This window comes from Primulina eburnea, chromosome 8 (assembly GCF_022965805.1).
Source record: "Primulina eburnea isolate SZY01 chromosome 8, ASM2296580v1, whole genome shotgun sequence".
NCBI classification, from domain to species: Eukaryota; Viridiplantae; Streptophyta; class Magnoliopsida; order Lamiales; family Gesneriaceae; genus Primulina; species Primulina eburnea.
The window spans coordinates 37,806,292-37,878,380 of NC_133108.1; the positions used below are offsets into that span (position 1 = coordinate 37,806,292).

At 36.5% G+C, this 72,089-nt stretch overlaps 4 protein-coding genes, 1 long non-coding RNA gene and 1 pseudogene across 11 annotated transcripts in view; 1 reads left to right on the plus strand and 5 right to left on the minus strand.

Moving 5' to 3' along the window:
• Window positions 1-12,504: 12,504 nt before the first annotated feature.
• On the plus strand, window positions 12,505-15,153 carry LOC140839555 (zinc finger A20 and AN1 domain-containing stress-associated protein 8-like). 4 transcript variants are annotated; one of them, XM_073206353.1, is made up of 2 exons: window positions 12,505-12,624; window positions 14,319-15,153. In XM_073206353.1, exon 2 carries the CDS (start codon window positions 14,330-14,332, stop codon window positions 14,837-14,839), a length of 510 nt encoding a protein of 169 aa, XP_073062454.1. In that variant the 5' UTR covers window positions 12,505-12,624; window positions 14,319-14,329; the 3' UTR covers window positions 14,840-15,153. The 4 variants fall into 4 exon arrangements, with proteins under 4 accessions (XP_073062454.1, XP_073062455.1, XP_073062457.1 ...); XM_073206354.1 differs by having other exon boundaries at window positions 12,585-12,706; XM_073206356.1 differs by lacking the exon at window positions 12,505-12,624 and adding an exon at window positions 12,740-12,756.
• A 21,265-nt stretch (window positions 15,154-36,418) lies between these two features.
• Window positions 36,419-36,898, minus strand: LOC140839248 (uncharacterized mitochondrial protein AtMg00240-like). The gene has a single exon (XM_073205886.1). It carries the CDS (start codon window positions 36,896-36,898, stop codon window positions 36,419-36,421), a length of 480 nt encoding a protein of 159 aa, XP_073061987.1.
• A 4,116-nt stretch (window positions 36,899-41,014) lies between these two features.
• On the minus strand, window positions 41,015-46,881 carry LOC140839557 (uncharacterized). Of its 4 annotated transcripts, XM_073206359.1 has the most exons (9): window positions 45,574-46,632; window positions 44,115-44,824; window positions 43,747-44,027; window positions 43,376-43,670; window positions 43,068-43,277; window positions 42,688-42,861; window positions 42,212-42,409; window positions 42,017-42,130; window positions 41,015-41,562 (listed from the first exon to the last, which is right to left on the minus strand). In XM_073206359.1, the coding sequence occupies exons 1-9, from the start codon at window positions 45,581-45,583 to the stop codon at window positions 41,233-41,235; spliced, it is 2,322 nt and encodes a 773-aa protein (XP_073062460.1). In that variant the 5' UTR covers window positions 45,584-46,632; the 3' UTR covers window positions 41,015-41,232. The 4 variants fall into 4 exon arrangements, with proteins under 4 accessions (XP_073062460.1, XP_073062459.1, XP_073062458.1 ...); XM_073206358.1 differs by lacking the exon at window positions 45,574-46,632 and adding an exon at window positions 46,695-46,881 and having other exon boundaries at window positions 43,747-44,824; XM_073206357.1 differs by having other exon boundaries at window positions 43,747-44,824; window positions 45,574-46,633.
• Window positions 46,882-48,514: 1,633 nt separating this feature from the next.
• LOC140839559 (putative pentatricopeptide repeat-containing protein At3g13770, mitochondrial) lies at window positions 48,515-53,279 on the minus strand (annotated as a pseudogene).
• Window positions 53,280-66,048: 12,769 nt separating this feature from the next.
• LOC140839560 (protein cornichon homolog 1) overlaps window positions 66,049-72,089 on the minus strand; it is an 8,131-nt gene continuing 2,090 nt past the window's right edge. The window contains exons 2-4 of the mRNA XM_073206361.1: window positions 70,476-70,657; window positions 70,144-70,266; window positions 66,049-66,404 (exon numbers count right to left, since the gene is read on the minus strand). Of these exons, the coding sequence (XP_073062462.1) occupies window positions 66,335-66,404; window positions 70,144-70,266; window positions 70,476-70,657 (375 nt within the window). The 3' untranslated portion in view covers window positions 66,049-66,334. The remainder of the gene's footprint in view (window positions 66,405-70,143; window positions 70,267-70,475; window positions 70,658-72,089) is intronic.
• On the minus strand, window positions 66,975-70,134 carry LOC140839561 (uncharacterized). Its single transcript, XR_012119757.1, has 2 exons — window positions 68,951-70,134; window positions 66,975-68,909 (listed from the first exon to the last, which is right to left on the minus strand). It is a non-coding gene; the product is annotated as an uncharacterized lncRNA (long non-coding RNA).

Consider the following 72,089-nt stretch of genomic DNA (forward strand, 5'->3'; position numbering starts at 1 on the left):
GGCGTTCGGATCCTCTGATTTATTTGCTCATTCACTCCTTCTTTCTTTCCCCACACAAAACACTCACTACTCACTATGCCTCCGCGCCGTAACGTAGCTGGCCGAAATGTTCGCCCTCGTCACGGTGCCTTTCACCATGATCTTACCCAACCACCCAACCCTCGTCCTACCCCACCTGAATTCGAAACCCGTAACATTCTGCCTGGTCGTACCCTTCACACCGATTATCTTCGTGCAAATTTCTTTACGTTGATTACTCTTATTGAGTCTCAACGTTGGGGAAACTTCTTTCTACCTTCCGTACCCGATCTCATCTACCCCTCTCTCATACATCAGTTCTATGCGAACTTTTCCTTAGTTCTTGGTGGTGATGACACTCGTGTTGTTACCATTGTTCAGGGTCGGTTCATTTCTTTTTCTACCGCCGACCTCTCCACTTGGTTCGATCTTCCTCGAGACGGACCGAGTGAGTTCTTTTCTCAGTCTTGGACTGAGAATGACCCCACTTTTGATCGAGTCACTGCCTTGACCACCATCTTCGGTCGTCCGCCTACTCCTGCCGATGACCGTCCTCATGCGAAGGACCTTTCTCCTCAGCTTCAGCTTGTTCTGAAGCTCATCACTTCTTCTATTGTTCCTCGCAGTGGAGACCTCTCCACTTGCAAATATCTCGATCTGTACATTCTCTATTATTTAGTCTCCCAGCGTCCTTTTAACCTTCCCCGTTTTCTTATGTACGCCATGGAGTACGCGGCTTCTTCTACTCGCGTCTCTTTTCCATTTGGCCGGTTCATTAACCGGATTCTAGCCCATCTGGGCATTGACTTTACAGATGAAGAATCCTTATCTATTTCTCCTCGCGAGACTATCGACCATGATACTGTTGTTAAGATGGGACTCTCTTGGAATCCCGTCTTATCCTCTTGGGTCATCGACAAGGATCGCATCTTTGCGTCCTATCGTCCGACCGAACACTTTCATGTTCCCTTCGGTCTCCTTCCTCCTCACGTTCAGACGAGAGGATTTCCCGCTGGTCCCCCTACTACGGGTACCACTCCTACCCCTTCGGTTGATATTCCCTCTTCATCCCATCAGCGTGTTCCCGACCCTATTAGCACTCCTTTGATGACCATGGATGACCTTCCTCATGGCTTCACTCCGCCTGCTCCCTCTGGACCCTACGATCGGATTTTCGAGTATCTCGAGCGATTGGAGACTCGTTTCGACACTCGTTTTTCTCTTTTAGAGTCCACCTTAGAGCGCCATCATACCGAGACTTCTTCGCGTCTGGATTCCATCGAGGCTGAGATGAGGAGACATAGAGAGTCGCGGGATGCGGATTCTTAGATTATGTTTTTGTTATTTTTGTTTATTTTATCTTTATGCATCATTGTATAAAAGACTTGCATTTATTAGTGGATATTTTACCTGTTTATTTGTCTCTCTTTATGTTTATGTCTTTTTGCTTATCACAAAAAGGGGGAGAATTTATTTGGTTAAAATTGCTGTTAATTGGTTATTAAATAAATTCGCCTTAATTCAACCTCTTAGACTTGTTATTTGATTAAGGGGGAGTTATTTAATAACATTTCGATTATGTTGATTATTGTTATCTCAATTTTTAACCAAGTTTTGTGATCATCAAAAAGGGGGAGATTGTTACGCCTTAAACGCATACAAATCTCGAGGATGAGATTAATGTTTTTAATGTTGTAACATATCCCAAAGTTTTTGTTTTGATGATACCAAAACTTGGATTAAAAATGTACTAATGTTTTATATTGAGGCATGCAGGAAATTAAGAACAGGTTACGTTCGGAAGATCCGACATTCGGTTCGGACGGTCCGAAATTGTGCAATTCAGAAGCAAAATAGAAGCTGTTCGGAAGCTGCGAAGAGAGCGTTCGGACGTTCCGAAGACGTGATCGGACGTTCCGAACACAAGCAATCAAATCACTTCAATGCGGAGACAAATTGATATGACTGATTGATCGAGTAAGATTTCGGACGCTACGAAGGACATTTCGGACGCTACGAAGTGTTGAAGATTTCAAATCTCTGGAAACGCGGGAATGTTCGGACGGTACGAACTGGAGTTCGGACCTTCCGAAGCTGTGCATAGACTGTCTGAAAGAACTGTTCGGAAGCAACGAAGTATGATCGGTCCCTCCGAAGCATATGTTCGGACCCTACGAAGTCATGAACGGACGATCCGAAGTCATCCCAGATTTACGCAAATTGATTTCAATCAGATCGGACGTTCCGAAGCATAAACAGAAGATCCGAACCTTGGCGTCCAAGTCTAGTATAAATAGGCCTTTGAGGATGCATTTTCAATCATTCGATCCCACTCCACTCTCTTGTCTCTTACAAAGCTTTCTACTATCTCTTGTGTGCGTTGATTAAAAGAGTTGTAATATCAAAAGAGTTGTAGAAAAAGAGTGAAAGTAATACTCTCGAGTGGGTTGTAAAGTTCGTGGCTATCCTTGGAGCCCTCAAGGCCAAGTAGACGCATCGAGGCGTGGTTGTAAAAGCTAGCTTGGAGCTCCTAAAGCCAAGTCGATATAGTGATACCTCGATCCTCATCGAGAAGGGGAGACGTAGACGATTCTTCGTCGAACTTCCATAAACATCTCTATCCCTCTTTACTTTACGCATTTACTTTACTACGCATTTATTTTACGCACTTACTTTATGCATTCATTTTATTTGTGATTGTCCCTCAAGTCTTCCGCTTGCAATTTTTGCAAACTCGTTTTAAAAACGCTAAAGGGCCTAAAAGAACCTATTCACCCCCCCTTTAGGTTCTTCACAGTCGGATAACTCCGGTGAGATATAAATATCCCAGTATAAACAATGTATTAAATGCCATCATATAAAACATATATAGAAGCATAACAAACATCAAAACATGTATCTAATCTGACTACATGAATCAATGACTCGTGGTCTAATCTTATCTTATCTCAAATCTAGGGATCCCATTCTAATTTAGACTTTGGTATGCTGTATCGAGTGTCTGAGATAGACGTCGATCTACATCTAAGGCTCTTCGATACACCGTAAGTCCAGAGTCTTATCGGTTCTGAGAAAGACTCGGCGATTCTGCCCTAGCTAGGCTGATCTGCCCTAGACTCGGACTCCGACTCTGTTCTAAGTCAATACATGCACATATCAATCTGATAATCTGCAAATATTAATGCAATAAAGTAAAGTATGTGATTTAGGGAAACTCAAGTCAAACCTAACTCGAGTTGTGCAATCCCGAATCAACATTTATTTATACCTTTCTTGCTGTCGATCTGATACAATCAAAGTCTTGATTCAAAGTCTGTCACTGTTCAATCTGGCAATGACAATATCAATATTCTGTATCAATATTCTAATCAAATCACAATGTCTCTGTTTTATCAAATTCTAACAGTATAACAGTACAATCTTGCGATACTGATAATACTATATCAGTCTATATCAATTCCAACCATTTACAATCAACCACCGTACAAATCTGATATCACTTCTCAGTCAATTCAACTCTGAAATTTACAACAATTCCATATTCAGTCCGTTTCTTAATCTGACTTCGATTCTACGCTGTCTAACATGTCAAGAACAACATATATGGCGTGTATTCCATTCTAACAACATCATAATTTCAAAACATGTCAAAACGTAATAAAACTTACGTCCCGTAGTAGTCTGTGCTTCTGGACATCATTTGCATAGGCTCGCGCATATGCGCGACATCTTCCGCGCATATGCGAGAGGTCTTCTGCCTGTTTGGCGCATGTGCGCGCATTCAGTCGCGCATGTGCGCCAATCCCTCGGGACCTCTCGCGCATGTGCGCGCGTATACTCGCGCATGTGCGCCGATGCTACTGTCCTCGCACTTCAATTTTCACACGTGATCTCCTTTCGTGTCTCGGTTAGCCCTTTCATAATCACATTAAATTAGTACTGCATAATTGTTAATTAACCGTGATTAATTCTCGGGCATTACATTTCTCCCCCCCTAAGATACGATTTCGTCCTCGAAATCATAGGCATTTCATTCGTATCAACAATGAGTATATATACAAAACTGTATAAGAAATTTACATCATCGAAATAACTCTGGGAACTCTTGTCTCATATCTGATTCTGTTTCCCAAGTTGCTTCTTCTACACCATGACGAGTCCATTGCACTTTCACAAGTGGAATCCTTTTCGTTCTGAGTTGTTTTTCTTTACGATCAATAATCTGAATCGGTTTTTCAACATAGCTCAGAGATTCATCAAGCTCGGCCTCGTCTGGTTGTATAGCTTGTGAAGCATCAGGAAGGTACTTCCTTAATAACGATACATGAAAAACATCATGTATCCCAGCTAATGAAGGCGGTAAAGCGAGTCGATAGGCACGATCTCCTATCTTCTCGAAGATCTCATAAGGCCCAATATATCGTGGAGACAGTTTCCCTTTCTTGCCAAATCTGACAACTCCTCTGAAATGTGAAATCTTTAAAAATACTCGGTCTCCTACCTCAAATACCAACGGTCTACGTCGAACATTGGCATATTTGGCCTGTCTGTCTTGTGCTGCCTTCATTTTCTTTCGAATTAGCTTTACTTTTTCTGTCATATCTCTGATCATATCTGGTCTAATCTCAGGTACTTCAGAGATATCATCCCAATAGAGAGGGGATCTGCACTTCTTTCCGTACAACGCTTCGAATGGTGCCATCTCAATACTCGTCTGATAGCTGTTGTTGTACGAAAACTCACAAAACGGCAATGCCTCTTGCCAGTTAGTGCCAAAATCTAGGACTACTGCTCTCAACATATCTTCCAGTGTCTGGATAGTCCGCTCTGACTGCCCGTCGGTCTGTGGATGATATGCGGTACTCAGGTGTAACTTCGTACCGAGAGCCTGCTGCAAACTATGCCAGAAGTGCGAAGTAAATCGAGGATCACGATCTGATACAATCGACTTCGGCACTCCATGCAATCTGACCACTTCTCTGACATAGATCTCTGCCATCTGGTCAAATCTGTACGTCATCTTATACGGAATAAAGCATGCGGATTTGGTTAATTTGTCAATCACGACCCAAATCGCATCACAATCTTTGGAGGAACGCGGTAATTGCGTCACAAAATCCATGGAAATGTGATCTCATTTCCATTCAGGAATGGACAAACTTTGTAATAAACCTCCTGGTTTCTTTCTTTCTGCCTTCACCTGCTGGCAATTCAGACATTTGGAAACAAATTCTGCAATATCAGTCTTCATTTGTTTCCACCAAAACTGTCTTTTCAAATCGTTATACATCTTTCTGCCACCAGGATGAATACTGAATCGACTGTTGTGCGCTTCTGACAATATCTGTCGTCTCAACTCTGAAATATTCGGCACAACTAGACGATTATTCACATACAAGACGTTGTCACGTACCTGATATTCTGATCGATGTCCTGTTCTAACCATCGATACTGATTTCTGTACATTCTGATCACTTCGCTGAGCTGCCTTAATTTTCATAATTAGCTCTGGTTCTACTTGCACCGTATAAAGTCTCAACGGTCTATAATTTGTTTCAAATTCTAATCTAGACAAACAGCAGTCTTCTATCAAATTTGAAACACCAATCGTCGATAAGGATAAAGAACATACCTTTCGACTCAGTGCATCAGCTGCTGCATTAGACTTTCCTGGATAGTATTTGATTTCACAATCAAAATCTTTAAGCAAATCAAGCCATCTTCGTTGCCTCATATTCAACTCAGATTGTGAAAACAGATATTTCAAACTCTTATGATCAGAATATATCTCAAACTTTTCACCATAAAGATAGTGTCGCCATATCTTTAATGCAAAGACAATGGTTGCCAATTCTAGATCATGAATTGGATAACGAGTCTCATGTGGTTTAAGCTGTCTTGAGGCATAAGCGATAACATGCCCTCGTTGCATCAGCACACATCCCAACCCTCTGTGAGAAGTGTCGCAATAAACCAAAAAATCACCAGTACCGGATGGAATAGTCAACACCGGTGCACTGGTCAACCTCTTCTTCAACTCCAGAAAACTGGTCTCACACTCTTCAGACCAAAAAAATGGAGCATTCTTCTGAGTCAGCTGAGTAATTGGTTTAGCTATACTCGAGAAATCTTTAATGAAACGACGGTAGTATCCTGCTAAACCCATGAAACTGCGAATTTCAGGTACTGATGTCGGTTTTGGCCAGGAAATCACGGCTTCCACTTTACTGGGATCAACTGATATACCATCTCCAGATATAATATGACCCAGAAATACTACCTGTCTTAGCCAAAACTCACATTTTGACAATTTAGCATATAATTTCTCAGTCCTTAGAATTCGCAACACAGTTATTAGATTCTCAGCATGTAGGGGTGAGCAAAAATTCGGTTAACCCGATTTAACCGACCGAACCGAATTAAGTCGGAAATTCGGTTCGGTTAATTCGGTTTCGAAATTTTCAAAAATCGGTTAATTCGGTTAATTCGGTTCGGTTTCGTTTTTGTAAAAAAATATCGGTTTAACCGAATTAACCGAATTATTAAATAAATAATTTTTATTTTATTTTATTATGTTTTAAATATAATTTATAATATTTTTATATTTAATATTGTATATTATAATTAATTTTTTAAATTTTTTATGAATAATGTGTTTTATTATGATTAAAATAGAATATTAATTATTAATTTTATGTATAATTTTTAAAATTTTAATTTTTTTACAATATTAATTATTAATTATATATATAATTTTTAAAATTTAATTTTTTTTAAAAAAATCGGTTAATTCGGTTACCGACCGAAATAACCGATTTTAATTTGGTTCGGTTAATTCGGTTTTTGTGAAAATTCGGTTCGGTTCGGTTAGTCTAAAAATTTTCGGTTAAATCGATTTTCGGTTAATTCGGTTCGGTTTTTAACCGAATTAACCGAATACTCACCCCTATCAGCATGCTCACTCATATTCTTTGAATAAATCAAAATATCATCGATGAAAATAATCACAAAATCATCGAGATATTTCTGGAAGATACGGTTCATCAATCTCATAAATACAGCTGGAGCATTCGTCAGACCAAACGACATGACAATAAATTCATAGTGTCCATACCTGGTTCTGAATGCCGTCTTTGAGATATCAGAATCTCTGACTCTCAGTTGATGATATCACGATCTCAAATCGATCTTGGAATATACTGAAGAACCCTGCAACTGATCGAATAAATCATCTATACGAGGCAAATGATATTTATTCTTTACCGTTGCCTTGTTCAGTTGCCGATAGTCGATACAGAGTCTCATCGAACCATCTTTCTTTCTTACGAATAATACTGGTGCACCCCAAGGAGACACACTCGGTCTGATGTACCCCTTGGCCAGTAAATCTTCCAACTGATCCTTCAATTCTTTCAATACAACTGGTGCCATTCTGTACGGAGCTCTAGAAATCGGTATTGTACCTGGCATCAGTTCAATGCTGAAGTCTATCTCTCTAACTGGAGGTAATCCCGGGATCTCATCTGGGAAGACGTCAGCAAACTCACGTACCACTGGCAGATCTGCCAATGCTGGACTCGACTTCAGTAAATCTACTGAATATACAAGGAATCCTTCTGCCCCTTTCTGCAACAATCGAGTCATAGATAATACGGATACTAAAGGAATTCTCGATCTAGAACCCTTACCGTAGAATTTCCACTCTTCAGCCATATCTGGTCTGAATCTTACTATCTTGTGGAAACAATCAACTGTCGCTCTGTACTTGGTTAGCATATCAATACCGATAATACAGTCAAAGTCAGATAATCCAAGTACGATGCAATCTAATTCAATCTCATGCCCGTCATACTGTAGCACACAATGCTTAACCGAATTCACGGATATCAAACCCGTCCCCAAAGGCGAAGATACAGACACTACAGTAACTAAAGACTCTACCGGCAATGCATGACTTAATGCAAATCGTTCAGGAATAAATGTATGTGAAGCACCGGTATCAATCAGTACATAAGCAGAGTAACCACATAAAGAACAATTACCTGCCACAACGTCATCTGGTGCTTCCTGGGCCTGCTCTTCTATCAAAGTGAAGACTCTAGCCTGCTGTCTAGGAGGCTGACCAACTGTCTGGCTTCCTCCTGGCCTCTGCTGTGACTGAGCTGGCGCTGGCTGAAAGGTATGAACAGCAGCTGATAGTCTCTCAGTCTGTGCTGCTGATCCCGATGACTCGGGCACTCGGCCCCCTGCGATCTTTGGGAACCTCTCTGGGGACACATTTTAGCAAAGTGTCCCGGCTGTTTACAGAAATTACAACTACCAGTCACTCCCTGGCATTGCTCAGTAGCATGTCTTCCTCCGCAAGTCTTGCAATAAATTCCAGTGTAACTCTGGCTCTGTCTAGTCCCACCGGAGCTGGAAGAACTGCTGCCAGATTTCTTGAATTGCTTTCCCCTGGCTTTCAAAAATTCTTTCTTTCCTCCACTACTGCTGCCACCCTCAAATCGGGAAGGTGGTTGCTGTGGTCTCGGTGCTGGAGGCACAAATGAAGCCCCTTTCTGTCTCATCAGACCGGCTTCTGCTCCCTTGGCTCTGTTCAGGGCATCAGTAAAATTATCCGGTCGCCCTGTGTTCACCAATGTGAAAATGTCGGGGTTCAGGCCATTGATGAACTGGTCAGCAGTAGCTTCTTCACTGTCAGCCACATGTGGAGCAAATTTCAGCAAGGAGGAGAACTTGGACACGTATTCTTCTATGTTCATCTGTCCTTGCTTGAGGTTGGAAAACTCCGCCCCCTTGTCCTTCCGGTACGACACTGGAAAGAATCGTTGATAAAATTCAGTTCTAAATATATTCCAGGTAATATTCGTACCTCTATGCTCCATGGCTCTCTTCCTCGTAATCCACCAGTCCTTGGCAACGTCGTGCAACTGGTGTCCAATTAATTTCACCCTCTTCTCATCTGTATACTCCAAGGATTCGAACAACATCTCTATATCATCAAGCCAACTCTCACACTCCACTGCGTTCTCTGTGCCTTTCAAGGTTGGCGGATGAAATGACTGAAATCGTTTCAGTAACGTTTCCATTGGAGTCGGTGTGACATCCATGGGAGGATTGGATGTACTTCCCTGTTCTGGTACTCGTCTCGGAGGCATATCTAATAATCAAATAGATTAGTAACAAGTACAACAATTCAGTTGCAATCCTCCTCTGATCATCTTACTGCTGATCTAGAATCAGTACTGATCCAATTTCAATAAAACATATCACTATATCAAATCAGATAAACAAGTAACATGTAATAAAGCAGTAAGACATGCTAGCATTCAAAAGCAGGAAAGAAAACCTCAATCTACCCCGCTCACTAGCCTCTTCTATCTCAATCTAAAGGATCTATCGCTCGGATACCACCTGTTGTGGGGACCCAGACGCTAATCATGTTCTTAATCGTTATTGGGACTAAATCAATTATAATAATCAGGGTCTAAATTTTTATTTTTTTATTTTTAAAATGCGGAAGGTAATGGAATCAAACTCCGATACATATCAGTATAAAAGTATAAATCTGATAAAATATACAATCATACATACTCAGGTTCAACAACTACTATCAAGTGTTCAAACCCTAGCTCTAATCCAAGTCCGGTATCACCACTCTTATCTCGATCTGTCTTCACCTCTGTTACCCTGTACCTGTCCCACCTGTTGTCATGCACACATACAAACAAGAAAACAGCCGGATAACTCCGGTGAGATATAAATATCCCAGTATAAACAATGTATTAAATGCCATCATATAAAACATATATAGAAGCATAACAAACATCAAAACATGTATCTAATCTGACTACATGAATCAATGACTCGTGGCCTAATCTTATCTTATCTCAAATCTAGGGATCCCATTCTAATTTAGACTTTGGTATGCTGTATCGAGTGTCTGAGATAGACGTCGATCTACATCTAAGGCTCTTCGATACACCGTAAGTCCAGAGTCTTATCGGTTCTGAGAAAGACTCGGCGGTTCTGCCCCAGCTAGGCTGATCTGCCCTAGACTCGGACTCCGACTCTGTTCTAAGTCAATACATGCACATATCAATCTGATAATCTGCAAATATTAATGCAATAAAGTAAAGTATGTGATTTAGGGAAACTCAAGTCAAACCTAACTCGAGTTGTGCAATCCCGAATCAACATTTATTTATACCTTTCTTGCTGTCGATCTGATACAATCAAAGTCTTGATTCAAAGTCTGTCACTGTTCAATCTGGCAATGACAATATCAATATTCTGTATCAATATTCTAATCAAATCACAATGTCTCTGTTTTATCAAATTCTAACAGTATAACAGTACAATCTTGCGATACTGATAATACTATATCAGTCTATATCAATTCCAACCATTTACAATCAACCACCGTACAAATCTGATATCACTTCTCAGTCAATTCAACTCTGAAATTTACAACAATTCCATATTCAGTCGGTTTCTTAATCTGACTTCGATTCTACGCTGTCTAACATGTCAAGAACAACATATATGACGTGTATTCCATTCTAACAACATCATAATTTCAAAACATGTCAAAACGTAATAAAACTTACGTCCGTAGTAGTCTGCGTTGATAGGAACACAGTGTCGAAGTCGGATTTAAAATCTAACGGACGGATTGATCGTAAAATCGACTTTTGAAATCAAAAGCTATTTTTCCTCAGAAGCTTTCGTTTCTTTCTTCTGATGAAAGTTGCTTTTATATATATATATATATATATATATATATATATATATATATATATACCAACGTACATGCACAAGCCAAATGTCGATTTTTCCTTCTGCATGTCTCGCGCATATGCGCGAGACCTACTGGTCTCGATCTTGGCAACTCGCGCATATGCGCGACTTAGTTCCGCGCATATGCGCTATGTCTTCTGGACATCATTTGCACATGCTCGCGCATATGCGCGACATCTTCCGCGCAAATGCGCGAGGTCTTCTGCCTGTTTGGCGCATGTGCGCGCATTCAGTCGCGCATGTGCGCCAATCCCTCGGGACCTCTCGCGCATGTGCTCCGATGCTACTGTCCTCGCACTTCAATTTTCACACGTGATCTCCTTTCGTGTCTCGGTTAGCCCTTTCATAATCACATTAAATTAGTACTCCATAATTGTTAATTAACCGTGATTAATTCTCGGGCATTACACTTACAAAGCGCAGACGTCCGTCCACGTAAGCAATATATTATTATTATTATTATTATTATTATTATTTTTTATTATAATTTTTAATAATTTAATTCAAATGAAAATTTTAAAATATAAATATTTATAATATATTTTTTTTATTAAATATTTTGTATTATTTGGGTGAGTTATTGAAAAATTAGATATATGAGATTATTGAAAAGAGAAAATTAAAGAGATATGAGAGGATGGAAGAGAGAAAATTAAGGAGAATAAAATTAGTAGTATTTCACCAATACACCGATAAGATGTTTAACTTTATTTTTTATTTAAGCTATTAGTATTAATTGAATTTCAATCACAACATTATAATAAAATATTAATCACAACATAAAAATACAATATTAATATGTTATACAAGTAATTATTAATGCTTGCTTGATTTCTTCACAGTTGGCCTTCTCATTTTTATAGATTGATTTATTTAATAAATCTATTAATAATTATAAACACATTATATATAATTATATGTTTTGCAATTAATTTTTTTTTTATGAAATATGTGTTTATATAATTTCGAGAGAATTTGAAATGATTCTTCCAAAAATATCTTTTTGACCAATTGATTTTATGTACGTTTTCTTTGAACAATAATTTAAAAATAAAAATATTTTTCAATCCTTTCATATCTCTCATATTTTTAATCCTCTCATATTTTTAAAATGGAACAATAAATATTTATTCATTCATCTCATATTTTTAAAATGGAACAATAATTTAAAATGAAACAATAAATATTTTTCAATCATTTCATATTTTTAAAATGTTGATTTTATGTACGTTTTCCTTTCAATCCTCTCATATCTCTAATTTTTCAATCGTTCAACCAAATAATACAAAATATTTAATAATTAACATATATTATAAATTTTTATATTTTATATTTTAATTCAAATTAAATTAATTATTAAAAATTATAATAAATAATAATAATAATATACTTTTTACGTGGATGAGCGTCCGTGATTTCTAAGTACGGATTAAAATAATTTTGCAAAATAATTTTTTTTGAAATATTTTTGAAATATTTTTTTTTATTTTTAAATTAATTATAAAAAAAATCCCGTTACAAGTGCTGCATGTATAGGAGAAATTTATAAAATAATTTTGATCAATTATTTTTGTTAATGATTTTTTTTTAAATATATTTGAATATGTAAATTTCTTTAAAAAAAACAATTCACTAAAATTTAAAAATAAAATATCTCGTGCGGTGCTTCGTATGATTGTCAACTAGTATTATTATTATTATTATCAATTTCTGCAGATATATATTAAATCTGAATTAAGTGAACATACGCCGATACCCTTCTCTGTTTCTCTCCCACCGTCTTTCTCCTTTCTCACACAATTTCAGGTACCATCAACGCTCTTAGGCACCCTAATTCGAAATTTTTTCCAAGGATTTTATGCAGATTCAGTGATCTGATTTAGTTCGTGTGAAATTGAATCCTTGTTTTCATCATTTTCTTGTGGGTCGAGGAGTAGCGTAAGAATTTTGGTTCGATTTAAGTCAGGATCGGGAAACTCTTATTTATTTTCGTTTTAAGTTAGCTGAAGTTTTCCCGTATGTGTTTCTGCTGGGGTCGCAGTTTTTCTTTGTTAATTATCTTCATTTTGCGTTAATTCATCGATTAGTGTAGATATTTGCTAAAGTCTATGATGAGCATGCTTTTTTATTGAGCTGTGAAAACGGTCAATTCTGTTTATTTTCACCTGTGAAAGCTTGTTATTAGGTGTGGACCAAGCTTATTTTGAGAAAAGTGGGAACTTTTGATATTATTTTTGAAGTTTTATGAGATGCCAGATATTTTTTTTTTTGTTTCTTGCTGTGCTTTTTAAAAAACGAAGTTGAGTCAATTTTGATCGTTTTAATGTTGGGATCTGTTATCTGTTATTTGGGCCATAGAGATGCTGAGCAAACTGGAAACTCTGTTTTTTTTTTAAAAAAAAGAAGAAAATTATTGGAGACTTGCATCTGAGGTTTTTCAAGTAAGATTTTTTTCTTTAATTAGTTTTTCAATGGAAAGTAAAAAGCACTATAGGCTTTTAACTCTTGGCTTCTATATGTTGCATCACATGTGGTACAATGCGATGCTTGTTTTCTTCCAAATTCGAGTTATGCGAATTAAGTGGATAAGAAAATCGTTGGTTTATTCCTTCTATCTTTTTAATTTCACTCAGTAGGCGATCTATTAGATAAGAAATGATATTTTTACAATGATTGATCAGTAAACTTTTTTAACCCACAATCAATATCCTGTGGTATTCAGGAGTTCGTGTGTTGTTTTGTGCAGACTCTGGTGTGGCTAAGGTTTGTAACACCTTGATGGGTAGTTCATATGAGGCTTAATCTTTTTAAGTAATGCCATTTGGCACATTGATGAAAGTTTATTAATACTATTTTTCTATTCTGTCATCACAAAATAATTGTATGCTTCGATAGCTGAATGATTGGGTAAATTGATTGTGGTTTGATGAAATAAATATATGCTTTCATAGCTCAATGATTTAGTAATTTGATCATGAATTTTTATCTCAAAGACGGATTTAGTAATTTTGCGCTTGACAAAATTTGGGTTCCTTTGATGGTGGTTAATCGTGACGATAATTAAAATATGCATGATGCTAGATGGCTAAATTGGTGTTGTTTTTAGTTCTGGACAACTATTAACACTTTTCTCTCGGTAACGCTTTAGAAAGCTTGAACTCTGATATGCTTTATACACTTGATTAGTCCTGGTTGATGATTCTATTTTTGGGTTCATGTTTTAGTTTTCGAAGACACATTTGTCTTCCTTCTAGCTACTCAATTGCTAGATTATGCCAGTTATATGATGCAATTCATGTAAAGGGAGTAAGCTTTAAATGTTTTGTGGTTTGAATTTTACCATTTAATATGCTGCACGAGAACAAGTAATTTTTGTTCTCTCAAAGACTGGGTTGGCACGCATGTGAAATCATTTTATGGAGTGCCCACATGTCGTAGCTCAGAAGCCCTTTTTCCTGAGTGAGGATACCTTTTGACAAGCCGTGCATGGTGAATGACAGGACTTGGATTAATGGATTCTTCCAGGGAAACAGGCTGCCAAGTGCCAGAAGGCCCCATTCTTTGCATCAACAACTGTGGTTTCTTTGGAAGCGCAGCAACCATGAATATGTGCTCCAAATGTCACAAGGATACTGTATTGAAACCACAACAGTTGAAGCTGGCTGCCTCATCTATTGAGGACATAGTTAACTCTAGCTCAAGTACTAACAAAAACGAGCCTTTTTTAGCTGAAGCAGCAAATGCTGAATCGGAGTTTAAGGTTCTTTCTCCCCAACCATCTTCTGAACTGGAGACCGGTGATGGCTCAGACACAAAGGCGAAAGAAGGGCCTAACAGGTGCACCAGCTGCTACAAGAGAGTGGGTTTAACGGGATTCAGTTGCAAGTGCGGGCATATGTTTTGTTCAGTTCATCGGTATTCTGACAAACACAACTGCCTATTTGATTACCGGATTGCTGCTCAGGATGCTATAGCAAAGGCAAACCCTGTTGTGAAAGCTGAAAAGCTCGATAAGATTTAAAAGGTTTATGAAACAAAACTTGTTGCTTTCCCGTCATATATCTATGCGTGTTCATTTAAGTTAGTTGATGGTCACAATAGGTCTCTAGTACTCATAAACAGCATGGGTTTATGCAAGAATTTGGGAGGATTTGGTGGAGAGGAGGGTGGGGGTTGGTGCTGCTGCTTCATTGTGATTTATCGCAATATGTAACGCTGGAAATCAGTGTCAACTGGCTACAAGTTTCTTTGATTTGGTCCATTGTGTAAGATGTTATTTGGTGGTTTGAATGACATTGTTGTGGAATTTGTGAAATTGCGTTTCTTGTCATTCTACATTTTCTCCTGATTACTCTCTGCACATTGATGTTGTGTTTTATTCTCTTTCAATGGTAGGATATTTTTGGTGTGCTTTATGCTCTTTATGTATTAAACGATAATACAGAATGAGAAATAGAGAGGTCTTCTGCGTTTCTGTTTGCTCTCTTTACTAGCTAATATATCTTTTAAGCCTTTTTTATTTAACAAATATTCTGGCCTTTGTTTTTGCACTCTCATTTTATTATAATTATTATTTATAAAATAATATTATTTTATTATTAAACTGATATATCGTCAAATTTGTTTTAGTAAAACAATATATAAATTATGATTCTTTTTGAAGAATAAACAATGGTTTCTAGAGGCATTATAATTTATTATTTTGAAACAACAAAATGTTGAGATACAGCTTATTGATATTTATTTCAGTCATGCCAACAATAGAAAAACTGGAGCCATACAAATTATTTCAATATTAACGGTTAATATTTATTAATTTATGGCTTTTATTGGCATAAAAGTTTAGGAGTACATCTCTTGTGACACGGTCTCACGATTCTTTATCTGTGAGATGGATTAATCCTACCGATATTCACAATGAAAAGTAATACTCTTAGCATAAAAAGTAATATTTTTTTATGCATGACCCAAATAAGATATTGTTTCACAAAATACGATCCATCAGACCGTCTCACACAAGTTTTTTCCTTAAATATTTTTTTATTATTATAAGTTTATATAATGTTTTTCCAAAAATTTAAATTTATGTATTTTATTATAGTTTTTAAGCAGGTGTGATATGATCACTACAATTTTTAAGTATATAAATAATAAAAAATATTTTAATTAAAAGTTGTGTGAGGTTTTCTTTTCTGAACAATGTAAGCTTAGACACTTTCCTGGAGATTTGGCCACGTCTCGTGTTTGGTCCGTCCGAGTCTAGGTCAAATTCCGATATTTAACCGGTTCGCTCATGGTCAGTGTGGTCCGGGCCCATGCCCAGTTAACCGACGGGTCCTGGTTCGGGTCTATCCGATTCAGTTAAAATATTTTTTATTTAAAAAAAACAAAATTAATTTTGTTTAAAAAAATGCTTCATGCATGTGTGTGTGTATATATATATATATTGGAACTTGGACCTAACTCAACCCAAAAACTAGCTCAAGGGGAGATGATTGTCCAAGCCAATATATGTCACTCCCAGGTTGAGACAATTAACACACTCCTCTCACGCCCTGGCGTGGAGTTTACAAATAACTCATGAGTTGAACATGTGGAGTTTACAAATAACTCATGAGTTGAACATGTGGTCTAATAATTATAGGCAGTCCAACAACACATAACGGTGGAATCTGGGGTCCAAACTAATATATGCAACTCGCAGGTTATTTATCCTACCAATGTGGGACAATTAAGGGGGGAGAATTGTCCAAACTAATATATGCAATTCGCAGGTTATTTATCTTACCAATGTGGGACAATTAACTATATATATATATATTTGATTGATGATATTGGACTGGTTGGTGTTCATGATAATTTATTGATTAATTAATTAATTTTTAATTATTTGCTTGTGTGAATTGTAAAAAGAACGTGGAATGCTCAAATGTTGACTATTTCTGCCACAATTGATTAAATATTTAATTTTTTCTACCCATTCAATGTGTTTATTTTTGGACTTGTGAGATATTCTTTTATTATTGTTGACTACATATTTAGGCTTGTGATTTCGTGAGATTTTTGTTTCTGCTGTCATTTAACAGTTGAGAAAATAATATGGGGAAAATACAAGACTTTAAGATATAGTGAATATTTTACTAATATTGGCAAAGCATTTAGTCGTGTTTACATACTTGTATTAAACAATTAATAAAAAAATCTAATATGAAATATAAAAAGAATTTGTAATAAAAAATAAAAATAAAATTTTGAAAAATATCAATATGTCAGGTCGACGAGTTTCAGAACCTTAACCTAGGGAAGGCAATTTTTCCCGAGAGTTCGGGTCGGGGAAAACCCGAAATGGAGCGGTTTCGGGGGAGAGCTACCGAGTTCGGTTTCGGTTTCGTGGTTCGGGGGTGAGTATGGGATGATATCCCCATTTTCGAACATGTCTCGATAATAATAATAATTATTTCATATATGAGAACAAAATAACAAAAAAAGTTCTAACCAAAATACCTAACCCCTCAAATCTCATTCCGCATTCATCATTCACGCCTCCACTCCTAGGTCCAACACTCCAATCCTTCACGAGTCACGACATTTCCTTCCGATTTCCAATGTTTTCTCACTTTCAAATAATGTTGGACCTCAACCCAACGTAAACCAGGTTCAATTATTTTCTTTTTTGTATATCGATTTGAGCGATTATTGTTTAAACCACAGATATAAAGCAAAGGCTTGCTGCTGAACCAAACTTAGATTCCGAATTTTCTGAGGTATATTGATAATTGTTTTCATTTTTTAAATATAATTTTGGTTATCAGTCTGGAGACTCTCCAATTTCTTTATTCCAATTATTGCTGCCGAAGAGTTATATGATCACGCGACCGGATCTTGCCAAAGTCAGGGAAAAAATTAGTTTGCAACGTTGCTTGATAAAACGTCATATTTTGGCTGTGATTGTAAACCAATCCATTTGCAATTTCGGGTTGTTCTTCATTTCATGATTCATATGTTAGATATTTTCTCTAAAAATCATGTTTCTGCACGTATATAAACATGATAAACAAAAATGCGGAAGCTAAATCGAGCGTTACCTCCAGCCATTGAATCATCTTCAAGTCTTCTGATTTTCCTCCGATTGAAGCCTTCTAAACACTCCAATCTCTCTATAGATGGTGTATTATTCTGTATGAGATTGTATGCTCAGGGACCTCAATCGCCTCTATTTATAGGCGTTTTTCATACCATCAACGAGAAAAGTCGGGAGCCGAGAGTAAAAAGAATCATGTACGCATCTAAATTTTCTTGGACGTCGCCAATTTCAATTTGTACACGCTACTTCTTTTAATATGTGTCACGTTTTTCTTAAATTCTCCCACTTGACACATATATCTCATTTACCATAGGTATAAACAAAATACATGAATCATGACGATATGTCATCTTAAAACAAATATTATCTTCCATGTATTACAATGCATTATGTCTCTCAAATCTGTATAACTTAATGAATAAACCCAATGTTTATTCGAGGTCCCACTTTATTGATATTTTTCTCAAGATAACTGAATATGTACATAACTGAATATGAGAAATATCATAACTGAATGCGTTTCATTATCAAAACCAAATGTCTATAACATAAATTTATTATGGAATCAAATCCATAAGTAATTACCATATGATCCTTTAACATCTGAAATTTGCATGCCTTTAGGTTACAAGATCATCAATTCAGTGCTAACGTGTTCAATGACCACTTTAATAACACATTCTCCAACTGTTTAAAATATATTATGTCGATATACTTAATTCGACCACCGCTTTAGTCACAAAGACCATAACTGAATTCCAGTAATATAATATTAATGACTTAGACATAGAATCCATAATTCTAAGCTCATAATGAAACTCCTTAAAATACACCACACAATAGTACTTCAATGACGAATTTTGACTCATAGTGGAAGTAGCAAATCACTTTCCAAATTGTCAATACGTCTCACATAAGCATGTAAAACTTTAATACCATAAATGCATCCCAAAACATTTTGCAGCTTTTTTTAGTGGTCAAATATTTATATTATTCTGATAATAATTAAGCTCTCACTAAACTTCTGGTATTCATTATGGCCCACAATATTCTCAACAAAACTTAATGAAGAGATAACATTGTAAAACTTGAAATACCACTAATGTGAGACATGTTTCAATCCATATTGTTTTCTTAATCTTGAAATATTAAATATTCATCATCACTAGATAAGAATTCTTTATGTTGTTCGATATCGCCTAATGAAATTTTATTTGTTTTGAAGACTCATCTAAAAATGAATGGCAATTGAACCAACTTTTTATAGAATTTATATGATTGGTTTCACAATACACTTTTTAAATAGAGGATGTTGTGAATAGCAATCAATACATATAACTTGTGTGGATGAATGATCATCATAATGATCAATATTTTGAATTTGATCGCTCCCACTAATTAAGTCATTTTCAAAAAATTAATATCAGAGTAATAGCAATATGCTGCAAAATTAATGAATACATGCTAATGTTATTAAATGAAGCAATAAACCATATGTCATGTTTTACAAATGTAAATCATGATCAACATATGAATCACTAACATTAAAATTGTTTGTGGACTGAATTTTTAATTCAATTAGATTCATACAACTTAATGATCTAACGATTGAATTATATTCAATTCTTAATCCACGTGGATAAATTAAGAAAGTAATTCAATATTGTATCCTAATTAATTATATTTAACATAACGAAATTTCTTGTGGGATAAATTTCAATGTTCAAATATAATTAATTACAATTTATATCCCTCATAACCAAATGTGATCCTCATAATTTATGTATTAATACAATCAAAGATGATGTGGCTACTCTTCAATTAATTAAAATCATACGAATCACTAAGATATTAAATTATTTATGCATAAAATATTTATTCTTCATAATTATTGTGGGGACCCGGACGCTAATCATTTTCTTAATCATCATTGAGATATAATTATCAGTTCTGATAAACAGGGTCTAAAAATTTTTCTTTTTAAAATGCATATGCGGAAGGTAATGGAATCTAAATAGTATACATCTCTGTATAAAAACTACATTTCAGTATAAAAGTACAATATTGTACAAACTAGATCTAAGGTTCAATTACTAAGTTCAAGTAATAAAACCAAGTCTACAATAAGTCCGGAATCACCATGCTAACTCGTCTTCTCTCATCATCTTCTTGACCCCGATCCAGCCCCACCTGTTGTCATGCACACATACAAAACAAGACAACAGCCGGATAACTCCGGTGAGAATAAATCCTAGTATAAAACATGGTAAGCATGTATGTACACATATAACTTATGAAACATGCTGACATGAACAACATCAAAGGTAATAGATTTCATACTCATGAAATCAAATCAAATAAGCATGCAACTCAAGTCAGATAAACATGCATATAAACAATCTAAATCGTGAGACCTGCTATCATAACTGAAAGCAGTAACAATGGGTTCCATAGTCTATGAATCCCATTCATATACGCATGCAGTTCTAATCAAATCATGTCTAGACTCGACTCGACTATAACTCTAGGGATCCCGGGGTGAATAAGACGTCACTGTCTGTCATCTACCCTCCCAATCTGGGTGACGTACGTCTTATTCCTAGACTTCGGTCATATCTGTATCGAATAATCTACAATAGGAGGGTGTCTGCTCCTATGTAACGATACACCGAACGTCTAGAAGTCTGACTATCTGTCAAACTTTCCTATCTCAAATACAATGAATAAAATCTATAAACAAAGCATGTTCATTTCAAAAGATTTGAATATAAAGTCTATAAACAAATCATAATCATATCAAAAGGTAAACAATAAGTCTAGTATGTGATTTTATTGGGAAACTCAAATGAGATCTGATTTGAGTTATATCTTCCCAAATATCACATGAATTATACCTTTGTCTTCCCTGTCTGACGAAGACGATGACCTGTATTCAAATATGTCCATATCCAATCTGAAAAGACAATATCAAATACATAGTATCAATGAATAACTCAATTCACAATCTGTTCTGATCAATACTCAACTCAGTACATAATCTGATCAATATCTGAACAAAATACAATCTGATTTATATCAACGATAATTGTAATACAATCGAAATCATATCTGAATCTGAACAATCTAATTTAACTGATGTTTCAACGGCATAACGATAATGTCTCGATAACCCCATCAGTCTAAACATCACAGATATAATATCAGACTTCGTAATCAATAACAATACCAGTCATAATCTCAATAACAATACAATTCTGATATGAAATCTTAGTCAAATCGACTCCAAAAATCATAACAAATACATAAACAATCTGTTCTTCAGTCTGACTTCAATTATACGATATCTACGGTAGTAGAAACATCATATCTGATTCATATTCAGTTCTTACAATATCATAAATTCAAAACATGTCTAAACGTAACAAAACTTACGTCCAGTTGTAGCTTGCGTTGATATGAACACAGAACCGAAGTTGGATTTCAATTTGGATAGCCGGTTCGCTCGTAAATCAATTTCTGAATTAGAACTGAAAGCTTCTCCCTCAATTCTCGACTTCTTCTCTGAGTGAATGAAGAATCGTCTCAGTTATACATACATATATAATATATATATATATATATATATATATATATATATATATATATATATATATATATATATATATATATACTCCATGCATGTGAAGCAACGTGGCATACTCCTTTGTGCAGCACGTCTCGCGCATATGCGCGACATTCATCGGCGCATATGCACGAGACACAATTCTTGGCGCGTGTCTCGGCAACACCTCTCGCGCATATGCGCGCCACTCATCCGCGCATATGCGCCAAAGCTTCTGGACTACCCGCGCATATGCGCGCATACAAGTCGCGCATGTGCGCGCATAGTTCTGGACTTAACTTTGGCTACTGGACACCTCGCGCATATGCGCGCCCACACGCCGTGCATATGCGCCAAGTGTTCTGCCTCCTCCGCGCATGTGCGCCTATACATATCGCGCATGTGCGCGAGGACTTGTCTTGGCACATTATGTCAATTCTTTTCTCGACTCTCCCGGTCTAATCTGTTCCGTCTATAAGTATCTCAATTAATCAATAAATCATTTCAGATTAATTTCTGATTACAGTAATAAAATCTCGGGCATTACAATTATTCATCTCAAAGTATTATCAAAATGATGAATAATTTTATGTAATTTATGTATGTTATAACTAAATATGATTAAAAATTAATGTATTATTTTAATTCAATTAAAGATGCTATGGATATTCTTTAATAAATTAAAATTATACGAATCACTAAGACATTAAATCACAAATTTTTAAAATATTTATGCTCTTAATAAATATCTTTCATGTGATCCTCAGCCCTCTTAATGTATAATTTTACATAAATAAGGGTGTTGTGGCCAAATCTTAATTATTTAAAATTAGACGGTTCACTAGACATAAATTTTTATTTTATAAATGTCCTTTATGTGATCTTTAACCGACTTAATGTATAATTTCTCATAATTAAGGGTGTTGTGGCTAAACCTTAATTTTTTTAAAATTATACGGATCACTATATAAATGTCCTTTATGTGATCCTTAACCTGACTTAATGTATAATTTCTCATAATTAAGGGTGATGTGGCCAAACCTTAATTATTTAAAATTATACTGATCACTAGACAAAAATTTTGGCTTTACTAAATCTTTATATAATAATATTTAGTAACACAATAAACACTTTCCAATAGTGCTCCCAGGAAAGATAGGTAGTGCTAAGGCCCTTTAAATACCTAACTCCTAGTCAGAACAACATTCTTCTGGGAGACTAGTGGCTAGTCAAGGCAGTTTAAACCGATGTATGAAGAATTCTTCAGATAATGTTTTCTCACGTCACCTTATAATTATTATTCACTTTAATTATTCACATTTATGTGAATCTTTATAAGCCAAAACTTTTCGATTAATATCTTTATATTCACATTTTACTTAATATGAACAAATACTTCCCCATCAGTTTTTCTCTTCAATCAGAGTAGTGATAAAGTGAGTATCACATTTACGTAAAAATGTGAGCTCCTCATCAGTTTTTCTCTTTTATCAGAGTAATGATAAAGTGAGGATTATTTGTTCATTTGTGAACATCTGAAATATTTTATTTTATTATATTCACATCTTACTTGATATGTTCATTTCAAATTATAAGCAACTTAATATAATTTAATATGAACATAATGTGAATATTGATGTACCAATTATTTTTCAATATTATTTGCATTTTAAATTTCAAGAATAAATGCCAACGTAATATTAAATTTGCATGTACAAATCAAACACGTATCCATAATATTTGATATTTTATCTAACATGCAATCAAAATTTCTAAACATATATTAGAAATTACGTCGAACTTGGAATATTTTTAATGTATACAAATTATTTAACCAAATGCTATATGTATACCGAATTATACATATAACTTAGTAGCATATTAATCAATATTTATTTATTTATTATTATTATTATAAAAATAATAATAATAACAATTTGAATTGATTGTCGATAGTTTATCAATTGTCAAATGTTGTGGGTCTCAGAACATTAATTATGGGACCCGCATTATTTTTTTTAAAAATAATAAAATAAAAACAAAATTAATTGATTGCAGGCTCAATAATTCAATTCATTGAATGCATACACGTAGGGATGTAAATGAACCAAATCATTTGTGATCTATTCGAAGCTCGATTCGATAAAAGCTCGTTTGAGCTTGTTTAATGAAACTCGTTAAGATAAACAAACCAAACTCAAGCTTTACAGTATTAGGCTCGTTAGCTCGTGAACATGTTCGTTGGTAAGTTAATGAGTAATCTTTTAGATGAAAAAATAATAGTTTTGATATTTGATTTATTGATTTTACATATTATTTATGAAATATATAGAAAAATCTATTAAATTTATTTATTATAATAAATTTACAAATTTTAATCAGAATAATATATTTTTCTTTAAATATATAATTTACTTTTTAATTAATTTAATAAAAATTTAAATGTATAATTCATATTTATTAAGGTTGTTTAGGCTCGATAAAGACTTGAATAAGCTCGTGAGCCATGCATATATTCGTTAAATAAAGCTCCAGCTCGGCTCGATTATAAACAAACCAAGCTCAACATTCAATAATTCGGCTCGACTCGACTCGATTACATCCTTACATACACGTTAAGTTATCTGAACGATAATAAATGTCTTCATGCACAATTGTTCTTCTTCAACGTTTCAGAAAGTTTTCTTCCCGAAACAAAATTCTCATTTCAATTTCAAGACTTCAAAGAAGAACTTCAAACTCCGATCGAGAACACAATTATAAGGTAAGTTTTTTAATATTGTTTTATCTGATCTTTCAATTTTACGTAAACTTTCAGAAATTCCAAAATTTCATTTTTTACGTAAACTTTATGATATCCAACTTCAATTTCTTAAAGTTCATGATATCCGATCTTCAGAAAACAAAATATTCAAGGCTGATACAAAATGTTAGATATTTTCTCTAAAAATCATGTTTCTGCACGTATATAAACATGATAAACAAAAATGCGGAAGCTAAATTGAGCGTTACCTACAGCCATTGAATCATCTTTAAGTCTTCTGATTTTCCTCCGATTGAAGCCTTCTAAACACTCCAATCTCTCTATACATGGTGTATTAGAATCGAACCCGTGACCTTGACTCTGATACCAATTATAGGACCGAGCGTTTGCCGCTTTACCAAAAGCTATAGCTAGTGGTAATGGAGCAACTCAAATATTTTAAGCTGCACACCAGCTCAAGCATCACGGTTCGATCGCTCTACCAAACAAGGACAATTATTGCACTCAATAATTAAAATCTTTTTATATTTTATTGAAAAAATTGTTCAAACTTTTCGTCTATATTATTGAAATTATAGTACATATGAAATATGTAAATAAAATACGAGTTTCACATAAACTTTAATATTGACTTAAAAATGATTTTGTTAATTTTTCAAACAGTATTTGGTTAAATCAGAGATTAAAAATTTATAGCAAATAGTTTTTTCATAATTAATATATAATAATTTTCCATATGATACATTCAAAATTCATGGAAAATCAAATGTACAAAGTAGATGAGCTAATAATTATTTGTAACATGGGCAATTTATATCTATTCATGCATAAAATATTTTGTTATCCCGGCGAATGATCAGTATCAAAGCTTCAATGGCGTCAAACTGCAAAATCATCCTATATTTTAAAGTCTGCATTCTCTGAAGCGGAAGTGTTGCTTCAATTATAGAAATAAAAGAAGAACAAAAGAGATACACATCATGTAATTCATTTCTTTTCTGTATAAGCATTTACAATTGAGCTAAGATTTATATACAAAGCCAACATTCAAGATGTCGACAACTGGTATCAATTCTGAAATCAATTCTGATGTAACCGATTAAACAAATTGATTCATCTAGACTATTCGTGAAACCATGGGTTTGTCATTTATCTTATGAGCTTGAGACTATGGGCTTTAACATTTGATTCTTGGACTTTAGGATTTGCTTTAACTTGCCCCCTCATGCTTAGCAGGGGATGATGAACCACACTAACTTTGAACCGAAGTCGATGAAACATCATTGTAGACAATGGTTTAGTAAGTATATCTGCAAGTTGATCAGTCGAAGGAACATCACGTACTGAAAGTTGTTTGGCCAAAACCTTCTCACGAACAAAGTGAAGATCAAGCTGCAGGTGCTTAGTTCTTGCATGTAAAACTGGATTAGTAGTGAATGCAATGGTGCTGAGATTGTCACACCATAGAATAGGTGGACTTGAGACAGCAATGTGCAGCTCAGAGAGAAGGGATTGAATCCACAATAGCTCAGATGTGGCATTTGCAACACTTCTATATTCTGTTTCTGTAGTGACCCGTTCCAGAATCACCTACTAATGAAGAACTAAGCATGCAATTAACTTAATTAATAATAATCAGAGATAACAGCGGAAAACTGACACCAAACGATAGTTATACAACCCAATCGAAAATCCAGAACAACTCAACTTAAACTGAAATATACGGTACAACCATATCGAAACAAAAAGATACCGAAGAACCAACCAGCTACTCAACGTCCTCCTCCTCCTCCTCCTGAGCTGTCCAACCTGAGGCCTGCCCCGTGGGAATGGGGTGTCCAAGATAAACAAAACCGAGGACGTGAGCGATAAGAACGCCCAGTACAAAAGCATGAGTATACAAGCCTATATGAAATGCACATGCTATGATATGATACCAGGGTAGTCAAGAAACAGGAGTAACAAAGGATCTCAAAATGCTCAGTCTAGAGGCGCCAAGTGGATAGTGCCGCGCGGTACTCCTCTGGGTCACTGCATCCACTACAAGAACAGACGTGGACCTAAAATGTCCCGGATCACCGAAGCCCTCCGGACCCGTCGGCCACTGTGTACTCTCGGTGTCCATGCGTCCACAAGACAAGACAGGGCTGAGCGGCCCCACAAGATATAGCTTATCTCGAAAGAGATACAGCTCAACAGTAAAGGCTATCTCGAAGGAGATACGGCTCAACATGAAATGCAACATGCATCATAAAACGTGACATAATAGCATGCATCATATGACATATATCAATGCACCACATAATCATGCAACACATATAAGGATGTATACTCGACCAGGATATCTCGGATAGTACTTTCGTACCTCAAACCAGCAGATCCTAACAATCAGTCCTAGACTCACGCCTGCGTCCGCAGTCAGCCCACTGATGCCGCTAGCTCCAAACTAGAGCACAGCTCCGCTACAACACTAGTAGCTCCCCGCTAGTGCCCGAACCTCGGAAAAAGACTAGAAACCTGTCAGAAACGACTGAAATACTCTGGAACACTCTGAAATGGCGAGTCACAAATGAAGCCTCGCGCCTCTATTTATAGTCAATGTTCGGACGCTCCGATCCACTTCGGAAGCTCCGATCTGGTATACTTCGGACGATCCGAACCCACTTCGGACGATCCGAACCCTGCATGTCTTCCACGAGTACAGCCACCTGTCCCGGACGATCCGAGTCTTGATCGGACGATCCGAACCCTTCCACGTGTCCAGCCACCTGTCTCGGACGGTCCGAACCCACTTCGGATGATCCGAACCCTCTTCGGACGATCCGAACCTGGTTCGGTCTTTCCGATCCCACCGAAATATAATTAATCCAATAATTAACTCAAATTAGGAATCGGGTTACTACATTCTCCCCCCCTTAAAAAGATTTCGTCCTCGAAATCAAGTTTATAGGATGAACAAAAACTGAAATAACAACATTGTTAATATATCTCAATTGTTGTTGAACACAACTGCTAATTGGATTACAACGGAAAACACACGTACATCTGTAGTACATCTATAATACAACTCAAAAGAGCTCTGGATGCTCTAAACGCATACGACTCTCTAACTCCCAAGTGGCTTCTTCAGTGCCTCTGCGCTGCCACTGAACTAAGACAAGAGGAATGATCTTATTCCGCAATACCTTGTCTTTGCGATCGAGAATCCGCACTGGTCGTTCCACGTAAGACAAATCCGAATTTAGTTGAACTTCAGAGGGATGCAAAATGTGAGACTTATCTGCTACGTATCGTCTCAACAAAGATACGTGGAACACATCGTGAATACTTGATAGGTACGGCGGCAATGCCAGTCTGTAAGCCAAATCTCCCACGCTTTCCAATATTTCAAATGGACCAATAAATCTCGGAGACAGCTTACCCTTGAGACCAAATCTCAAAATCCTGCGAAAAGGTGAAACTCGGAGAAACACTTTCTCACCTGGCTGAAAATAAAGAGGTCGCCGCTTGGTGTTCGCATAACTAGCCTGTCGATCCTGAGCGATCTTAATCCGTTTCTTGATTATTGCAACCTTATCAATAGCCTGCTGGACTAACTCCGGTCCCTCAACATGTCGTTCCCCAACTTCATCCCAAAATAATGGAGTACGACAACGTCGCCCATACAACGCCTCAAATGGTGCCATACCAATACTACGATGATAGCTGTTGTTGTATGCGAACTCAATCAAAGGCAAATGATCATGCCAAGCGATTCCGAAATCCATAACACAGGCTCGCAACATATCCTCAAGTGTACGGATAGTCCTCTCTGTCTGACCGTCGGTCTCTGGATGATAAGTTGTACTTAAACTTAATGAAGTGCCCAATGCTGCCTGGAAACTACCCCAAAATCGTGAGGTAAAACGAGGATCTCTGTCACTGACAATACTAACTGGCACCCCATGCAAACGTACAATCTCTTGAATGTACAATCGAGCCATACGATCGAAAGTGAAATCACGGTTATATGGCAGAAAATGAGCAGACTTGGTGAGTCGATCCACCACTACCCAAATAGCATCACTATTCCTCGAAGACAATGGTAAGTGAGTAATGAAGTCCATCGCAATATGCTCCCACTTCCATTCGGGAATAGGTAAGTTCAACAATAATCCTCCCGGTCGACGGTGCTCTGCCTTAACCTGCTGACAAACAAGACACTTGGAAACAAACTGATAAACGCTGCGCTTCATCCCTTTCCACCAAAATCGTGTCCTCAAATCTTTATACATCTTGTTGCTTCCTGGATGGACACTCAACTTGCTTCGATGAGCCTGAGCCAAGATCTCTTCCCTCAAAGTATCATCCTCTGGTACCACCACCCGATTAGACAAACACAGAAGTCCATTAGACTGATAATGGAAATTGCTATCTCCACCAGCCAACCGAGCTAATCTCTGAGTCTTGAGATCAGACATCTGAGCATCTCGAATCCGAGCGAACAAAGCTGGCTCAGATAAAATGGTAGCAACACGAATGCTCTCCATACCTTTCCGATGTTTGAAATTAAATCCCAATGAACAACAATCCTGGATAGTACTAATCATAGCACTGGTCTGAAGTGCAGAGGCTCTCACCTTGCGACTAAGAGCATCGGCTGTGAGATTCGCAGAACCTGGTTGGTATTTGATCTCGCAGTCATAATCTTTAAGTAGATCCATCCAACGACGTTGTCTCATGTTCAACTCAGCCTGAGTGAACAGATACTTCAGACTCTTATGATCAGTGAAAATTTCAAACTTAACCCCGTACAAGTAATGACGCCAGATCTTTAGCGCAAACACAATAGCAGCTAATTCTAGATCATGAACAGGGTACTTCTCCTCGTGAGGTTTTAACTGCCTGGATGCGTAAGCGATCACATGACCATTCTGCGTCAACACACACCCTAAGCCTTGAAAAGAAGCATCGGTGTAAACACTGAAACCATCAGATCCTGACGGTAACGCCAAAACAGGTGCAGAAGTCAGAAGTCGACGAAGCTCTCTGAAACTATCTTCGCACTCAGATGACCACTCAAATGGAACATCCTTCCGAGTAAGCTGCGACAATGGTCTAGCTACCTGAGAGAAATTCACGATGAAGCGACGATAATACCCTGCCAGACCTAGAAAACTACGGATCTCAGCCATCGTCGTAGGACGTGACCAATTCAGCACTGCTTCGATCTTGCTGGGATCCACAGAAATTCCTTCCTTGGAAATCACATGACCAAGGAATACTACACGATCAATCCAGAACTCGCACTTACTCAGCTTAGCATACAATTGCTTCTCACGAAGAATCTGCAACACAATCCTCAAGTGCTGGATATGCTCTTCCACACTGTGAGAATAAATCAAGATATCGTCGATGAAAATCACAACAAACTGATCTAGAAAATCCCGAAAGACTCGATTCATCAAATCCATGAACACTGCTGGCGCATTCGTCAATCCAAATGGCATAACTAGAAACTCGTAATGCCCATATCGAGTACGAAATGCAGTCTTGGAAATATCATCATCTCTAACTCTCATCTGATGATAACCCGATCGCAAGTCAATCTTGGAGTAAACAGAGGTACCCTGAAGCTGATCGAACAAATCATCGATACGAGGTAATGGATACTTGTTTTTGATCGTCACACGATTCAGCTGGCGATAATCAATGCACAATCGCATAGATCCATCTTTCTTCTTGACAAACAAGACTGGAGCTCCCCAAGGTGAAACACTCGGGCGAATATAACCTTTATCAAGAAGATCCTGTAATTGCTGCTTCAATTCTCTCATCTCTGACGGAGCAAGACGATAGGGGGCACGAGAAATCGGTGCAGTCCCTGGCATTAACTCAATGCCAAATTCCACCTCTCTAACCGGAGGAAAACCAGGAATCTCATCTGGAAAAACATCAGGAAATTCACAAACCACTGGAATATCATCTATACCAACACTACCTGTGGAGGAATCAATCGCATAGATGAGGTAGCCTTCCCCGCCCGCCTCTAAAGCACGACAGGCTTTCAGAGCAGATACCACTGGCATCGGAGGTCGCGCTCCCTCACCATAGAAAAACCAACTAGAGCTCTCAGTCGTACGAAACTGAACAAGCTTCTGGTAACAATCCACGGTAGCTCGGTAGGTAGTCAATAGGTCTATACCTAGAATACAATCAAAATCTTCCATCTCCAGGATCATAAGATTCGCAATCAATTCGTTACCCTCAAAATCTAAGGGACAACCCATCACTAGACGCTTTGCTAACACCGAATGACCCATCGGGGTAGAAACGGAAAGAATGACGTCTAGAGAAACATACGGTAACTTATGACGCTTAACAAATCGTGCAGAAATGAATGAATGTGATGCTCCGGTATCAATAAGAACAAAAGCAGGAATACCGCATAAACGAAAAGTACCTGCTATGACTCTCTCCATTTCATCTGCAGCCTGATCCTGGTTCAGCGCAAAAACCTGACCTTGGGCACGAGGTCGAAGATTTGAACTACCCACTGCCTGACCCTGCCTCCTCTGCTGAACAGTCGTCTGAGATCCGGAACCAGATCCTGCTCCACCTCGCAACTGAGGACAATTCTTCTTGAGATGACCCATCTCTCCGCACTGAAAACAAGCTCCCGCGGCTGATCGGCATTGCTCCGATGGATGGTTCTTCCCACAATGTACACAAGAAACCTTCTTCTTACCAAAGCGGAAAACACCGCTAGACCGTGATCCAGATCCAGAAGAAGAAGAACCAGATTTCTTGAAAGACTGAGATCGAGGGCTCAAAGTACTCGGAGGTCTAGAAGAAAGAATAGCCCTACCACGCTGGAGACTGATCTCTGCCTGGCGACACCGGTTCACTAACCCATCATACGAAGTAGGATTATCACAGACAGTGACTCGATCAAAAATCTCCTGGTTAAGACCCTGGAGGAAATGGTCATACTTGGCCTCAGAACTGCCACTGATATGAGGGGCAAAAGGTAACAACTCAAAGAACTTCTGCTGATATTCATCAACAGACATACTCCCCTGCTTAAGATTCAGGAGCTCAATCGTCTTTGCCTGGCGAAGGGCTGGAGGAAAATACAGCTGCATGAAAGCTGCACGGAAATCGGCCCAAGTCACCCTACCCTGAGACTGGACTATCGGTGCAGAAGTCGATCGCCACCACTTGCGCACACGGCCCTCGAGAAGAAAACTAAGGGTCTCCATCTGCTGCTCCTCGGTGCACTGGAATGCACGGAAACAACTCTCCATGCGCTCTAACCAATCCTCAGCATCATCGGGAGTCTCACCGCCGACTAAAGGCTTAGGCCCCATCTGAATGAAACGGTGCAAATCAAAACGCCTAGGACCATCCCGACGATGACGATGTTCACGATGACGCCTACGATCGTCCTGGTCACCCCAACGACCTACACTTCCCTGACTACTCTCATCACCAAAGTGGTCAGCCATCGCTACAAGATAGAATGGGGAAAATGGTAAAATGGTCAACGAAAATCCCAAAACAGAATCTATATCCCAAAATCGTAAGCATGCTCTGATACCATAAATGTAGTGACCCGTTCCAGAATCACCTACTAATGAAGAACTAAGCATGCAATTAACTTAATTAATAATAATCAGAGATAACAGCGGAAAACTGACACCAAACGATAGTTATACAACCCAATCGAAAATCCAGAACAACTCAACTTAAACTGAAATATACGGTACAACCATATCGAAACAAAAAGATACCGAAGAACCAACCAGCTACTCAACGTCCTCCTCCTCCTCCTCCTGAGCTGTCCAACCTGAGGCCTGCCCCGTGGGAATGGGGTGTCCAAGATAAACAAAACCGAGGACGTGAGCGATAAGAACGCCCAGTACAAAAGCATGAGTATACAAGCCTATATGAAATGCACATGCTATGATATGATACCAGGGTAGTCAAGAAACAGGAGTAACAAAGGATCTCAAAATGCTCAGTCTAGAGGCGCCAAGTGGATAGTGCCGCGCGGTACTCCTCTGGGTCACTGCATCCACTACAAGAACAGACGTGGACCTAAAATGTCCCGGATCACCGAAGCCCTCCGGACCCGTCGGCCACTGTGTACTCTCGGTGTCCATGCGTCCACAAGACAAGACAGGGCTGAGCGGCCCCACAAGATATAGCTTATCTCGAAAGAGATACAGCTCAACAGTAAAGGCTATCTCGAAGGAGATACGGCTCAACATGAAATGCAACATGCATCATAAAACGTGACATAATAGCATGCATCATATGACATATATCAATGCACCACATAATCATGCAACACATATAAGGATGTATACTCGACCAGGATATCTCGGATAGTACTTTCGTACCTCAAACCAGCAGATCCTAACAATCAGTCCTAGACTCACGCCTGCGTCCGCAGTCAGCCCACTGATGCCGCTAGCTCCAAACTAGAGCACAGCTCCGCTACAACACTAGTAGCTCCCCGCTAGTGCCCGAACCTCGGAAAAAGACTAGAAACCTGTCAGAAACGACTGAAATACTGTAGTAGCCCGAATTCCAAATTGGGTAATTAACGGAGTAATGGTGATTAAGAAGGTTTAATGTGTAATTTTGACCGAGTCATGACCGGACGGACCGAAGATGGTTCGGAAGCACCGAAGAGTTCGGAAGGTCCGAGGTGGGTTCGGTGGATCCGATCATGAGGTGTCAAGAGCAGCTGGACACGTGCATGTTCGGACGGTCCGAAGTGTATGATCGGAGGATCCGATCATGAGCTGTCAAGAGCCGATGGACACGTAGAGTTCGGACGTTCCGAAGAGGGTTCGGACGATCCGAACATGGCCTATAAATAGTGGTCGGATTTCCTCATTTTGACTCGCCAATTCAGAGAGTTCCGTAGCATTTCAGTCGTTTCTGACAGGTTCTAGTCTTGTTCCGAGATTTGGGCACTAGCGGGGAGCTGCTGGTCTTGTAGCAGAGCTGTGCTCTAGTTGGGAGCTAGCGGCATCAGCGGGCTAGCGACGGACGAAGGTTTGGAATTTTATCAGTATTTATCTCAGGATTATCTAGTTAAGTCTGGTAGATAAGTTTAGTGATGGTTTTCACTTGATGAATAGGCTTGGATTAGACCTGTTGTCTGGTTGTTCCAGTGGATTAGGATTGCTGTGATAGAGGTACGAAAGTACTATCCGAGATATCCTGGTTGAGTATACATTCTTATATGTGTTGCATGATTATGTGGTGCATTGATATATGTCATATGATGCATGCTATTATGTCACGTTTATTACTGCACGTTGCATTTCATGTTGAGCCGTATCTTCTTCGAGATAGCCTTTACTGTTGAGCTGTATCTCTTTCGAGATAAGCTATATCTTGGGGCCGCTCAGCCCTGTCTTGTGGACGCATGGACACCGAGAGTACACAGTGGCCGACGGGTCGGGAGGGCTTCGGTGGTCCGGGACATTTTAGGTCCACGTCTGTCTTGTAGTGGATGCAGTGACCCAGAGGTTGGACCGCGCGGCACTATCCACTTGGCGCCTCTAGACTGAGCATTGTTGAGATCCATTTTGTGACTCCTGTTTCTTGACTACCCCGGTATCATGATCATAGCATGTGCATTTCATATAGGTCTGTATACTCATACTTTTGTACTGGGCGTTCTTATCGCTCACGTCCTCGGTTTTGTTTATTCTTGGACACCCCATTCCCTCGGGGCAGGCCTCAGGTTGGACAGCTCAGGAGGAGCAGGAGGAGGACGTTGAGTAGCTGGTTGGTTTAGTTTATCGGTATTGTTTTGATTCGATATGGTTGTATTGGATATTTTATTTTGAGTTATTCTAGACTTCGATTGGGTTGTATAACCATCATTTTGTTGACTTTTCCGCTGTTATCTCTGATTATTGTTAATTAGGTTAATTGCATGCTTAGTTTTGATTAGTAGGTGATTCTGGAACGGGTCACTACATTTATGGTATCAGAGCATGCATACGATTTTGGGATATAGATTTCTGTTTTGGGATTTCCGTTGACCAATTTACTAGTTTCCCCATTCTATGTTGTAGCAATGGCTGACCACTTTGGTGACGGGAGTAGTCAGGGGAGTGTAGGTCGTTGGGGTGACCAGGACGATCATAGACGTCATCGTGAGCATCGTCATCGTCGGGATGGTCCTAGGCGTTTCGATATGCATCGTTTCATGCAGATGGGGCCTAAGCCTTTAGTTGGCGGTGAGACTCCCGATGATGCGGAGGATTGGTTAGAGCGCATGGAGAGTTGTTTTGTTTTGTTCATCCTCTAAGCTTGATTTCGAGGACGAAATCGTTTTTAAGGGGGGGAGAATGTAGTAGCCCGAATTCCAAATTGGGTAATTAACGGAGTAATGGTGATTAAGAAGGTTTAATGTGTAATTTTGACCGAGTCATGACCGGACGGACCGAAGATGGTTCGGAAGCACCGAAGAGTTCGGAAGGTCCGAGGTGGGTTCGGTGGATCCGATCATGAGGTGTCAAGAGCAGCTGGACACGTGCATGTTCGGACGGTCCGAAGTGTATGATCGGAGGATCCGATCATGAGCTGTCAAGAGCCGATGGACACGTAGAGTTCGGACGTTCCGAAGAGGGTTCGGACGATCCGAACATGGCCTATAAATAGTGGTCGGATTTCCTCATTTTGACTCGCCAATTCAGAGAGTTCCGTAGCATTTCAGTCGTTTCTGACAGGTTCTAGTCTTGTTCCGAGATTTGGGCACTAGCGGGGAGCTGCTGGTCTTGTAGCAGAGCTGTGCTCTAGTTGGGAGCTAGCGGCATCAGCGGGCTAGCGACGGACGAAGGTTTGGAATTTTATCAGTATTTATCTCAGGATTATCTAGTTAAGTCTGGTAGATAAGTTTAGTGATGGTTTTCACTTGATGAATAGGCTTGGATTAGACCTGTTGTCTGGTTGTTCCAGTGGATTAGGATTGCTGTGATAGAGGTACGAAAGTACTATCCGAGATATCCTGGTTGAGTATACATTCTTATATGTGTTGCATGATTATGTGGTGCATTGATATATGTCATATGATGCATGCTATTATGTCACGTTTATTACTGCACGTTGCATTTCATGTTGAGCCGTATCTTCTTCGAGATAGCCTTTACTGTTGAGCTGTATCTCTTTCGAGATAAGCTATATCTTGGGGCCGCTCAGCCCTGTCTTGTGGACGCATGGACACCGAGAGTACACAGTGGCCGACGGGTCGGGAGGGCTTCGGTGGTCCGGGACATTTTAGGTCCACGTCTGTCTTGTAGTGGATGCAGTGACCCAGAGGTTGGACCGCGCGGCACTATCCACTTGGCGCCTCTAGACTGAGCATTGTTGAGATCCATTTTGTGACTCCTGTTTCTTGACTACCCCGGTATCATGATCATAGCATGTGCATTTCATATAGGTCTGTATACTCATACTTTTGTACTGGGCGTTCTTATCGCTCACGTCCTCGGTTTTGTTTATTCTTGGACACCCCATTCCCTCGGGGCAGGCCTCAGGTTGGACAGCTCAGGAGGAGCAGGAGGAGGACGTTGAGTAGCTGGTTGGTTTAGTTTATCGGTATTGTTTTGATTCGATATGGTTGTATTGGATATTTTATTTTGAGTTATTCTAGACTTCGATTGGGTTGTATAACCATCATTTTGTTGACTTTTCCGCTGTTATCTCTGATTATTGTTAATTAGGTTAATTGCATGCTTAGTTTTGATTAGTAGGTGATTCTGGAACGGGTCACTACAAATACTCTGGAACACTCTGAAATGGCGAGTCACAAATGAAGCCTCGCGCCTCTATTTATAGTCAATGTTCGGACGCTCCGATCCACTTCGGAAGCTCCGATCTGGTACACTTCGGACGATCCGAACCCACTTCGGACGATCCGAACCCTGCATGTCTTCCACGAGTACAGCCACCTGTCCCGGACGATCCGAGTCTTGATCGGACGATCCGAACCCTTCCACGTGTCCAGCCACCTGTCTCGGACGGTCCGAACCCACTTCGGATGATCCGAACCCTCTTCGGACGATCCGAACCTGGTTCGGTCTTTCCGATCCCACCGAAATATAATTAATCCAATAATTAACTCAAATTAGGAATCGGGTTACTACAGTTTCAGTACTAGACCTGGAAACGATAGGTTGTTTCTTGGAGCTCCGAGAAATAGGAGAGGACCCAAAGAACCAACAAAAACCAGACATGGAGCGACGATCATCAGGTCACTACCCCAATCATCATCACATAAACCATGAAGAGTAAATGCAGAACAAGGATTTAAACGAATACCAAAACCAAGAGTGCCACTTAAGTAACGTAAAATATGCTTGACCGCCTTCCAATGAGAATATGAGGAAGCTTGCATAAACTGACACACTTTGTTGACACTGAATTCAATGTCAGGTCTGGTGATGGTTAGATATTGAAGAGCTCCTACTGTACTATGATAAAGCATACCATCAGGAAATGGATCCATATCTTTAGAAGATAGTCGAAGACCCGAAGTCATCGAAGCCGGCAAAGCTTTGGTATTGTTCATCTTAGAGCGAAGAAGCAGATCTTGCACATACTTAGTTTGAGTAGGAACCATTGATTAATCCAGTGATCGACAAACCTCAATGCCTAAAAAAATTCCAAATCTTTAAGAGAAAACTGATTGTTTAAGGCTGAATTGATTGATCGAACTCGAGCATTATCACTTCCTGTGATTAAAATGTCGTCATCGTATACTAAAACGTAAATGAAAAAATCAGCATGAGTTTGAACAAATAACGAGGCATCAACTTTGGATTCAACAAAGCCCATAAGCTTGAGAGTATGACAGACCCGTGCAAACCAAGCTCTCGGGGCTTGCTTGAGATCATATATGGCTTTATTGAGTTTGCGCACAAGGGAATTGTTATTGTTTGGAGCTTCAAAACCTGGAGATTGGCGCATATACACAAGCTCAATAAGTCTGCCATTGAGAAAAGCATTATTGACGTCAATTTGTTGAATTTTCCAACCCTTGGCAACATCCACAAAGAGAACAAGTCTAATGGTTGTGGGCTTCACAACTGGGCTGAACATCTCTGTATAGTCAAGCCCTAGGGTATGAGAATAGCCCTTAGCGACAAGACGGGCTTTGTGTCTAGCGACGAAACCATCAGGATTAGTTTTGAGTTTGAATACCTATTCACAACCAATGATGGGCATGCTAGAGGGAGCTTCAACAAGAGTCCAGATATGGTTTTGCATTGAGGCTTGGTATTCAGCTTCCATAGCTTTGCACCATTCAGGATGTGTTCTTGCTTCCTGAAAAGAAGATGGTTCCCAAAATAATAGAATGCAAATTAAATGAACCTTGGGTTTAAAGATCCCGTCCTTTGAGCGAGTAACCATTGGATGAAGATTCAATGTAGGAGGTGCATGGGCTGTGACAATAGGTGAAGATAATGTGGAGAGTGTATCACTGGATGTAGGGACTGATTGTGATTGAGGGGAAGTAGGAGATGATACAATAGATGTATTGTCCGATTGTGAAGGATATGGAATAGATGAGGCGTTGACGGATGGAGTCATGGAATTTGAAGGAACGAAAGGATATCTAGCAAGAACTTTTGGTAAGTAAAGAGAAGATTGATGTGTGACTGTGGAGCTAGACACAACAGAAGACTTGAAGAAAAGAAAACTTTGTTCATGAAGCTTAACATGTCTAGAAATGAACACACGACCAGTAGCACTAATGCATTTATATCCTTTGTTCTCGTCACTGTAACAAGTAAATGTACATGGAGTTGAGCGGAAGTCAAGTTTGTGAGTGTTGTAATCACGGAGACATGGAAAACAAATACATTCAAAAGTTTTAAGATGGGAATGATCTGTGACCTTTTGAACAAATATTGAATGAGAATTTTTCCTTGAAGTGCGACAGTAAGTAATCTATTTATGAGATATATTTTGCTGTAGAGAAAGCATTATCCCAAAAGGATAAGGGCATTGATGCGTGAGCTAAAAGAGAGTCCGATGTCAACAATGTACAGATGTTTTCGTTCAACAACACCATTTTGTTTTGAAGGAAAGAACTCATAGCTTGAAATTCCCCACCCCAATCAGATTGAAGGGTTTTGATTTTTTGTTTAGTTGAAGTTCAATATGAGTTTTGAATATACTTGAACAACTTCCGATATTTTAATTTAAGAAAATAGATCCATGTAAAACGGCTAGAGGAATCCACAAAGCTTACATAAAACTTGAAACCATTTCAAGAAGTGTTGACAGGACCCCAAACATCCACGAAAATGTGTTCAAGTGGTTCTGAAAATTGAGTTTGAGAAGATGGAAACGAGAGTTTATGACTTTTGCCAAGTTCACAAGCTTCACATAAATGCATACGTTCATTTCTTGGAAAAGGAAAATTACAATTGGATAGAATTTGCTTAATAGTAGAAAGAGGAGGATGACCTAATCTATAGTCCCACTGATTTAGAACACTTGGAGAGGCCTTAATTGAATGCTGATGTGAAAAATGAGGAGTAGAACACTGGCCAGAAAGTGTAGAGTGGAGACATATAGGTTGGGATGTAGTAGCAGAATGAGGTGGCCCGAGGTTGATTTCCGGCTTTCCTGCTTCATTCTTGCAAGGAAATCTGGATTATGTGGTCAGCAAAGGATTTGGCCTTACTAAATTGACCGTTGCCATGATTTCTATTGGTCTGGCTTTTGCACTAGTGATCTTTGGTTTGGGATTTTACCTCGTGTACCGCTCTTACGTGCCGAATTTCGAATCGTGCTCTTGGAGATCGGTGTTGTTTTACCCTCTAAGAGTTACTGAGCTCGATTTGATCATGTTGATGGATAAAAAGGCAGCTAGTGGAAAAACTGGCGGGATTTTTGGAAGAGTTTATGCTGTTACTTTACCTAGTGGTGAACTCATTGCTGTTAAAAAAATTCTAAAACTTTCTATTCACTCTTGAAAATCCATAAATCCGAGATGAAGACTTTGGCAAGGATAAGACACAAAAAACATGGTAAAAATCATGGGATTTTACTAGTCGGATTGCTCCATTCTCTTGATATATGAATATCTACCAAAAGGAAGCCTGGAGAGCTCATTGGCAAACCGGACTTCAATATTCCATGGAGCGTTCGATTGAAAAGTGCTATTGGAATTGCACAAGGATTAGCCTACCCTACCCTTCATGAAGATTATGTTCCACATTTACTTCATAGGGACTTGAAGTAAAAAAATATCCTTTTGGACAACAATTTTGAACCTAAACTCACCAACTTTTCTTTAGATCGAATTGTTGGAGAAAATTCATTTCACTAACATTATCATCAGAAAGCCACAGAACAGAGCAACACATGCAGCTTTGGTGTCATTTTATTAGAGCTCTTGACAGGGAGGCAAGCTAAACTAAAAAAATCAATGGAACCTTCTCTTGATGTTGTAAAATGGGTGAGGAGAAAGATTAACAATACGAATGGAGCTTTAAAGGTTCTCGACTCTAAGATAACGAGTACCTCTTCCCAACTACAAATGATGGGAGCTCTAGAAATCGACTTACGTTGCACTTCTGTTGTGCCTGAAAAGAGGCCGTCGATGTGGGAAATTGTTAGAACACTTAAATATCTTGACTCAAGAACGACTTTTATGTATCCAAGATATCGATATTTGTGGCTGTATTGAAACTGTCAGTTCAGTTCCTGTATGAACTTTCAAGTGAAGAACATTGTTTCTGATTGTAACTCTCCTTTGTTTTCGCTTTGGGAATTCATTGTCCAGTTCGTTCTAGTAAAATATCACGCTCACATCATTTTTTGTGTTGCATTGTGCATGAATTGTGATTTTTTTAGTCTTTATCTTGAACTTTGTTCATCGAGAGGGAAATCAGAAGATTCATGAAGAAACATTGGCTTCAGCTATCAGACGTGTTTTGGGAAAAAGTGGAGTTATAACCCAGCCCAGGTTAATTGTGTTAAAAAATTAATTTAAAGCATATATAATTTTCATTTGATCCCCCGCTGCTTCACAAGTAATAAGCGTAATGGAAATAGCTGATTTAGGGATGACAACTTTCCCCACGGGTTTGAGGCCTTGCGGGAAAAACCCAAAACGGGGATGGGGATCCCCGATTTTTTCGGGTTTGGGTTGGGGATGGGAATTTTTTTAAATCCCCGATGTATTTCGGGACGGGTTTGGGATTACTATCCCCATCCCCGAAATCCCCGAACCCGCCCCGAAAATAATATCAATAATAAAATAATAGTATTATTAACATTAATAATATAATAATAATATTATTTTTTAAAATATTAATAATCTTATTATTATTAATATTGATATTGATATTAATATTAATATTAATATTATCTCTAATTATTATTATAGATAATAATAACTTTTGGTTTGAGAAAATCTCCGAATTCGACATCGTCTTGTCATATTAATATTTTTGAAACGGAGATGGGACGGGGATGGGAAGTTGATCCCCGAAGTTTCGGGTTTGGGTATTTCCCGAACCCGAAAAAGCGGGGATCAGGGTGGGGATGGAATTCGGGGATCGGGATGGTAATGGCAAACCCGCCCCCACCCCGGCCCATTGCCATCCCTAAGCTGATTCCATCGGTCTCTGCATACAATGACATCTATGCTCATAAATACGAGAATCATCTCGAGTTCGAGACTTACTAAATTTTTGTTTCTCTTTCCCAAGTTCATAAATCCCAAGTTCATAAAGTAAAAAGTCAAATGTCGAAAAAATTTAATATATATTTTTTAAAATTTGTTTAGCCAACAAATACTGGTTGAAACTAGCAAGCTCAGACAGACGTATATAAGTAGTAATCTATGGGACTGAAATGAATCTCACGCAATATGGATGAATTACATTACTCATCATATATTAACCTTTCATACAAAATGAGGCATAATATAAGCTTTCATGAATCCGTGGATAGCCACACCTCACGGAGGAGATCGTACCTAACACTTGCTCCATCACAGCCCATTTCTTCTCGATTTTCGTTTTCATCACGTGGAGACGATAATAATTTGTCAATCAGGCTAGACTCCAATTCATCCAGCTCTTCATCACTGGTGTACCCCTTTCTCTGCACCGAGGACGAACTTCTTGACAAATGAGAGTTTTTACCCACCTCTGCTACTTTTTCTGCCACATCGAAAGAAGATGGTGGCACATACACAAGCTGAGCAGCAGCATAAGGGAAGCTACTGGAGGAGCCTGCCGATAGTCCATGTTCTGCAATGCACTGTGAATGAAGAAAGATTAGAGAGTGGTCAAGTCATCCCAGATAACAAGGTCAATAAAATAATGACTCAAAACACGGTTCCAGATATCGTGTCATCTCATGTTCCATGCTCTGATGTCAAGGGCACGTCTCATTCATTTAATTGTATTCGATTCAAACTCCATATCCAACAGAATTCTCTGACTACAAAGATACATATAAAATAAATCCATATCATGTAATTTATTACTCGTGATGCAAATCCATGATCAGTTACCTTCATTCTGAGCTGATTAACAAAGTCGCTCTGAGAAATAAATCGAGGCAAATGATGATCAAAAGGGATTCATGGTGGTGAAAAACTATTCAACTAGACTTAATTTTAGAAATAAAACACTAGTAATTTATTCGGATAGAGTTCTGATGGTCGTAAAATTTTAGAGATAAGAACACGGGTGCATATAAAACAACATACCTCGGCGTTTAGTGCCTCTAACACAGCACCTGGGACGGGATCAGGGCAGAACTCATCTGGAGTGAAGTTGCAGAGCACTCGCTTAACCAATGGGAGACTGATTTGTGGACACACCTATACAGAAAGATAAGCATGAAGATTTTGTGGATGCAAGAGGAATTCATATCAGAAGGATAATCTTTAAATATGGCGCACCTCCATTCTCATTGTTGGATCCATGAGCATATCTTTGGGAAGCATGAGAAGATCACTCAGGGCATTAAGAAGAGGGAAGCATTTCGTTTCACCATCATCCATCTTACCATCTGTGCAATAGCTGTTTTTTCCATCTGATGCTGAACTATCAGCATCCTTGCCCAGAAACTCTGTTAGCCATCTTGTCCAATTGCCAACCTAAAAAAGCCCAAGGAAGGATCATTTACCATGTATGTTGTAAGCACACATGGACCTCTAAATAGTCAGGCTTCAGATGGGGCTATACAGAAACGCCACCAAGGTTTGACTAGATCATATCAAATCTAGACAGTTAAAGTAGGACACTCGTGCATTCATCTTCAAAAAACAAGTTTACGGCATAAGAGGATGTAGTAACTTTCTGTTGAACAACAGTGAAGCATCTCTGCTGATTGAACGCTATGCAAGTTTATTTACAACAGGAGTGAAGTGCTTACAGAATTCTTAAGCTGCGCACCAGACCCGAAACTTAAATCTCCAGCAGGGATGGGCAAAACTTTGGAGTCCACTATTGGATCAGAAATGGGATCCGTCGGGATCTCGTGGACTGACTCACGAAGAATGGCATTAAACATTGCCACATCTAGCCTGCCAATACATTGTTCCAGTACCTAATAACAGATATGATTGGACACCATCAATTTAGCATCCAAAAAAACCAACAGAATCAAAACATAAATAAAAGAGTTCCTGATTCAGCTAATTATCATTTATTTATTAATTGTGTTCAAATATCCTTCTATCACCTTTCAAACAACAAACTAAAGTTATGGGCAGAAAGATGGAAAAGGTAAATAATAGCATAGAAACTACACACCTTCCTTGCCAAAACTGGCAAGCAACCACATTCATGTCCTCCTGCTCGGACAGGGCAAAGTCTTTTGAGAGCATCCTGAAAGGCATTTATCCAGAGGTTAACGGAAAAGTTCCCCTGTTGCTGGTCACCCAAGGCTGGACCCAGCAACCTTTCAGAAGTTTTGCTATTTGTGGAATCATCACCAGGAGATTGCATGTTGGGTGTCAAAGTCTGAAGCAGAAAAAAAATAAAAAAATTATTCAGTACTAAAGGCCGTGCACATGTGTGTTGCACCAAGAATTCATCTATGTAGGCCATAAAGTAATCACCTGCCACCATATCGATTCAACTATTCGAGAAAATATCCAGGACTCAACTTTCTCCAAGGCAGCTGTTAAGGTTCTTGATTCTTGCCAATCATCAACAAATAGCAAGAGTCCTTGCTTGTTCCGTGGTCTACTCCCAGTACTACTATTTTTTGAAGATGAAGCCTTCGCTTCATTCTTCTTTTCTCGTCCATTAGACTCAAACATTTTGGCTAGAGCTTTAGAGCGACCGGAATTTCCAAATGCTATGGATATAATCTCTCTCAGAACAACAGTGTTTGACAACCAGAAAGTTAACCTAATAAGAAACAATATGATCAATTCAGGAGCTGTAAATCTAAAGTAAATGAAAATACATGGAAACTAATACACACCTTGAAACATCGTTTCCACAGGACTTTGCAACTAAAACAAGTCCAGATACAATGTTCCTAGCAACAGTAGCTCGCATATCTTGAGACCAGTACTTGCAAGCAAAAATATAGAGTCTCGAGAGGCGCCTTACAGGTGTGTGCACTTTATGTGCAGAGCTACTATGTTCTGGTACAACAGAATAGAGACTGATTTCAAGAGCAGCAACTTCTCTCAGCTCACCTTCAAGTTTCTTTACCCGAGTTTCCATTTCTTCTATCTTTTGGTCTAACGTACCCTTGTCCTGCGCATAATTTTCCACGGTGTTGACTGATTCAACATCATTACAAGAACTATTATCACAATGGGAAGTCTCATCTTGGATATCTACCTTCTTTTCTTGTCCAATAGGTCTGTCATCAGCTCCAACTGAGGCCTCTAACAAAGGCTTCGGATGGACTTTCATATTTTTTGAATTCTCAGGTGTACTCTTGGCAGTTGATATAAAAGGTCCACTATCAGGTTTAACTCCTTTCATTGGAGTGTCACTTGATGCTTTGCTACTTGCAGATCTCGATCTTGGTGCACGAATATTGTAGCCGTCAGAGGAAGCATTTTTTCTAATCTTTTTAGGCACCAAGCCAACTTTTTCTAGTTTCTCCTCGTCAGCTGTTAGGGAATCTCCATGAGAAGAAACTGAATCATTGATTGTCTCAGGGTCAGATTCATATGCAACCCCCTCCCTGGAATCATTCTCCCAATTATTGGAATTATCACTCAGTTTTTCATCACTTTCTTTCTCATCCATTATCATTGTTTCAGTATGATGTATTGCTTCCGCAGATCTGTAGATTTCACCCCTATAAGCCACCACATCATTTTCATAAACTTGTGGGGGCTTGGCAACTATGTTTGCCTCTATATTGATTTCCACAGAATCTGAAAAAGCTTTCATACCAATCTCTTTCGATTTTAGGTTTTTTCCACCATTCTTTTCTTGCGGCTTATTATCTACAGCATCAGATCTGGAAGGATAGTTTCTCTCTTTGTTGTTGGGACCCCTTCGCCTTTGTGTCTCCTTCATGATCAATCCTTTTCCACCTACAACAAAATCAACAAAAGAAAAAATGTGAGTAAAGCATAACTGACGATGACACAAGTAAGAGAAGCCATTTTACAAGAATAACAGAATTCCACAAGAATAAAGAATTCTAGCTAAAAAACATTAAATAAAAAATTGTGTTTAGAAGGGGAAAAAAGAAGCATATAGGCTTTCATCAGAAGTATGAATTTAAATGTACAGAGCACTGCATCGCTATTGGTATCTCGAAGGGTCTAACCTTAATCACATTCTTCTTTTTCGTTTTAGAAACCAAAACCTTGTCTACATTCTGCAACAAATTATATACCGAGTAAAAGTGTAGCATACATAGTAGTATAGGATTCCTTATTCACCACCAAATGAAATGACTCAAAGTCATTCAAATTGGAGACAAGTCTATAGTACAATGCAGAATCACTAGTTGTTTCTGAACAAAAAAATTAGTTAGAGATGGTCAGATTCATGATATCATTCTGCTGTTTATATTGATAATACACATAATGAACCTTTTCCTTCATTTTTATGGGGAGGGTCTGTTAAGCATGGAGAAGAGGACCCTCTCAAGAAGTCCGAAAATATTTTTGCGCACTTTTGGCACCATGTTGCCACTATATATGATCAATCATTATCTATACCTCCTCGATCTCAGAAGATGAGAATTTCATCTCCATCGATATAAAGAAATGTAATGTTTTTATTCAAGCACTTAAATGATAATTATTTGAGATAATTCTACCATAATTATCGCCTTTACTCATTTACCCATCCGAGTCACCCTTTGCCCCTAACCACTCTTTTCGTGGACATAGATTTTGGCATGCATATGTGCTTGATCTGAATAGAGATCAAATGAACAAAATCGATCTGTGTTAGCACCTCCAGACAGATAGACAAAGATGCTAATATTTTATTATATTTAAAGCATACATTGCATTTATGATTTCAGCCGCAATAGCAAGATTTTCATTTCAACCAAAAAATATTATAGAGATATATATAAAATCATTACCTTTCCACGATTGTTTGAAAAATGAATAACTTTAATTTGCATTCTTTCTTTCCAGGTGTTCAACTCATTTTCATCAGAACAATGATAAAGGTAACAACACTCTTGGATTAGCAGCTCAAACTAAATTTATGTTAAAGACCTTTCAAAGCCCAAGCCAAAGTAACACGGGTGTAAAATAAATATTGGCCATATTTAACAAGAATGATGTAAAACAACCACAAGTTATCCTAAAACTTTCCAATCAATAAGCTACGCCGTCATAATCTAAGCAGTAGGCACCAAAATTAAAGAAAGAAAAACAGAAGAGAAGATCTGTTCACCTAATTTAGTTCAAATGTAGCACATCAAACTATTCACATTTCACAGATTCTAATGCACGAAACATACCAACGCAACAACAAACATTAACTTCCAATTTCAAATTCCTTAAACCTTCACTAAAAGGAGTTGGCGGATGCTACATCGGAAGAGCACTCATCATAGACATGTGAGGATCCAACATATATCGTTTAAAGTAATTTCCATATCTACCCCGACAACACCTGTATGTTATTTTCTACTAGTGTAGTATGGACTAATGATCAAGATGAAGAGAAAATAAAAAAAAACAGTCACGCTACAAAAGCACGCACATGATCGACCGACGGTTACAGAGCTAGAAACAGTAACTCTCAAAATATTCATTCAATAATATCAGAATTACGAAAACAGCTATTTAATTCCAGTAGCACCGACTAAGGCAATTAAAACATGAGGATGTAATCCTACACAGAAACAGTGAAAACTGCGAAAATCTCGAAATCGGATTAAACAACACACGACATGGATCATAAAAAATGTGAGCAGTAAAAAAAATTCACCAAAGCTTTCGCCGAGCAGATCGAAGAAGCAGCTGTCTCTCGTAGCGTCATGAACCAGAGAAATCTAAGACGGAGGAGTGAGCGTGTTTTCATCAAGTATAAATGGATAGGTGGAGAGGTTTGTTAGTAACTGCGAGCGGTGATGATGGAATCATGGCAAGTGCTGGTAACTGTATTCTTCTTCTTAAGATCACTCTTTTTTCCAATTACTAAAATGGAGGTGAAACGGTGTCGGTTGGATGCATTATGAGTGTTGTGGTAAAAATTAATTATTACTAGTAAATGTGGCACACAGATTGCGTGTGTCCTGAATACATGTGACTAATATATTAAATATTCATGATATTACAACATAACGACGTCAAAATATAAAGAAGAGAGTTATTTTTCATGGTGGCTAGTTTGGAGAAGAAATAATATTATTTTTTATGTGAGCAGTTTCCTTATGACGGTGAATATAATATTATTTGATAAAAAAAAATATAATATAAAAAATGAGAAAGGGTAAAATAAGAAAAAAAGTTGGTGTCCTCATAGAGGGCTCAACTATAATAAAATAGTAAATATAAAAAATTAAAAAGGATAAAACAGAAAAAAAAGTTGGTGTCCTCATAGAACGGTTGTTATTAGGACCTCGTATTTAATATAATAGTATTGATTATATTAAATTTGATATTTATGATTGCTTGAAGACTTTCTTCAATTCTCCTCCGCCAAGATTTGAAGTTCGTGTGAAAAGGATGGTTTGATGATGACATTACCCTTTCAATTTTATGTATCTTTATGTTGATAGGAAAAAAGAAGAAGAAAAAATAATATTTTTGAAATATTGAAGATATAATTGGACAGTTAAATGATATTTTTGGAATCATATTAAAAAACACTACTTTCCAAAAGTGAGTTATTTTTTGTTTGTTTTTATTTTAGTTTTATTCTTTCCAAAAAACGAAAGATATAAAGTTGACAGTCGTGGAAATTTCAAAAAAGAGCATAGTTTATTGGGTAAAAGAGTACACATTTAGGACATATACATGCCTATCGGTACAGTTGTCTGGAAAAAATAAATAAAGATTTAATCACACATTCAACTTGGTCATACAAGAATAGGTTTATTTATTTAATTTTTTATTTCAAAATAGAAAGATCTGAAATAACTGCGATCCAGGTCATCATTTGATGGATGCTCCATGTTGCCAACTATAGTGGGTTCCATATAAATTATTTTAGTTTTTAGTTTAAAGATAATATCCATTTTATTGTTTTTGGTTTTGTTCCAAATTGAACTGCTTTGGATGTTTGAATAAGAATTTGAAGTCTACAAGCCGGTTGGCTAGTTCCAACCATCCAGTTGTGTGATATTTGCACCCAATTTTTATCGTTTTACCTTCCGAATTTGACGATTACATCATTTTGTAACATAGTGAGAATTAAACACATAATCGTTATCTTTTTCTGTTCTGGACGAGATCTTCACAAAATTATAAATTACAGTATGGACTTGTCGGAAGATGCTGTAATCAGATAGCCTGTCCTCCGCATAGGCCTACTTCAAAGAATCCAATGTTGACCTTACATAATATTTTGTTTCCCTACAAACAAATTGTAAGGAAATATAGCAATAAATACAAAGATTTTCTTATCTCAGTGTCTTGCAACAATGAACACATAACAGAAATCAAATAATAATAAAATAAAATGCAACCCTTTCTTGACTCTGTGTACACCACAGGCACCATGTGGCCACGGTAACATGCTAGACACATAATCCTGGAAACCATGCACTGTTATTTTTTCCATATAATATGAAGTTGTAAGCCATTCATTACTCATCCACACAAAAATAGGATAACAAACCTATGAATAAAAATACATTTGTTAAAAATGGTTAGTTTACAGATGTGACCTACAAGAAAGGCCAAAAGAAAGTATACAACAAATGATCAGAAACAGTCTCACAATAGGCTGATAAAAAAAATTCATAGCAAACTCGGATTTATCCATGCATGTAATGGAATGTAATGTCTATACTTCGTATAAAGTATTGTGGTTTCGAGGTATGCCTGTTCGTAGTATAACTAATGTGGCGTCAAGCGTCATTATTAAAAAAATTGTCTTTATTTTGTTGATCTTGACCTCTGCTTCACTTGTTTGAGAAGTGCACGGGGAAGCTGAAACTGAAGAAATGTGTTATATATCCTCTGTAAACTACCGAACTGGGCATGTCTCGAGAGTTCCCGGGGATTTCAAGCTGACTTTTAAAATTTGTCAGTTGAGGCCGTGTCTGATGATTGTTTGAATTCCAACTCTCTACCCAACTAGTGCCGCATTAAGAAGCTCAAAGAGTTTTACCAGTGGTCTCCATATGAACACTTTCCATGTATAATATGAGAAACCTACTTTTTATCTCTAATAAGCACTTCTCTGCCTTGAACCTGAGATACAAACTTTGCGAAGTTATGGCAATCCACACAAATGCCTAGATTTTTCATCACGCGTATAGGCTTTGATTCAGATATATTGATCATTCCAATTGCCAAAGCTAGTTTCTCACTTGGCCTAGCAGAATTCTCTCTTTCTACTCTTCATCTACGTCATATAACACGGAGCTCAGATCAGGCATATAACCAGCTGACTTTATCCTATCCGATAAATCATTTACCTTATAGAATACATCATCTTTTCTTGAATTCGATAGATCACTTGCATAAAACATATGGATAGTCCGGCCAAATTAAATCCAGCTCTTTCCTGGCTCCTTCACCACAACCTTTTCCTTCATCAGCTCTCTCAATCTTTTACATCATCCCATCTTCCCCCACATGCATATAAATTACAAAGAACTACATAATTCCCAGCATTTTTAGGTTCTATTTCAAGAAGTCGGTCACCAGCAATTTTCCCGACAGCAACTTTCTGGTGAACTCTACAAGCACCTAAAAGTGAACTCCAGAGAGCCGCATATGGTTCAAAAGGCATCCTATATATGAACTGCAAGGCCTTGTCAACTAGGCCAGCACGCCCAAGTAAGTCAACAGCGCATCCATAGTGCTCAACGCCAAGCTCAACCCCATCTTTCTTGCTAACCATATCATAACAAATTTTCAGGCCACAGTTTTCCATATCTCCCTGGATGCAGCCAGACAATACAGTCAAAATAGTTGTGCTGTCAGGTTTGATATGATTTTCTTCGTTCATAATACTGTAAAGGTCTACCACGGCTTTTCCAATCCCATGTTTACTGTAACCTGCAAGCATCGTATTCCAAGAGATAACCGTTCTTTCAGACATATTATCAAAGATCCTCCTAGTATAAGTCCACATTTTGAGTACATATCAATTAAAGAATTCTGAAGGACCACATAAAAGGATAGTTCAGATCGAAGAACATAGCTGTGAACTTGCCTTCCGTACTCGGATGCAGGAAGCGCAGATAATGCAGTTAAAATACTGGTATAAGTCACATAATTTGAAATCATTCCTTCTTTCCGAAGTGCACAAAAAATCTCTAATGCCTCTTCGTCAAGTCCCAATTAAGCATAACCTGAAATAAGAGCTGTGCAAGAAATAGTCTCTATCAGGTAAATTGTCAGATAGAGCCTGGGCTTCATGTATTCTTCCAGCTTTCGAATATAAGTCAAGAAGTGAGCAACCATCATGTCCGTGAGACTCAAAAGGGCTCTTAATAATAAGAGAGTGAATTTGACTTCCGCAATCAAATTCAAACGAGCAAGTACAAGAGGCAAGCACCGTCGAAAAAATGAACTCATTGGGATCGGTACCTTCAGCTTTTTCATGTTACATAAGAATGGAAGAAATATAAATACTCTTTCAAAACAAAAGATGAGCAGAAAAACATATTGATTTTCTATGCCAATATAAAGCAATGTTTTTACATATTCCAACATGTATTTGAATGGATGAAACTTTTTGATGATATGTAGATTCAACAAGGATTGAAGATAGTGAATGCTTGATGATTCAATCCTGAGACCCATCAGTAAAAATTTCTTGAAGGTGTGAAGTATAAAGTACTTGAATAAAACTGCTCATCAAAGAACGGGTGGAAGACTGCTGGTGTTTTCCGCCAAAGAGCAAATGAATCGTAAACAAGAGTATTAAATATCATCATGCTAGCGCGGGTAGTAGGAGACAATACTGTCAGTTCACAAAAGCACCTGAACATGCATCAGATATCACCTGATTTTAGCATCTCAATCAAAAGGATGAGAGCTTCAGCGTAGAACCCACTTCTTGAATACCCAGAAATCATCGCCGTCCAAGAAACCTGTTAATTGTACTAAAACACGTTTCTATTGTATGCTATTAAAAGAACGTTTAATAGTTTCTTCTTCTCATCATCAATAGATTGTATATAAGGCTACTGGTTATGTTGTATTCGGTAATGAAGAATTCAGTTAGCTCATTCGAGCAAAATTCTTTTCTCTCCAAACTTTGACATGGTATCAGAGCCATAGGATTCTCTCCTAGGGCTTTCTTTTTTTTCCAATTCAATTGTTTGATCAATCATCTGTAAGAGCTCATCTGCTCTCATTCTTTCCGACGAACTGATGGCGAACAATTATAATTTCAACGATCCGCTATTCATTCATCCGTCCGATACACCGGGCATAAATTTAGTCAATGATCCGTTGATTGGAATCGAAAACTATGGTATTTGGAGCAGAGCTATGCTGATTGCGCTTCGAGCAAAGAACAAAATCGCATTGATTGATGGAAGCTGTTGCAGGCCTCCGGTTGATAGCCAAACTTCACTCCAGTGGGAAAGATACAATGCACTTGTTTTGTCGTGGATAATGAACACGGTATCGAAGGAGATTTTCGGTGGAATTGTCTATGCAACCGATGCTTCATCAGTTTGGTCTAATCTGAAGGAACAATTCGATAAAATCAACGGTTCGCGAATTTTCTCGTTGCATCGAGAAATAGGACGGCTGACCCAAGGTAATAGCACTATCTCAACATATTATTGCAAGCTTAAGCAACTTTGGGATGAGTATTCAGCTCTTGTCATTTTGCCTTCGTGTGAGTGCACTACTGCTCGGAAATATTTGGAGCATGAGCAACAGCAAAGGCTGCTTCAGTCTCAACATGACCACTCCTTATTCTTTAAAAAGGATGATGCTTCGATTACCTTGTGGTGTATGTTGATGATATTGTCATCACTGGAAGCAGTGCGACAGAAATACAACGCCTGAAAATGTTTCTTCACTCCAAGTTGCAGCTTAAAGATCTTGGACACCTAAAATTTTTCTTGGGTATTGAAGTTGCCCGTTCAAAAGAAGGTATTTACCTTAATCAGAGGAAGTATGCTCTGGAGCTCATTGCTGACACATGTATAGCAGGAGCCAAGCCATTTGATACTCCTATGGAGCAGAATAGGAATTTCACCAGTCATGAACTTGATTCTAGCATGCAGCATGCATGACAAAGTGTTCCTGCAGATACTCTGCTAAATGACCCGAATGAATACCAACGTTTAGTTGGTAGGCTGACACATGGCGGCGGCAATTCGAGTTGTTAAATATATTAAGAGAAACCCAGGCCAGGGCATCTTGTTGAAGCCTTCTGATTCTTTATCTCTCACAGCATATTGTGATTCAGATTGGGCCGCTTGTCCCATGACTCGGCGTTCAGTTACTGGCTATTGCATTAAACTTGGGGCATCACTCTTATCTTGGAAATCAAAAAAACAAAATACTGTCTCACGGTCATCAACTGAAGCGGAGTATCGTGCCATGGCATCCACCACTTGTGAAATCATTTGGATTGTTGGACTCCTGCAAGACATGGGAATTCAAATTCGTGGCCCAACGACGTTGTTTTGTGATAATAAAGCTGCCATTCACATTGGTGCCAATCCAGTGTTTCACGAACGAACGAAACATATAGAAATTGATTGTCATTTGGTTCGTGAGAAAATCAAAGAGGGTCTTATTTGCACCAAATATGTTTCTACACATCAACAACTAGGTGACATCTTCACGAAAAGTTTGGGGAAGACTCAACATACCTACCTGCTTGAACTTCTAGGTGTCTGTGATCTTCATCAACCCTGAAGAACATGCAGGTTCAAGCTTGCTGTTCAAATCACACCAAGCTTGAAGGGGGAGTGTTAATTGTACTAAAACACGTTTCTATTGTATGCTATTAAAAGCACGTTTAATAGTTTCTTCTTCTCTTCATCAATAGATTGTATATAAGGCTACTGGTTATGTTGTATTCGGTAATGGAGAATTCAGTTAGCTCATTCGAGCAAAATTCTTTTCTCTCCAAACTTTGACAAAACCACATTCCTCTCAGGCATTTCATCGAACACCTTTCTCGCATCACTCAAAACCTCACACTTGACATACAACATGATCAGTCTCGTCCTGAGATACAACGGTGCAAGATAATGTGTTTTCATCATGTGGGCTAGCACCCTTTGGCCTCAAGACCCTCTGGGCTATACATTCGTTCAGTAAAGCATCGTACTCGTTAAACTTCATGTTAAGGCCCTGCTTGGACATTTCCCGTAATCCATGATTCAGGTCACCGTTGAATCGGGCGGGGAAGAGGAGAGCTGGTTGATAGTTTGTGAAGGGTCTCTCTGGGATGCGCAAAGTCGTTAGATGTTTGTGGGGCAATTCTATCCTACTCCGGGAGATTTACTCCCTATCACTAAATAATATATACATGTATAGCATTTAAAAATAGCTACAATAATTTTATTAGCGTTTATAAATGGGTAGAACATAAAATTTCTTATAATAATTAAATTTTAAAATATTGATTTTTTACATTGCATATGATTCTACCACAAAAATAAGAATAATAGAAATGAAAATCTCAAACCTCAAACGTAAAAGTATTACTATCAAAAAAAATTTCAAGTAATTTTTAAATATAAAATATGAAGTTTTAAATTTTGAGAATAATAATAATAATATAATGATATAACACATGTTATATATATTAAACGAAATTAGTTTAATGATTAGTCATTTTTGGTTAAAGTTGTGTGAAATGTAATAATAATAATAAAAAAAAGACACGCGTCAGAAAAAAAAGTAAAGGGAGTATCTCACCCGGTGTAGGATAGAATTGGCCATGTTTGTGGAGGTTGACAGATTTTTGGTTAATTATACAAGATTTTGATAGAATTTCTGCTGCTTCATTCTCATTCAACTAGTATTTAACCCGTCGCACGGGATAATATTATTAAAAATTAATGAGAAATAAATAAAAATAAAAATTGAAAAAATAATATAATCATAAAAACTATTTTTTCACTAATTTTAAAAAATCTTTTTAAATACAACGCATCTCGATTATTTTTTTGGCTAATAATCACTATCATATATCAAAATTTTAGATTGTGTTATCCTATGACAATGACATGATGTTTAATGTAGTTTATGTTTTCAATAAAGATAAGTTTCAATTTAAATAAAAAAAATCATTTAATACATAAATTATATTTGAATTAATATAAAAATAAATTAAATTCAAATTTGAACTAAATAAATTGATATAATCAATGCAACTAATAATTGAAGTTATCATTTATTGCACTACACATATTTCAATATTCATGATATATCTTTCTTTTTTATAATTAATTTTGGCGAGAAAATTACTATTACTATTTTTGGCAAAAACTCTGCTTATATATATATATATATATATATATATATAATATATATATATATATATATATATATATATATATATATATAAATACTATATAATATATAGAATTTAAAAAACTTTCTTAAATACAACACATGTCGATTATTTTTTTTGGCTAATAATCACTATCATATATCATAATTTTAGATCGTGTCAGTCTATGGCAATGACATGATACTTAATATAGTTTATGTTTTCAATAAAGATTAGTTTCAATTTAAATAAAAAAGTAAAAATCATATAATACATAAATTATATTTGAATAATATAAAAATAAATTAAATTCAAATTTGAACTAAATGAATCGATATAATCAATGCACAAGAAAATTGAAGTTATCATTATTGCAGTACACATATTTCAATATTTATGATATATCTTTCCTTTTTTAGAATTGACATTTTAGCGGGAAATTATTATTTTTGGTAAAAACTCTGTTTATATATATATACACACAAACACACACTAGTATGGTGTACGTGCGTTGCACGTGAAAAGTAATTGTCGATGACTAGTTTGAAAGGAGTATACATAAATTTGTGTATTTTCTGAGTTTTTTTAATATTACTTTTCTTCTTAATGATAATGAAATTTCATGTAATATATTAGGAACGTTGGATTACAAGCAAATATGTTTTTTTAAAGCAACAAAAGTCGAAATAAGTTCTTACAAATGGCTTGATGGGTATCCTCAATATAATTTGCATATATACATATTTAATGCACCAAAAGATATTATCCTTATTTTTCTTGTTTGATATGAAATTTTCGTAGCAAATTCTTTGATTTTGACGTAGTTTTCGATTTTTTTTTTTGTATAATCTCCCAATATTTCATCGTCGTCAATCTCTATTTGCTTCTTATTTCCTTTGGTGTTTTTGGCCAGTTTTATTGATGATGCAGCTGTTACCTTCTTTTATTTTATGATGATAGATTGAGATTCCGCCTTACTTTTATTCGTCAATTTCCATTTTCCGATCTTCCCTTCTCTGTTAAAATTGTCATCGATTTTGTCAACACCTTCAGCTTCTACCGAACATATGGTGCCATGTTTGTCTATGAAGTGATTTAATTTAAACAAGACTTTGTAGTTTTTGTTCAGCAATGCGTCAACGAGATTTGTAATAGTGGTAACAGGGGCAAGATGTAGGCAATAAGAAGGAAAAATGTTTAGATCTATTGTGATGATAAGAATTATTACCTATATGAAATATATTGTAATATTTAGTTTTTACTTGATTATGAATCTTCATGTAGTCTTCAACAAGATATCCAATTAATGGCTCGACAACTTCTTTGAAGATTGTAATCCTAGCAATATTTGTACCATCATCCAACAAAAATGATAATCTATACCTGCAAGATTGAATTTGTAGTGTTGAATATCAATGTTAGATGTAAAAATTTGAATACATAGTATTACCTAGGAACTATCTAGACTTGTAATTTTAAGCAATTTAGATAAGCAAGGCCATGTGACATTTTTGTACCCGTTTTGAGACATTAATGATCACAAGCTTCGTAATATGGTAAAGAACCATTTTCAATCTCCTTGAGAGTTCCTTTCAAATAGTAATATTCATTCTATATCCAAAAAAAAGTTTGATCATTAATGATAATTTAAATTTAATATTTTTTTTGTTTTATTCAACGATGATCATTAACACTGATTAATAAATATGAGTTCTCTACAACTGGAATAAGCAGACTAAATTCAATAAGATATATGTAGAAATAAATACTCAAATCTCCGTTAAAGATGTCGCCTTTTTAATCACTTCGTCAATTGTTATACACTTAGAGTCAACAAACATTTTCTTCATCCAAATAGTAATTAGGTTTTCGCGTCTCTCTTCTGCGTCCAACCTGTTTTTAATATTTTTTTGAAAAACAAGTGATAGATTTTTAGAAAAAAGAGATAGAGTAGTCTCAAGATATGAGGAAATTAAATTCATAATTAGTGGTGATAGACAAATAGTTATTAATTAATAATAATAGTTAATATTAATAATTAATAATACTTAAAGTGTTGGAATATCAACAATTAAAATTGGAAGAGCGATGAGGTAAAAACACAATTAATACTTAAATTAATAGTAATAAATAATTATACTGAAAGTGCAACAAGCCGGATAAAAAATTAATAATTAATAGTTAATAATTAATAATAGTTTTTTTAGGAAAACTTGCAAATTTATTAAGAGAGGACAAAGTCTGGATTTACAAATTTTACTAACCAATAAGGAAAACTCCCATTCTTCCAAACAAAAGGATCGGGAGAAAAATAGCAAAAGAAGCTTGAGCATGTGCAATCGTATTGGAAGATCGCCTAACATGAAAAAGCTGTCGAATGACATTTTGCTCAAGAAGTCGTCTAATATCCTCCGCGCAAGATCCAACATAACTCGGATCTTCCTCTGGACACATGACTGCTTGCACCGCTAGAAGAAAAGCCGAGTTAATGTGATTAATGAGAATATTATGCTCCTGCAGCACCCTTATCCCAGCAGCAATCGCTCCAAGTTCGGCGAGGGCCACCGACTAAGGCTTAAAAATCGTAATAATAATAGTTAATAGTAATAATTAATAATACTTAAAGTGTTGGAATATTAACAATTAAAACTTAAAGTCTGACAAGCTGGTTAAAAAAGTAATAATTAATAGTTAATAATTAATATTAATAATTAATATTACTTAAAGTAAAAACACAATTAATAAGTAATAAATAATTATACTGAAAGTGCAACAAGCCGGATAAAAAATTAATAGCTAATAATTAATAATAATAGTTAATAATTAATAATACTTAAAGTGTTGGAATATTAAGTATTAGCCATTAAAACTTAAAGTGCACCCCAAGCCGGTTAAAAAACTAATAATCAATAGTTAATTATTAATAATAATAGTTAATAGTTAATAGTTAATAGTTAATAATTAATATTAATAATTAATAATACTTAAAGTGTTGGAATATTAACAATTGCAACAAAGCGGATAAAAAATTAATAATTAATAGTTAATATTTAATAATTAATAGTAATAATTAATAATACTTAATGTGTTGGAATATTAGTTAGTAATTAATAATAATAGGTAACAATTAATAATTAATATTAATAATTAATAATACTTATACTTAAAGTGTTGGAATATTAACAATTGCAACATGCCTGATAAAAAATTAATAGTTAATAATTAATAATAACAGTTATTACTTAATAATTAATAGTTATAATTAATAAGACTTAAAAGTGTTGGAATATTAACAATTAAAATAGGAAGGATGATTTGGTAAAAACACAATTAAAACTGGTATATTTATAAAGAAAATATATATATATATATATATATATATATATATATATATATATATATATATATATATATAGACATAGGTATTTTGAAATCTTATTTTAAGAGTGGGAGGACTCGAACCTGAGTCAATACAAAGAGAAAACAAGGTGAGATCATTATAGCTAAAGTTCGGTCTCATCTCATTATATATTTGAATACATTGTATATTTTTTCTTGTCAAATCTTGAGATTTGATTTTGATTATCTTGATTAACATATTTCCTGTTTTAAGAAAAGATATGTGTTCGTTTTGATAAGATCAATGAATATATATTGAAAATATCTGTAAGTTTGTGTTGCTAATATTTCGAACTGTAGCTCGACAATGATAAGATAAAAACAAAATTTGTTTATGCGGATGAGATTTCGTGAAGATACATGCATGTTAAAGCCTTTATAATATTGTGAAAGTATCGGTTGGAGTTTGCACGACTTGAAAGAGAAAAAAACATATAGGGGGGTTATTCAATGTGGGAAATTTTTTGACTTTTAATGACTTTTGTAGATTTTAAAAATCTAGAGATATTCAATCAAGACTTTTGCATATTCTATAGGAGTCTTGTGGTATTCAAAATAGACATTCATGGAGTTTTAAAAAGTCAAGTGGTATTCAACATTGAATTTTATAAACTCTATAAAAGTCTACAGGTATTCAAATTTTCCATGGACTTTTAATAACTCCATGGAATTCATTGACATACAAACATTAAAGCCTAAGGTACAACTACAAATTGTAAAAAATTGTATTTGGTTCCCCCAAAGATTTGAATGGATTTTTAAAACTTCTAACTCTCTCTCTGTCGCTTCACATCACATATCTTCATATCTTCTTTCCTCTAATCTATTTCTATTACTCTCTCAAATTTTCGAAGTGTATCTCTATATATATTTTCATCTTTCTTTTTCAAATTTTCATTTTTTGGCTGATTGTTCATTTAATAATTTTTTATTTTAATAACACGGGGAAATTTTGAATTATAGAATTGATTTTGTGATTTTTAATTTATGATTTATACAAATTAATGTAATATTCAATAATAATAAAAGATGATCAAAAAAATGTTGTTTAATTCTTAATACTTGAATAGTTTCGTAACAACAATGATTTTTTAAATTCATTTTCGTATTTTTAATTAATATGTAAGCTATGATATTTTTATACAAAATTATATTCACACAATAATAAATAATATTATTTTTACATTTATATTATCAATTTAAAAATAAGATTACATGTTAATCAATTGATGTATTTTAAAAAATTTACAAACATGCATATAAACCCACATATATATACATGTAAGGATTAAACGATTTAACTTTTAAATAAGTAAATTTATTTATTAATATAAATATTAAAAATAATTTCAAATTGAATATGTTATATATGTCAATTAATTATTGGTTCAAAAAAATTAATAAAAAATCACATGTTATAGTTAAGTACAAAATTTATAAAATTCTATAAAAAAAATCTACAAAAGTCTATAAAAATCTTGCAAAAAAGTCTACATAAATCCACATAAATCTGTTTATAAATCTGTGAGATTCCATAAAAGTCAATAAAAATTTATCAAATCCATAAAAGTCTATCATTTAAAAAAGTCATTAAAAGTCATCAAAACTCTGAATTGAATACACCCCACATATTGTTCAATATTTGTCAAAACAACTTGATGCAACAAGGTTTTAATATCATTACATTCATTCTGATTTTGAGAGTGTCAATTTGTAAGTGTGCATACACATTCAAAGTTCTGTAATTCATTCATCGATATACAAATGTGACGTTCTCGGAAGATAACAATTTTGTTGGTATGGTATTCTTTTTGCTTGGGAAATCTCGGGATAGAAATGAGTGAACCAAATGGCTAGGAGAAAAATAGTCAAGGCAAGAGTTTGACTCTTTTTCCTTAAAACGATATTGCCCCGCCCCGATGCTCACGGTTGTTGGCAATTCGTTTCCCAAGATACAACAACTACGGCTTTAAAATAGTAGCACTACAAATTTTAAAGCCACACGATCTTGAGATGTTTAGAACGCTATCAATGTGGTATGCAAACTTTCTAATTTTGAATTCTAAGCGTTAAACTTAAAAATCCAATTCCAAGAGTTTAAATCTTGCAAAACTTGGATTTAAGCGCAAATGTTTAAAAAACTCAAAACTAGAAGACAACTCTCAAATTTAATTCCAAAGTTCGAATTAAGCGTATAAACTTAGAAAATTCAAACTCAAGATTTTATATCTTGAAAATTTGAACTTTAAGCGCTAGTGCTTAAAATTCGCATATAGAACTAAATTAAAGAGAGAAAGGAAGAAGAGAAAATGAGCAATAAATGCAAATGAGGATGTGCTATTTATAGAAAATGAAAAACATTCATGAAATAATGCATCACTTCATCACATCACTTCAAAATTTGAATCAAAACCATCTTGGCCATTCGGCCAAGACCAAAGTGAAGAGGCGCCATATTCACGAAGTCACACGGCCATTTGGCCGTGTGATTTCAATTTTTTTAATTATATATATCTATATATATATATATATATATATATATATATATATATATATATATATTATAATATTACAATATAATAATATATTACAATATTATAATATATAATATTATAAATATATAATCTTTTCGATTCAATCTTTTCATTTGATAAAATTTGAACTCAATTAATTTCTCATTCACCCTAATTGGTAATCGAGAATAATTCCGTTTGCTACGTAGCTCGTTCAAATAATTTTACCGATTCTAAATGAGTATATAACTCATTTTTTCTAACAATCCCCCGCATGAATGAAAATTAATGCATGTGACAATGCTGATTCGACAAATAGCGTTCTAGCGAAATATTATTGCATCAGGATAGGTAGCTTTTGACTTGATAGTGCTTCACTAACTGTCCTTGGTTCATTTTCCAACATATAAGTTAGAAAATCAGGGCCAAAAGTCTTTGTTGTTTTAGCCCTCTTACTACGTCGTGGTTCTAGTTGTTCTTCTTGAACTCCACCGCTCGTAGTTTCATAAGTCCTTTTTCGAGAACTTATTTCTTTATTTTCTTTACAAGGAAATGTTGTTTCAAAGAAGACAACATTCCTTGATTCAATAATTGTTCCTTCGTGCACATCGCTTATTTCAGATTTATGTACCAAAAATCGATATGCACTACTACTATTTGCATATCCAATAAATATGCAATCTATTGTCTTAGGTCCAATTTTTACTTGTTTTGGTTTTGGCACTTCAACTTTTGCCAAACACCCCCACACTTTTAAATATTTGTAGGAAGGCTTGTGGCCTTTCCATAATTCGTAAGGAGTTTCGTCCTTAACTTTGTGTGGTATTTTATTAAGAATATAGTTGGCTGAAAGGATTGCTTCCCCCCACAAGTTTTGGGGTAATCCTGAACTCAATAACATTGTGTTCATCATTTCTTTAAGAGTGCGATTTTTTCTTTCAGCAATACCATTTGATTGTGGTGAATATGGCGCAGTAGTTTGATGAATAATGCCACTTTCGCAACAAAATTCGTCAAATGGTGCTCCATATTCTCCACCTCTATCACTACGAATATTCGTTTAGTCAATTGGTTTTCAACCTCATTCTTATAGTGTTTAAAGACTTCAAGAGCCTCATCTTTGCTACATAGCAAATAGACATAGCAGTACCTTGTGCAATCATCAATGAAAGTAATGAAATACTTTTTTCCTCCTCTAGTTTGCACAAACTTCAAATCACATAAATCAGTGTGAATTAACTCTATAGGTGTTGTATTTCTTTCCACGGGTGGAAACGAGGCCTTTGTAAATTTTGCCTCTACACAAATCTCACATTTGTGTTTTTTGTTTACGTCAATTGAAGGCAATAAATTTAAATTTACTAGCTTACGTAGTGAATTATAACTTACATGACCCAAACGATCATGCCATAAATCACACGACTCAACCAAGTAAATAGAATTGGTACTTTTATTGCATTCAATGTTACGAAGTACATTCATCGCATTCAGTTTGAAAAGGCTCTTTTCTAGATAGTCTTTTCCTTCAAACATATCATTCTTAGATAGTACAAATTTTCTAGAATGAAACACTAGTCTAAATCCAGCCTTGACAAGTGCTGATCCCGACACGAGGTTCTTTCGGATGTCCGGAACATGTAGCACATCAATAAGCGTTAGTTCCTTGCCGGATGTCATCTTGAGCACCACCTTTCCAAGTGCCACAATTTTTGACGTAGTAGAGTTACCCATGAAGAGTTGTCGTCCACTAATCGGGGTATAGGTAGAGAACATTTCCTTTTCGGCGCAAACATGTCTTGTTGCTCCTCTGTCGATGAACCATTCTTTTGGATTGTCCACTAGATTGGCTTCAAACACAACAGCGGAAAGCATGAGATACGACATGTCATTTGAAAATTTCTCATCTTCGGTGATGTTCACTTGGTCCCTTGACTTCTTTTGATTACATTTCCTTTTTCGGCAATCTCGTGCCAAATGGTTAGGCTTGCCACAATTATAGCAATTTCCTTTAAACTTTTTGGCCTTTCCTTTCTTTGGACCATTTCCTTGGTGCTTTCTCTTCTTGCTAGAGTTTTGTTCCACCAAATTTGCTCTCGCATCAAAATTGCCCTTTCCGACCTTCCTTTCGGATGCCCTGTTGTCCTCCTCAATTCTTAGGCGCACAATCAAGTCTTCAAGATTCATCTCTTTGCGTTTATGCTTGAGATAATTCTTAAAATCTTTCAACATAGGAGGCAACTTTTCAATCATGGCCGCCACTTGGAATGAATCACTAAGGTTCATTCCTTCCGAATGAATTTCTTACAGAATTACTTGTAACTCTTGCACTTGGGCCATAATCGGTTTGGACTCAATCATCTTGAAATCCAAGAATCGTCCGACAATGAATTTCTTCAAGCCGGCATCCTCAGATCTATATTTTTTCTCAAGTGACTCCCATAATTCCTTTGCCGTTTGCACTTGACAATACACGTTGTAGAGTGCATTGTCTAGTCCATTCAAGATATAGTTTTTGCATAGAAAGTCGCTATGATTCCTTGCATCAACGACTGCCCTCTTTTGAGTATCTTGTTCTTCTTCGTCAACAGTAGGCGGATCTTCTTTTAGGAATTTTGCCAAAGCCAAGGTGGTCAAGTAGAAAAGCATTTTTTGTTGTCATCGCTTGAAATCAGTACCATGGAACTTTTCAGGTTTTTCTCCATGATGGACAGTTGGAGTCGTCGTACTTGTTGAGGCCATTTTGGTTCTAATATCGTTTTAAGATTGTTGGTATGATATTCTTTTTGCTTGGGAAATCTCGGGATAGAAATGGGTAAACCAAATGGCTAGGAGAAAAATAGTCGAGGCAAGAGTTTGACTCTTTTTCCTTAAAACGATATTGCCCCGCCCCGATGCTCACGGTTGTGGGCAATTCGTTTCCCAAGATACAACGACTACGGCTTTAAAATAGTAGCACTACAAATTTTAAAGCCACACGATCTTGAGATGTTTAGAACGCTATCAATATGGTATGCAAACTTTCTAATTTTGAATTCTAAGCGTTAAACTTAAAAATCCAATTCCAAGAGTTTAAATCTAGCAAAACTTGGATTTAAGCGCAAATGCTTAAAAAACTCAAAACTAGAAGACAACTCTCAAATTTAATTCCAAAGTTCGAATTAAGCATATAAGCTTAGAAGATTCAAACTCAAGACTTTATATCTTGAAAATTTGAACTTTAAGCACTAGTGCTTAAAATTCGCATATAGAACTAAATTAAAGAGAGAAAGGAAGAAGAGAAAATGAGCAATGAATGCAAATGAGGGATGTGCTGTTTATAGAAAATGAAAAACCTTCATGAAATAATGCATCACTTCATCACATCACTTCAAAATTTGAATCAAAACCATCTTGGCCATTCGGCCAAGACCAAAGTGAAGAGGCGCCATATTCACGAAGTCACACGGCCATTTGGCCGTGTGATTTCAATATTTTTCAAGTCCCTTTTTTAAATTATATATATATATATATATATATATATATATATATATATATATATATATATAATACTACAATATAATAATATATTACAATATTATAATATATAATATTATATATATATATATAATATTTTCGATTCAATCTTTTCATTTGATAAAATTTGAACTCAATTAATTTCTCATTCACCCTAATTGGTAATCGAAAATAATTCCGTTTGCTACGTAGCTCGTTCAAATTATTTTACCGATTCTAAATGAGTACAGAACTCATTTTTTCTAACAATCCCCCGCATGAATGAAAATTAATGCATGTGACAATGCTGACTCGACAAATAGCGTTCTAGCGAAATATTATTGCATCAGGATAGGTAGCTTTTGGCTTTGAACCTTCCTTAGTAAGATATAATCGGATTTACTTGGCAATTAGTGGACGTGATGCCTTGAACTATTCGCCGTTTTGTGTAAACCAAGACAATTATATTTACACAATAACATTTCTAACATTTCATTATGTTCTCACTGTTGAGTCCATTTCGGCCATGGACACCTCTTGGTTTCGCGAGTGCTTTTCATATTGAAGCGGCCACTCTTCGCACTTACGCCGGTGATCTCCTAGGAGAGTATCCCACTATACTCCAACATACGTATTAGTATATCTTAGGAATCATTAAAGGTAAAACCTAGCCTCATACCCCTTTGTGGGCAACACCTCTTATCATAGGAATAGGTAGGAGATTTCTCTAAGGTGTTTCTACCAATCTTGTAATTTAGTTGTCCCTTTTGAACCTAGATCTTAGGATCTCCAGTCAACTAGGTTGGGTATCCACTACAAGATTTAATTTCGAGGTTTTAGTCTCATTCCTCTTGATAGACAATTCATTTGATCTCTTGGTATACCTTTTGTAAGTGGATCCGCTAGATTCTCCTTTGATTTTACATAATCAATGGAGATAATGCCATTAGATATCAATTGTCAGTATGGTATTATGTCTACGACGGATCTGTCTAGACTTACCATTATATATAGTGTTTTGTGCCCTTCCAATTGCTGATTGACTATCACAATGAATTATTATTGAGGACACTGGCTTATTCCAACAAGGGATTTCTTCTAAGAAATTTCAAAGCCACTCGGCTTCTTCTCCAGCTTTGTCTAAAGCTATAAATTCCGATTCCATTGTGGATCGAGCAATGCAAGTTTACTTAGAAGACTTCCATGATATAGTCCCACCACCAATGGTAAATACGTAACCACTTGTGGATTATGAATCATTTGTGTCAGATATCCAATTTGCGTCACTATAACCTTCTAGGACCGCGGGATATCTCGTATATTGTAATCCATAGTTTAAGGTGTATCTTAAATATTTAAGTACCCTTATTAATGCCTTCCAATGATCATTGCTAGGATTACTTGTAAATCTGCTGAGTTTGTTTACAGCATAAGCAATATCTGGACGTGTGCAGTTCATGAGATACATCAGACTGCCTATGATCTTCGAATACTCTAATTGAGATATGGGTTCACCTTTATTTTTGGAAAGATGCAAACTTGGATCTACGGGTGTTTTGATCAAGGACATATCATTCGCATTATATTTTTCCAATATTTTCTCAATATAATGATATTGCGACAAAACACGTCCTTCCGATGTTTTGGTGACTTTTCGATTCAATCTTTTCATTTGATAAAATTTGAACTCAATTAATTTCTCATTCACCCTAATTGGTAATCGAGAATAATTCTGTTTGCTACGTAGCTCGTTCAAATTATTTTACCGATTCTAATTGAGTACAAAACTCATTTTTTCTAACAAATTTGTAGTATAGAAGAAGAAAGTTCGATTGAAGTGAAGTTGAAGACGAACAGTGGCGGATTCACCTATATACATATATTTTATTATTTAGTATATATATAATTTGACTTTTAAAAAATATGAAGTATCTATAATTAGTCTAATGATTAAAGGCTTTCAAGGTTTATATATGTGGTCCGTGTTCTATTTTTCTTAGGCGTTGTCTGTTATATTACTTTTAAATATTATGTTTATTTTTTTAATTATTGTATTCTTATTATTGAAATTTATATGCAAACATATAATAATTATTTTCCTATTTTTGTATGCGTGGGTTGGGGTGAGTCGACCCCCCAAACTTATAATCCTGGATTCGCCCGCCCCAGAAGACGAATGATATTTGTCAAATGAAATCTAATGTTCTTTATTTATTTTTCACTCATTTACTAAACAATGAGAAAGCATTTCACCCACTAAAATATATTATCCTCATAAAAAATCAAAATTCAAAATGTCTCTTATCAAACTCATATTTGAACACCGATTAATTGATTTAGACACATGGATTTATGAAAGAATAAACCTAGTTAAAAATGGCAACAAATCGCAAAATATGTACGAGTTCTAAAATCTACAAGTACGACTCCTCAACACACCAAAATATTTGAAATAATAATATAAAAAAACATACACCAAAGATTTGAGAACAAAAATCATGCAGAGCCTCAACATCTTTCCGGGACGAAAGTGTGAAGAATTGAATCAATCGCCAACTGGCTTCCTGAAATTCAATGTAAACTAAATCCACGCAGATCATCTTCATCACCAAACACAGCATTTATAGCAGAAAACGCGAGCCTGCAAATTAGAATTCGACATCATGAATCAAATCATAAAATATTTTAGAGCGTAAAAGCGACCCAAAAAAAGTCACAACTTCCCAATGATCGATCGAGTAATGATGAAGTACTATTGCTGATGCTGAAGTCCGGCAAACAAAGTGTTAAATATCATATAAGTATTTTAATTCCTAGATAGAGATTTTTTATATTTAAAATAAGATTGTATTTAGAGTAACCGATAGCATATCGCTTCCACAAATCCGTTGTAACATTTCATTTTAGATTAATTAAATGAGGAGAATATTTCTTCCGATTTTCCTTATCTCAGTAAATGACATGATATCAGATAGCGGAAAAAGCCCATGACTAAATACGGCATGGCGACTTCTTCTTCCTCAGATGTCTCATCCTACTCACTGTCAGCGCCGACTTTAATCACCGACAACACTTCCCTCCCCCACCAACCATAGATTAAACGGGTAAAATTACTTTCAATGGTCTCAGTCCATCATGATGCTCATATGTGGCAAAGGTAAAGATGAACTCCTTTCGCGTGAATCGAAGCATCCAGATTCCTTTAATTCAAAATTCAAGGCATGGAATGCTGGAAATAATATGGTTATGTCTTGGTCAGTGTTCTAAATGGCGCCCTCGACCGCCACCGCCTTTGCATCTGGCGGCCTCTTTAGGCGGCCGGCAGCCCTAAGCTATCCCACGTGCGAGGCGGTCGAACAAGAGGTCTAGACGGCGGAGGCGTGTAAAGAGAAGACAAGAAGAAGCCACTTGAGTCAGGGTTTTGAGTTTTAGAGAAAAACGAGATTCAAAATCAACTTAAAAGAGAAGACAAGGAAAAGCTGCCGAGGCGCGTAAAGATTAAGAGAAGAAGTCATTTGGGCTACGGTTTCGAGTTTTAAAGAAAAACGAGATATATATCAATTATAAAGAGAAGACAAGAAGAAGCCATTTGATTATATGATTTTGTATTTTTGGGCCAATCGGGCTTTAGCCCATCAAGAAACGAGTCATGAGTCTTCTATGATGAACTAGTAAATTCAATGCTCATATGAGGTGCACAACTAATTCTTGGTTGACTCGTGTGTTTTTCAGGATTTGGCTTTGGAGATGACGATTAGCAATGCTGATCTTTGTGCAAGAATGTATCTTTTCAACATTAGGGATCCTACTAGAGGTATGACATTGAACCCCTCCATTTCTCGACTTCATCATTCATTTTATGTTAATAAATTTAGTGAGATTTTGCCAAGTTACATGTTAAATCAAGAACAAACAAGACTGATTTCAAACAAATATTGTGAGACAGCTGCAACAAACCAGAATCAAACACCTTGGAGTGAGATCAATTCGCTATTCGGACTATGTGCATATTTTGACAGGGAACATATGAGTGGAAAAGAGAAGTATTTCCAGTCATATGGTCCGATGCGCCAGAGTCAATGATCTATGAAGTTGATAAATCTCACTGGGAAGAAAAAGCAGTAGAAAATGAACCTTCTTGGGTGGTTGTTGAGTTTCAGTGCCAATAAGAGATGGATTCGGTGGGTTATGAACCTGATTGAGTAGCTTTCGAAGAATCTCCATTTGAGCCACATTAAAAGGTGGATGATCAGAGGAAGAACTCTCAGTTGCAACGGAGTGAGCATGTCTTTCTAGCAAAGGCATCCAATCTCCCAGTTTGCCATGGATTCTCCAACAAGTTTCTAAATTATGATTAAGTTTCTTGCACTTTTCACAAGCGATGAGATATAAGGGCCAAACCATCATCAAAGGCGATTGAATGAGATGGGCCGCCCACATCAATTTCAAAAGTAGTATGTAGTGGCATGCAGTAGTGCAGAAGCAGAATTTAGAGCTATAGCTCATGAAATATGTGAAGGAATGTGGATTCAAAGACTACTCGGTGAACTACAACTAAAAGGATATCAGTCGATGGAACTAATGTGTGACAACCAAAATCAATTAGTATCAACCAAAATCCAGTTCATCATTATCGAACCAAGTACGTTGAGGTAGACCGACATTTCATAAGCGAGAAGATTGAAGGGAATATTGTGCATCTCAGCTACATTCTGTAATGACCCGAATATTTATTTTGAATGAAGTATAAATTAAAAGATAATTAAAGAGTTGTTAATTAAGAATGGATAATTCGGGATCAAGCTGTTAAGATCCACCGAATTTAAAAAAGGATAACCCAATCTATTTCAGATTACATTATCTCGAGAAATCCAACTAGACAAATGAGATTCTGACATGTGGCAGATAAGATTGATTCAGATTTTCTGAACTAGTCCGGATGCAGCCTATAAATGGAAGCTGATTTCTTTTGTTTCCTACACCGCAATCTTCAGAGATACTTCTAGTCATATACCTTGGGTTTTCTAGCCAGTTTCTAGGACACTTTGGTGTCGAGAAGTTTCGGAGCTAGTGTCGACTCGAGGAAGGGTCGGTGAACTGAGATCGGGACATCATCAGTGGGCTGACGACGAACGCATGTATAATCCTAAAACCTTAAATAGTGATTTAAGGATTATTAGGAAGAACTTTGTAGCATGTTTGGTAATTCAGGTTCTGGTTTGATAGTGATTTCATTATGTTGGTATTGTCTAGGTTCAGAGTTTTCTGTCAGATTGTTTTAGTGAGGTACGTGGTGTACTGACTGAGATATTCAAGCATAGTATACACACTTATATGCTGCATATTTATCTGTTGCATGATACATGTTTTACTGCTTTGGCATATTATGCATGACATATCATGTTAAGCTTGATTTTGAGATATGCCTCGTTTGTTGGGGCCGCTCAGCCCTATTCCGTATTGTGGACGATGGGGCATCGAGAGCTACAGTGTTCGACGGGACCCGCGGACTGTGATGACCTGGACATTGTAGGTCCATGTCTTGATAATGAGTGTGGGAGCCAAAACATGCCTAGGACAGATCAAAGACTATACACTCAGGTGCCTTCTAGATTGAGCATGAGATTCTTGACTTGATACTTGATATCCGAGCATATTGCATTTCGCATGCATCATATCTGTTTGTATACTCGTACATTCTCGTATTGGACGATTGTCGCTCACGTCCTTGTTTTCATCTTGGGCACCCCATTCCACGGGGCATGTCTTAGGTTGGACGGTTCGGACGACCATGGCAGTGGCTAGAGCAGTTAAGTTTTCGGTGGTGATTCAGTAGGAAGTTTTATGTGGTTTATCGTTTTCTCGTTCAAAATTATGTTTTCATTATGGTTGTATTAATGTATAAGACTGCTGTTATCGTTCTGTTTTCGTTTGGGTTGTAAGATGATTAAGTATTTGGTTTCCGTTGTTTAATTGTTGTTATTAAGTTTAATGTTGCATATTTATTAATCTGTTTAGTAGTGACTTGGGCAAGTGCGCTACACATTCCTACTCGTTTGCAATTGGTAGACATCTTAACAAAGGCACTATTTCGAGCTAATTTGAAGAATTGATTTTAAGCTGGGCATGATAAGCATATACATTCTAGTATGAGGGGAAGTGTTAAATATCGGATAAGAATTTTAATTCTTTGATAAGGATTTATCTTTCTTTTTAATTTAAAATAAGATTGTAGTCAGATTAACTGATAGGATATGACTTTTATAAACAGGTCCGTAACTTTTCATTTTATATTAATTCAACGAGAAGAATATTTCTTCCAATGTTTCTTATCCCAGTAAACAACACAAAGAATTCAAGGGAAAAAATCTTGGACAAACCTGCTAATGACTATGGCAAAGAAAATAACATAGAATCCAAGCTTGATGATCCGAATTTTCTTCTCAACGTTGAGTACTCTAAAAACTTCGGTCACATCAATAAGATGTTGCCGTGACAGGTACCTGCTATGTTAAAACTGAAGAGTTCAGAAAGATTCACAAAACATGCCCCGCAAAAAGATTATGCAAGTTCATTAATCTGGTCATGTACTTTTGCTCCTTGAAGACTCTATTCAACCGAACCGATTTACATGGACTACAGTAATTCATCATAAATTAGGAAGTTGTTGCGAGAAAGGTAGTAAAGTCATACGTAATGTGATAGAACTTACAGCTTCAGGTTGTAGCAAGCAGGAGGCAGTGTGAGTAGGAACATGATCCAATGCCCTGTCAAGAGAAACAGAATGCAGAATGCTCCATGTAACATATACTCCGGAACAATCACAGAATTGATTCGAGATGATAATTCATAGGGATTCAAGTAGTCTGCCTCCAAATCCGAAAAACCTATGAACTACAGAAAACCAAATAGAAAGTTGAGATGCACACAAGTCCAGACATGTCGTAATCACACATATACGTAATCACACATATACAGACAACAAAAGGGTGTTTACAAATAAGGAAATTAAAGACGATTTAAATATAAATATTTTCAATACTACTCAAGATTGAAAGCTTACACTAAGGTTTAGACAGGAAGATAGCAATGTACTAAAGTAAAGATTTCACAAGAAATCTCCGGAATGACTTGAGGATTCGTAATATAGATGCAGAAAAGTAACCAATTTAATTCATGAATAATTCTCAATCTTTCATTCAAAAACATTTTGTTTTGCATCAACCAACAATCTTTACTTTTTAGTAACAGTAATGTCTATCTCCAACTGAAACAAAAGTAAATCATAATTTGTTAGAACATAATTTCGTAATAATTGAAATGGTTACAAACATTTTGTTTATAATATGCATAAAATAAATCAGGACAAACATCCGGCGTAGACAATCAGCACAAACATTCAGCATATACAAACAAAACTGTATATTAACATCCAAGGGACTTGGATATGAAGTCATCCAGCAAGTATACTTCAATTTCATCACCAGATATTTAGTCATGCTTTCTAGGGCACAAACAATCCTCGCACAGGAATAGCATAGACTATGTACTATCATGGACTTGTGGTTATAACATATAATGTTTAGTAAGAATAAAGCTCGGTCAATGATAACACCAATAAGCACTTATGTGCTCAAGACAAAGATGATAACAGTATCTACGCACTAGTATAGTTGCCACCACCGGCATGGTAACTTCAATTTTGTACTTCAGAATTTCAAGAAATTTAGAATCAATGATGCAAGGGTTTTTTAAAAAATAAAATTTTAAAATAATTTACCAATTTATAACAAACAGAGAGGATCTACGTTTATATAACAAACTGATGAATCATTACTCGGATCATATTAAATCTGAGAAATGATTAATCGGATATCCCAAATATTGTTTCACTTCTTCGTTGAACCGATCTAAGTGTAAACCCGTTCAACAAAAAAGAATTTTTTATTTAAAGTACGTATGTGTTGAAATCTGAGCAATAATTGCTCGGATTTCAAAATTTTATTGTTATGATTAAAAATTAAGATCTGAGCTCAAAAATATTTTTTTAAAAATAACTGAGTTGATCCAAATAATTATAACTCGGATCCTAATTTTTTTTTTAAAAAAAATATATAGGATCCGAGCAATTCCATATGATGTAGATTGACTTGTAGTGTTGCACGACATTCAAATATACCAGTGCACCAATTCTTTATATTGATCAATCGTATCTATACTTTTTTAAGGGTTTAGACCATCATTGCTCTGAATTGATCATTACATCAATGAATTTTTTATGGGATTTTATTGACATCTATAAATATAGATGTTTCAAAGAATTGGT

Coding starts and splice junctions, on each gene's coding strand:
- LOC140839248 (XM_073205886.1), bottom strand. CDS start 36,898: ATGGTTCCTACTCAAACTAAGTATGTGCAAGATCTGCTTCTTCGCTCT.
- LOC140839555 (XM_073206353.1), top strand. CDS start 14,330: ATGGATTCTTCCAGGGAAACAGGCTGCCAAGTGCCAGAAGGCCCCATT.
- LOC140839557 (XM_073206357.1), bottom strand. Junction 42,131..42,211: donor ATCCAACAATGAGAATGGAG/GTGCGCCATATT, acceptor CTTTCTGTATAG/GTGTGTCCACAAATCAGTCT. Junction 41,563..42,016: donor TAGAGGCACTAAACGCCGAG/GTATGTTGTTTT, acceptor CTTCATTCACAG/TGCATTGCAGAACATGGACT.